The sequence below is a fragment of the Salmo trutta genome, chromosome 28 (genome assembly GCF_901001165.1).
Source record: "Salmo trutta chromosome 28, fSalTru1.1, whole genome shotgun sequence".
NCBI classification, from domain to species: domain Eukaryota; kingdom Metazoa; phylum Chordata; class Actinopteri; order Salmoniformes; family Salmonidae; genus Salmo; species Salmo trutta.
The window spans coordinates 28,840,100-28,901,047 of record NC_042984.1 but is presented as its reverse complement, the minus strand read 5'-3'; the positions used below and the strand labels follow the sequence as shown (position 1 = coordinate 28,901,047).

Sequence of the window (60,948 nt, the reverse complement as noted above, 5' to 3'; positions counted from 1 at the left end):
ATAGTTTGTTAACCAGACATTTGTGGAGTGGTTGAAAAACGAGTTTTAATGTCTCCAACCTAAGAGTATGTAAACTTCCCACTTCAATTGTATAAGCTTAATTTACTCCAATGTTTGTAAATCTAAACTAACACTAGATCTTCAAAACATGGTTAAAACTATAATGCTGATATCATGGATGGTCAGTCCTTATATCTATAGCTCTGAATTTGAGTGGTTCCATTGTTCCAGGCCATCCCTCAGCTTTTTTTTTTTTTTTTACCAAAACAGGCAGGTGCCTGCTTTGTTATTGTTTCAATTAAGGACTCCAGCTTTAAAGAGAGCCTACATTTTTGATTCTATAGCAGTCATCACTATGGCAATTAACATGGCTACACCAGTTGTGAATATTATGAAGAGAAAACGGATTGCTCAGCTCTTCGAACCACCCAACACCCTTTACCTGAATGACGAAGAATATGAAGCTCAAAAATTGCTGTGACGTCACTTCACGCGTCTGTGTTTTATACCACGGCTCATGTAGATGCTTCTGCAAAACAGTACATTTGCACAGACCAGATGAATCTCATCACAATTGCTGATGACTCACTGATGTAAAATGTCTCAGAATCTGTGTTGATTACTACTGCCACACGTACAGCTCACTGCTTTACAAATTAACTTGACTAACCTGTACTCCCGCATATTGATTCGGTACCAGTACCCCCTGTATATAGCCTTGTTATTATGTATATTTTTTTGTTACTTTTTGATTTGTTTTTTTTACTTTATTTAGTAAATATTTTCTTAACCTACAGTGCAGTTCAAGAAATAGAGTTAAGGGCTTGTAAGTAAGCAGTTCACGGTAAGGTCTATACCTTTTGTATTCAGCGCATGTGACAATTTGATTTGATTTATTGTTGAATACAATCTTTCTTCCTTTCTCTTTGTGCCTCACATTTTCTTTGTCTTCATCTCCCTCTCTTCGCTCTGTCTTTGAAAGTTCAGGTCTTGCTGAAACAGGAAACTGAGTGTCTGAGTAAGAGGTGAATATAAACCCCCCTCCTCTCACATCTCTCCACTCAGATGTACTACAGAGCACTCTGCTACACCTACAGAGCCTCCATCTACCACCACTGGCTCCTTTCCCCATTGGAACATCACAGAGGAGGAGAACACTCATTCTCCATTGGTGTCTAAAGAACTCTCACGCAGATTCGCATACACACGCACACGTCATACTCACTTTACACATGTGAATGTTACCAGCAGTGTGAAACGCCCAGACCCACTGGACTCGACCTCTGGGCCTCACTGGGTTATACCTCTATCCCTGTGGTGCTCTACAGCTCTGACATCAACTCATTCCACAGCATCAGAGTGCTGCTGATCGTCACCAGAGCCACAACAGGGCAATGCTGTGAGTATTAACTCATTTTAAAGCTGTCAAGTCTAATTGATCACACTGTATTTAATGTACATGTAAAAGGTTGTAGTTTTATTTTTAATTGTCCAGACAGATCTATACCCCTGCTGTGTTTCCTGACTCCTGGTTGGCAGACTGCTGTGGTTCATAATGGTTATCTGTTCTGTATGTTATAATGGAACATGAGACGATTCCTTGTAGCTCAGTTGGTAGAGCATGGTGCTTGCAACACAAGGATAGTGGGTTTGATTCCCGGACCACCCATACGTAAAGTGTATGCACTCAGTGATTGTACTACATGAAATGTTCAACTTGGGCAATAATGCACTGGTACTGAGTACCGGCACCTCACGTTTTCTAATGCTTGAGTACTGACACTTCTTATAGAATATTGGCTTAGAAATATGGCAGATTTCCTGCACCTAAATATAGACAATACCGGCACCCAAAATGAGTACTGTTACCTTTTTCAGTCTACTTCAAGCACTGGTTAGGTTCCATATTACAGAGCATTGGGGGAAACTATTCATCTAGAGATATTTAATGGCAATATATTTCCTATTACTATTTCTGATATTACCATCTATTTTAAATGTTTTTGAATTTGTCAATATTAGACAAAACCCCCCGGGATAGAAATGTGTTCACAAAAAGAGAGCATTTATTTTCTACTCGAGGATAACACTTTAATATTACACTCCAGTGTTTAGACACACCCACTGGAAGTCTGTTAGGATGCTTGAGTGCCCATGCAGCACTGGTTACAGTAATATGTAAGACAACAACACAAAACTGTTTCTTTGAAAATGTACATGGTTCCTGTGGAGAATAAGGCTGCCATAATTTGCCATATTTGTCACACGTGTTTTTGCATATCACCAATGCATAACACTTGAACATAGTTTGCACGCTAGTGCATTCGCGTTTACATCAGTTAGAGAGTGACACACAAAAGACTGCATGTTCTATTATTATGTATTCAGATGAAAGCCCCTTATTTTCCTTGCCAACCAGCACTCTCGACACTGCAGCAGCCCATGTGTAAAAACAAGAATTTGGTTAGAAACTAAAGGGTGTTCAGAAGAAGAGTGGTTTTCAACTTCCTCCCTCCCTTTGTTCAAGTTGTCGCTGATCCAGCTTTCTGACAATAAATGGAGAAAGAAATGACAGACAGGGCTATTTGAAATGCCCTTAATAGTGTTTGTTTTGAGATATGTTATCTGACATATGTTACAATGAATTGTGATTGATGCAACAGTACATCAAGAAGACATGACGCCCACCCAGATGTACCTCAGTAACCAAACGGGCTACTAATCCATACCTGTGATTCCCTCCAGCCCACAGAGTTCTCTGGTATTCCTTCCATAAGAGCTCCACATCGCCATGGGCAGTGGGCCCAGTAAAAAGCATCAGGGATCCAGCACTCATGCAGCCTTGCTGGGCCAGGAAGAGCCCGCTGAGCCGGTCATACTGGGTAAGGCCTGGGCTCTATGTGAGATTGAGCACAGGAAAGGATAAGGCTCTGGGCAACAAGCCAGTACTAGCATATCTCAGATGGGCAGTGTCCCCAGGGGTCAATGGCTCTGGGTTAGTCTGGACTGAAACCTATAGGCCAGGGAATTGAAAATGTGCACGACAGCTAGGTCCATTTTAAAGGACAATCACCGGATGGCCTGCATCTGATGTAAATCTATAGATCAAAACAATGTGACCAATATAATGATGAAAACACGTAGTTAGTGTTTCTGTACATACATGGTGTGGTGATTAGCCGCTACATTAAATGTCACCGTAGTTGGTGTGCAGAAAAGAGAGAAAAAAACAAGCCTACTGGCCTGGTCTTCTGTTAAACCACAAGAGGTGTGAAAAGAAAAAAAGCAAGAAGCGAAAGACCTATATTTAGAAGTAGTGTGACCAGGGACCAGGTGATACACCCTGGACTCTGGGGTAGACGTAACATAGTACATGTAAATCTATGACACTCCAAATTAGTATGATATGTTACGTTTCGTATGGTATGTATTCATTTGTGGATGTCCATCATCCATTTCATATGACATGTTACGAATTACAATTCATATAATATGTTACGTATCGCAATTCTTACAATATGTTATGAATTGTCTATGAGACCAGGCTGGGTGACAAAGAAGTTCTACTTTTTGAGCTGTCACTCAAGATGTTAGTTTATGAAGATCACAGTAATAATTTGTAATCATTTATTTTTTTGTAACTTGGAAAGGTCTAACCGTGAATACTCAAGTGTGAATTGAAAGCATAAATGTACATGGTTTGAGGTTGTAATAGTAGAGTCAGAGTGACAGTCATTTTTCGTGTCTCTGTATTGTCCATAGAGAGCAGCAGGTATGTGGTAGTGGCCCTGTACAACTATCCCACTGGACATCGAGCAAACAGCAGTATCCGCGCGGGAGAGAGAATCAATGTGCTTTCAGAGTAAGAAACCATACCCTCTACCTACAACTACCACAATTACTACTACTACAACAGTTATTACGACTGTACTGTGCTCTTTCTATATAACCTATGTATCTTTTTATGTGTTTCTGTGAATGTGCATGTCTATGTAGCGAGGGGGAATGGTGGAAAGTGAGATCCTCTGCCACAGGCAATGAGAGCTACATCCCTAGCAGCTACACAGCCAAGGTGTACCACAGGTGAGTCTGCGGATCCATCTGACTATTCTCCTTTGGAGCTCTATTTACACAGATCTGTCTTTCTATTTCTAACTCTTTCTCTATTCTCTTTCCCTAGGTGTCAGTATGAGGGTCTCAGCAGAAAGAAGGCTGAAGAGCTCCTGTTGCTGCCCAACAACCAGACTGGCTCTTTTCTGGTCCGGGAAAGTCAGACCCGCCCTGGTGAGTTTAGCTCAACAATCAAATGCTAACAAGAACAGGGAAACCAGCTTAAAATGGTAATTGATAAACCCGAAGGGATACAACTTTGTGACTGAAGTATGGTGTACACGATCCACTCTAGGTGCCCACTCCCTGTCAGTGCGTAAGACCAGTGACCAGGACCGTTCCTCAGTCAAACACTACCGGATCCAACAACTGGAGAACGGCTGGCACTACATCTCCCCCTGCCTCACCTTCCCCACCCTCACAGCCCTAGTGGACCACTACTCAGGTCAGTAGAGATGGTTCAAGCGTATACAGCAGTTTAGAACGTGTTGAAAGCTGTAGATACAACTTTTCAAACCCTTTTGTGTCCAACCCACGCATTTGAACCTCTGTACAAGGAGTGGTGGAAAAGGCATCCAATTTGTCATACTTGAGTAAAACATAACATAGATAGCTTAATAGAAAATGACTCAAGTAAAAGTCACCCAGTAAAATACTATTTGAGTAAAAGTCTGAAAGTATTTGGTTTTAAATAAGTACTTAAGTATCAAAAGTAAATGGGCTCCCAAGTGGCGCAGCGGTCTAAGGCACTGCATCTCAGTGCAAGAGGTGTCACTACAGTCCCTGGTTTGAATCCAGGCTGTAACACATCTGGCCATGATTGGGAGTCCCATAGGGTGGCTCACAATTGGCCCAGCGTCGTCCAGGTTTGGCCATCATTGTAAATAATTTGTTCTTAACTGACTTGCCTAGTTAAATAAAGGTTAAACAAAATGCAATTGATAAAATATACTTAAGCATTAAAAGTAAAATTATAAATCATTTCAAATTCCTTATATTAAACAAACCAATATTTTATTTACAGATAGCCACACTTCCCCACTCAGACATAATTTATAAACGAAGCATGTGTGTTTAGTGAGTCCGCCAAATCAGAGGCAGTAGGGATGTTCTCTTGATAAGTGTGTGAATTGGACCATTTTCCTGTCCTGCTAAGCATTCAAAATGTAACAAATACTTTTGGGTGTCAGGGAAAATGTATAGGGTAAAAAGTACATTATTTTCTTTGGGAATGTAGTGAAGTAAAAGTAGTCAGAAATGTAAAGTACAGATACCCAAAAAATGACTTAAGTATTTATTTTCTCCCCAATTTCGTGGTATCCAATTGGTAGTTAGTCTTGTCTCATCGCAGAAACTCCCATACGGAGTCGGGAGAGGCGAAGGTCGAGAGCCGTGTGTCCACTGAAACACAACCCAACCTAACATAATGCCCACACAATGCCCAACCCGGAAGCCAGCCACACCAACGTTTCGGCGGAAACACCGTGCACCATGCACTGCGCCCAGCCCGCCACAGGAGTCGCTAGTGCGCAATGGGACTAGCGTCCTAACCTGGACAACACTGGGTCAATTGTGCGCCACCCCATGGGTCTCCCGGTCGCGGCCGACTGCGACAGAGCCTGGACTCGAACCCAGAATCTCTAGTGGCACAGCTAGCACTGCGATGCAGTGCCTTAGACCACTGCGCCACTCGGGAGGCCCGACTTAAGTATTTTGACTTAAGTACTTCCCACCACTGTGCACAGGTAGCGGTGGGTTGAAAGCTGGGGGCATCTTCAGTCATTGTATTGTAGTATTCATGTGAAACCTGAGTTGCAACAGACTGATTTATGTTTCCTTCCAGAGGTCACTGATGGGCTGTGCTGTCTGTTGGGGGAGCCCTGCTTCATCCAGGGGTCCAACAGCATTCCTGTGGCTACTGGCCCAATACCCATGGCCGTCAGGAAGCCCACCCTCAACTGGAAAGATGCGGACAGGTGAGGTCATGTACTGTTGTCGTAATAAGATGCCTGTCTCTGTGTATGCATGTCTGCCAATAAATCTATTATTTGTCAGCATTTCCTCACTAATGTGTTTTCTCTCTATCTGTCTGCAGCTCCATGATTTTTGGCAAGGTCAATGAGGATTCCCTGGTGAGCGAGGGCCTGAGAGAGGCCATCAGTTCCTACCTCTTCATGACAGGGGACTGCAAAGACTGCAGCCAGAAATGGGACAGCTGAGACTGGAGCTGTCCTCAGAGAGACAAATAGTGAGATTCACAGACTAAAACGGAGCAATGAGCTTACCTATTGGGGCAGAGGGTACCCGAGGACCATATTACGTGGCCATGAACCTAATGGATCTCAAACATTGTTGAGGGAACTGGGATTCACAACTCAACCACTGCAGAGAACCATTGTTCTCAAAGCTATGGTTGTCAAGTGCTCACATTGCCAAGCAGACGAGGCCCATATTTGCTTGGATTCATGATCAGAAGACATTTTTATATCCTGGAGGCAGACTAAAAAATACTTTACAGAAATAAGAGAGTATCTGTGCCCATAGGAACACAAAGTGTTCTAAAGAGATCATGCATTCAAACTGATTACAGATTGCAACATGCGAAGTGTCCGGAATTAGATGATGATCCTCACTGTGTCAAATTGTGTGCATGATCTTTAATGTTAAACTAGAACAGTAGGTCTAAAGAGAGTGGCACGATATGTTGCAATTTATTCAGATTTTCGAAAAGCTGCTAACTTCATAATGAAATGTTCCATTCAGCCTTACTCGTGATTATAAGTAACTACAGCTGATTGCAATGTTCCTTACAGAAAGGAGTTTGATGGTGAGGTGTACAGCCATATGAAAGTCATAACCACCTGCACGTTTCAAATAGATCCCGTATCATCAGTAAACAAACTATTTGGTTGGTTTTGTTGAACTACCTTGGAAAAAAAGGAAATGTTTGTATGGGTTTCCTGTCCTGAACAGAAACACCTTTTAGCTGTTGCTTGTTCTCCACCGCACCGCAGTATAACTTTGACACAGGATATGGTCAAGGTGCAGTGGAAAATAATATAGTGCGGCAGATACAGCAGAAAGTTATGAGTTGTGCTAAAGAGCATGTCAACGTTGTGTGAAATATTTAAGCAATAAGGCAAGAGGGGTTGTGGTATATGGCCAATATGCCACGGCTAAGGACTGTTATTATGCAAGACGCAAAGCGTAAACGTATTTAGAAAAGTACAAATAAATGTTTCATTCCCATGGTGTACGGTCTCATACACCACAGCTTTCAACCAATCAGCAATCAGGGCTCGAACCACCCAGTTTATAATATGGTATAAAAGTACTTAAATGTTCTTATGGGGTTTCATCAACTGAAACAATACACTGTATACATTATGTGCTCAATATTGAGCCTCGTGATCAATAAAAATGGTGGAAATGTTTTCTTTACTATCCTACATTAAAAAAAAAAATGCTGAAAATGTTTTCTATATATTTTTTTTCTTCTTCAAATCAGAGAAGTTTAAACACAAATAACCAAATGCAATATAAAGAAGATTGAGTGGAAATGGCAGTATCATAGCTTGTGTAACATCGCTACCTGCTGGAGGACATGTGTAGGTCGTCAGGTTGCGGAAGACTTCAGCACCCACGACGCACGCGTCATGTCTATTCAATTTACTTCCTGTTAGCGGTCCCTAGTGTGTGGTGCTGTTGCATTTGATCAGTGTTTTTAGCTGTTATCCTAGCTATACCTCGTTTATTCATGCTTAGGTTGCTGTGCACTACTATTTTGTGCGTAATTCACGTCTTTACATTGATCAGCAATGCGAAAGGACAAGAGTTTACAGAGCTGGAGATGGCACACTACAGGTACAGTAATGACAATCTAGTGACGTTAGGCTTTTAATCACACGTCTGTAGTTAGCTATGTTGTAACTCTCAAACTCTAGGCGATATTCTTCCTTCTCCCTACAGTTTTCAGCCATTAGCTAAGCACAAGACTAGCTCAGGTGAACTACAATCTCGATGCTGTGTTTTAAGGTTTCGTCGGATTTCGAAACATCCTTCAAATAAAACATTCGAGCGCTTCCAATCCGACGAAACTACACTTCCCCAGTTACGTTTACACACAGATGTTCGGAGCACTCGATATAGCTACTCAGCACAGGCGGTCGCTTCTTGTTTTACGTCTGTTTTCATAAACAAGTGCTGTAACGTCGAGATATGGCCGTGTGATAACACAAACCATATCAAGGGTGTGTATCAATGTCACTTTTTTTAAAAGGATTTCTCGCGTGTTCATGTTCAGATTGAGTATCTGGTCTCTTAACAAACCCCCTGTACAGAAGATGCCTTTTAAAACACAAATCAAACGAAGTGTTTTTTATGCACATGCTGAAATTAGAATGCAAGGCAGTGAAGGAGAGAAAACAGCGTCAATGGCATCATGGCTTGAATTTAAACTGAACAAAAATATAAAAGCAACATGCAACAATTAAAAAATATTTTACCGAGTTAAAGTTCATATCATGAAATCGTTCACAGTGAAATAAATGCATCATGCCCTAATCTATGGATTTCACATGACTGGGAATACAGATATTCATCGGTTGATTGCAGATAACTTAAAGAAAGGGCAGGGGCTTGGATCAGAACCATTCACTATCTGCCTCAGCGCAACACATCTCCTTTGCATAGAGTTGATCAGGCTGTAGATTGTGGCCTGTGGTATGTTGTCCCACCATTCCTCTTCAATTGCTGTGTGAAGTTGCTGAAAAATGACTGGAACTGGAACACACTGTTGTACACTTTGTCCAGAGCATCCCAAACGTGCTCAATGGGTGACATGTCTGGTGAGTATGCAGGCCTTGGAAGAACTGGGACATTTTCAGTTATCAGGAATTGTGTACAGATCCTTGCGACATGGAGCAATGCATTATCATGCTGAAACATGTGTTGAAGGTGGCGGATGAATGGCACGACAATGGGCCTCAGGATCTCGTCACGGTATCTCTGTGCATTCAAATTGCCATCGATAAAACGTTATTATGTTCGTTGTCTGTAGCTTATGCCTGGTTTTCTGATCCACGCTCCTAACCTTTTTTTAAGGTAGTCTATGACCTGTATTCCCAGTCATGTCAAATCTATAGATTAGGGCCTAATTAATTCATTTCAATTGACTGAGTTCCTTATGAACTGTAAGTAAAATCTTTTAAATTGTTGCATGTTGAATTTCTATTTTTTGTTCAGTGTAATTCCAGTGTGTACACGCTCGTTCACTCATGTAAAAAAAAATCTGCTTTTCATATGATTTGGGCTTTAGTCCAATAAATTGTGTAATGGAACCGAATCGTGATCAAGGGCTAGGATTAGCCGTGGGGTTCCGCTTGATCTGCTCTTTTAACACACCTTACCTACTCTTGTTTGTTCCTTCCTGACAGAGAGAAAATCAAGTCCATGTTTTACCATGCATACAACAGCTACTTGGATCATGCTTATCCATATGACGAATTGCGGCCCCTGACCTGTGATGGCCAGGATACATGGGGCAGGTATGACTATTGCCTCTGCAGTTGTTAGACAATAAACCAATGTTGTAATTTCCTGTGAATGACACAGCCAAGACTAATACCTGGACAATCAATAGCCCAAACCACCTGAAACCTCAGTGTTTTCCACTAGCTGTCCTATACAGCCGGTTACACACTCATTTCCAGCGGGTACTTTTTCCACTTAAATTAACTAGGCTACTTTTCAATTCGCAAGTCCGGAAAAAAAGTCGGCCGAGCCCACAGCTGCTAGAATGAACGATATAAAGTATTATGGATATACTGACATGATGCATCTCTCTGCCCTACCAATGGGAGTTGTCCACAAAGCGGCACAGCAAGCTCCCTCCTATCCTTTCTTTGGATTGTTGGATACATCTCATTATTGAAATCCTTTTTTGAATATTCTTTGAGGGTTGTTGATGTCAACCGCCTGTATTCAATGGATAGAGATGCTGTGCTACTAGCCTCAAACCATGAATATGCATAGCCATCTCGAGACAACTACGATATAGTGTTTTTTTCTCAAAGTTGCCCGGGATGTCACGTGTCCTACTTATATCAGTACACTCGTAACAACTTAAGCATTATGAAACTTCTATTTGATCAAATAAACCTCAAGTAGCAAATAAGCCATACGTTTTTTGGTTGACCAAATTCAACACTCTCGTTGACCTCCATACAAAAACTCCTGGCTTTGTGTGCGACGCAACTAGGAAACGCCACCTGATGGAGTGAGACAGATTTTCCGGCGAGTTGGGCCTGTCTTCCTTGTCCTCGCTAACGATATGCATCGCCTAGTGATCTATTGATAGGACAGGCACCTGTCTGCCCAAAGTGAGCGATGACAGGGAAACTGCTGTCTGTCCTGCCTCCTGGTATCTGGGTGTGTGTGTGCCGTGTACGCTGTGGTTGCAGTCACATTTCTTTACCCGGCGGGAGAGGGAATGATGCTCTTTCATTGTCTATGTGAGTCAATTTGCACGTCCCATATAACGTGGCAATGATTAGTTGAAATCCACTTAGCCTGTTTTCTAGCACATTCATTTATTTTATTTTGTGTGTTTCATATGCAGCTACGAAGTGCTGGAGCATAGGCTTACTGTGATTTCATTGACTAACAACAAGCTTGACTAGGTTATAAATGCTGTCGATCAATCAATCTCATATATCCTTGCCATTCATAAATCATACAACTACGTAGTATGTCCATGGCATCGCATTGGGACATATAAAAAATAAAGATCACGTTTGTATTTTCGATATGAAGTCCATCAGGCCTTGCCAGACAGTGACATTAAAGTGACTCGTCAGTAGCTGTTGATTTGGCTCCCTAGTTTGCATACGGTACTTGTAGGTTTTTTTTGGGCTACTATCTGCAGATACAGTATATTCACACCCCTTGACTTTTTCCAAAATGTGTTACATCCTTAATTTAAAAAGGATTAAATGTAGATGTTTTGTCACTGCCTACACACAGTACCCCATAATGTCAACGTGGAATTATGTTTTTAGAAATGTTTACAAATGAATTAAAAATGAAAAGCTGAAATGTCTTGAGTCAATAAGTATTCAACCCCTTTGTTATGGCAAGTCTAAATAAGTTTAGTAGTAGAAAGTGCTTAAGTCCCATAAGTTGCATGGACTCACTCTGTGTGCAATACTAGTGTTTAACATGATTATTGAATGACTGCATCATCTCTGTACCCCACACATACAATTATCTGTAAGGTCCCTCAGTCGAGCAGTAAATTTCAAACACTGTTTCAACCACAAAGACCAGGGAGGTTTTCCAATGTCTTGCAAAGAAGTGCACCTAAAAGAAAAACTGACTTTCAATGATGGTTTTAAAACAATTAGAGTTTAATGGCTGTGATAGGCTAAAACTGAGGATGCATCAACATTGTAGTTAGTCCACAATACTAACCTAGTTGACATGGTGAAAAGGAAGCCTGTACAGAATAAAACTATTCCAACACATGCATCCTGTTTGCAACAAGGCACTAAAGTAATACTGCAAAAAATGTGGCAAAGCAATTCACTTTTTGTCCTGAATACAAAGTGTTATGTTTGGTTCAATACAACACATTACTGAGTACCACTCTCCATATTTTCAAGCATAGTGGTGGCTGCATCATGTTGTGGGTATGCTTGTAATCGTTAAGGACGGGGGAGTTTTTCAGGAGAACATAAACGTAATGGAGCTAAATAGAGGCAAAATCCTAGAGGAAAACCTGGTTCAGTCTGATTTCCAACAGACACTGGGAGATTAATTCACCTTTCAGCAGGACAATAACCTAAAACACAAGGCCAAATATACACTGGAGTTGTTTACCAAGAGGACAACTTACCTAAAGTGTCCGAGTTAGAGCTTTGACTTAAATCTACTTGAAAATCTATGGCAAGACCTGAAAATAGTTGTCTAGCAATGATCAACAACCAATCTGACAGAGATTGAAGAATTTTGAAAAGAATAATGGGAAAATGTTGTACAATCCAGATGTGGAAAGCTGTTAGACTTACCCACAATGACTCACAGCTGTAATCATGCCAAAGGAGCTTGCTTCTACAAAGTATTGACTCAGATATGATACTTTAAATATTTCTGTATTTCATTTAATGCATTTGCAAAAAAAGTCAATGTTTTCACTGTCATTATGGGGTATTATGTGTAGATGGGAGAGAGAATCATCAATTGAATTCAGGCTGTAACACAACAAAATGTGGAATAAGTCAAGGGGCATGAATACTTTCTGAAGGCACTGTAAATTAAGAAAACATTTGAAGATGGTGAATCCTCCTCACTGCAGGAACAATAGATGGGCTAGAGCGGTCGCCTCACTCTGGTCAAAAATCTGATCAATGAAATTAATTGTTTTAAAAGCTAATAAGTATTCAGACCCCTTGACTTTATCCACATTTTGTTGCGTTACAGCCTTATTCTAAAATTGAATAAATTGTTTTTTCCACTCAGTCTACACACAATACCCCATAATGACAAAGCAAAAACAGTTTTTTTTAATGTTTGAAAATGAATAAAAGGAAATATCACATTTACATAAAGTAAGTATTCAGACCCTTTACTCAGTACTTTGTTGAAGCACCTTGGGCAGCGATTACAGCCTCGAGTCTTCTTGGGTATGACGCTACAAGCTTGGCACACCTGTATTTGGGGAGTTTCTCCCATTTTTCTCTGCAGACCCTCTCAAGCTCTGTCAGGTTGGACGGGGAGCGTTGCTGCACAGCTATTTTCACGTCTCTCCAGAGATGTTCGATAGGGTTCAAGTCTGGGCTCTGGCTGGGTCACTCAAGGACATTCAGAGACTTGTCCCAAAGCCACTCCTGCATTATCTTAGCTGTGTGCTTAGGGTTGTTGTCCTGTTGGAAGGTGAACCTTCGCCCCTGAGGTCTTGAGCGCACTCTGGAGCAGGTTTTCATGAAGGATCTCTCTGTACTTTTGCTCCATTCATTTTTCCCTCGATCCTAACTAGTCTCCCAGTCCCTGCCACTGAAAAACATCCCCACAGCATGATGCTGCCACTACCATGCTTCACCGTAGGGATGGTGCCAGGTTTCCTCCAGATGTGACGCTTGCCATTTAGGCTAAAGAGTTCAATCTTGGTTTCATCAGACCCAGAGAATCTTGTTTCTCAATGGTCTGAGAGTCCTTTAGGTGCCGTTTGAGGGAACTCCACAGGTCTTGATCACCTCCATGGCCAAAGCCCTACTCCCCCGATTGCTCAGTTTGACCGGGCGGCCAGCTATAGGTAGAGTCTTGGTGGTTCCAAGCTTCTTCCATTTAAGGATGGAGTCCACTGTATTCTTGGGGACCTTCAATGCCGCAGAAACGTTTTTGGTACCCTTCCAAAGATCTGTGGCTCGACACAATCCTGTCTCGGAGCTCAATGAACAATTCCTTCAACCTCATGGCTTGGTTTTTGCTCTGACATGCACTGTAAACTGTAGGACCTTATATAGACAGGTGTGTGCCTTTCCAAATCTTGTCCAATCAACTAAATACACCACAGATGGACTCCTATGCAGTTGTAGAAACATCAAGGATGATCAATGGAAACAGGATGCACCTGAGCTCAAGTTCGAGTCTCATAGCAAAGTGTCTGAGTACTTGTGTAAATAATTGGCAAACATTTCTAAACATGTTTTGGCTTTGTCATTTTGGGGCATTATGTGTAGATTGAGGGATATTTTATTTAATCAGTTTTAGAAATAAGGCTAACGTAACAATGTGGAAAAAGGGAAGGGGGCTGAATACTTTCTGAATGCACTGTATATGGTATTTTAAAAGATATGGATATAGGTCTACTGATTGAATTAGTGTTGACAATAGTAAACTGCTGCTTATGTGCAGCAAAGCCCATGGTTAACACCTGCTTCATTCTTCAATCATACCTGTATTGCAAATAGCTGAGAAAATGCCTTTTAAAAAAGAAGCTTGAAGCCTGTGGAGTCAGCAGAAATCTGTGGGTCAGTTGTTAAACAAGTAATGACATACTGCAATTCACAAACAATTGCAAACACTTGTTGAAATTCTTTAACTAATTAAACTGTCATTCTATCTCTTCTATTTAACATGTATGGACCCAGAACTGTTCTGTTTATTTTAGACCTTTTTTTTCCCCATTTGGAAAAGTGCCCATCACACAATTTGGCAGATTTCTTTAAAAGAACTTTACATTTTTTCAAGCTCCTTTGGGCTATTTACGTCATTTTTCTGTTTTAATACATCATTTGAATAACAAACAATTGTGGCAATTCATATCTTGCAGTGAAACACTTCAGTCTTGATAAGACAGGTTAAAGGTTTCATGTTGTCTTACTTGGAAAATAGTCTTGATCATATCGTCCTAGGCGATATTCCCAAAAAACAAACAATACACTAAATTCATACATTCAATGATTTAAATTGTGAACGCTATACCACGGCACACTTTTCCAATCTGAGAGGTACATTCAATAGTTCCGCAGTGTATTTCGGATGGACTCTAGGCATTCAAATGTACCAAAGGCCACAAATATAGCTTGTTTGGCTATATTTAGGAAGTACTACCTGCTGTATTGGATGTGATGGCTTGACTATGACGTTGCATCTCTCCTTTCTTTTCAGTGTTTCACTGACTTTGATAGATGCCCTGGATACGTTGCTGGTATGCACCTTCTCGTCATCATTATCTAATAAGTTTGTCATTCAACACCTGCGACAATGAGTTACTAAATGGGCTTCCAATCTTGTTGCCTCAATTTGCTTTTTTCAGATTCTGGGAAACCACACTGAGTTTCAGCGTGTGGCAACTCTGCTTCAGGACACTGTGGACTTTGACATCGACGTCAATGCATCCGTTTTTGAGACTAACATTCGAGGTGAGATCACAGGGAATAGGTTCAAATTTAAGCTATGAAAGTGTCAAACAATGCTCTTGTCTAGGAGATGTATGTAGGTTTTTAGCTGTGTTTTGGTTGGTTGTAACTGAGCTGGGTTTCTGTCTGCAGTGGTGGGTGGTCTTCTCTCGGCCCACCTGCTGTCTAAGCGTGCTGGGATGGAGGTGGAGCCTGGCTGGCCTTGTTCTGGACCCCTCCTCAGGATGGCTGAGGACGCAGCACGAAAACTCCTCCCTGGTGAGCTGTCCACATGATTTATTTTATTATTGCATCTTCCAGATGCCCAGGACACACACATGCACACTAACATATGGCTCTGACATTGTATTTGCCTGGCTCTGTATATGACCAGACTTAGGCTCACCTTTTCCCCTTATCATTTTCTTTTCGTCTGCAGCGTTCCAGACGCCCACTGGGATGCCCTATGGCACGGTGAACCTGCTTAGAGGGGTGAACCCCACAGAGACCCCTGTCACCTGTACTGCTGGGGTGGGCACCTTCATCCTGGAGTTCTCAGCCCTTAGCCGGCTCACTGGGGACCCCGTATTTGAGGACGTGGCGCGCAAGGCCCTCCGGTCACTGTGGAAGACTCGCTCTGAGATAGGACTGGTGAGTCGGCAAAAAGAGCTGCCGATTTTAGTCCTGTGACAATCTGTTTTATGCTGTCCTCTTGTGATTTGTGTAATATTCATACAGTAGATTTATTGAAACCTTTAGATTGCTTGGTACACTTTGTCAGACCCAGTGACCTAGGAGCTGTATCTTTTTTCCAGGTGGGAAACCACATTGATGTCCTCTCCAAGAAATGGGTGGCCCAGGACGCAGGTATAGGGGCCGGTGTGGACTCGTACTTTGAGTACCTGGTGAAGGGCTCTATCATGCTACAAGATGAGGAACTGCTATCAATGTTCTTAGGTATTATTACTAGTTTATCATCAGACCACTTGATCATGTGGTAGATGGATACACATTTTACATTGTAAGCACATTAGTAATAGATGTTTATATTTTTGGGCATCCACAGAGTATGACAAGGCAATTAAAAACTACACCAAGTTTGATGACTGGTACCTGTGGGTCCAGATGCACAAGGGAACGGTCTCTATGCCTGTTTTCCAATCACTGGAGGCCTTCTGGCCAGGGCTACAGGTAAACTACATTTCTCATTTTGCTAATCTACTGTATTCCCTCGTAACTAAGAAAATCTCGTTTGTTTGTGTGAATGTTTCAGAGTTTGATCGGTGAGCTGGACAGTGCATTGAGGACTTTCCATAACTACTACACAGTGTGGAGGCAATTTGGAGGACTGCCGGAATTCTACAGTATTCCACAGGGATACACTGTAGACAAGAGAGAAGGATACCCTTTACGGCCAGGTACCAGACAAAACCTGCTCACTTACAATAGTGCATAAGGGTCATACTGAAGATTTCTTGGTATTTATATTTTGCTCCTTGTCTTGTTTCAGAGCTGATAGAGAGTGCCATGTACCTGTACAAAGCCACTGGTGACCACACCTTTCTGCAGCTCGGTCGAGATGCTGTGGAGTCCATTGAGAAGATTACACGGGTCCCCTGTGGCTATGCCAGTGTGAGTGGTTTACGCTCCTCAAGACTCCGCTGGATAGAAAATACTTACTTAAGACTAATCACAATGTTCCGTACAGAAGTTGTTTGTGATTGAGAATTGTTTTGTTGTTTTACAACCTCCTCCCTCAGGTGAAAGACATCAGAGATCACAAGCTGGACAACCGCATGGAGTCCTTCTTCCTGGCAGAAACCATCAAGTACCTCTACCTCCTGTTTGATCCAGATAACTTCCTTCACAACAGTGGCCTGGACTTTGAGCTGGGCACTGGCCCCAGTGAGGACTGTGTTTTGGGGGCAGGGGGTTACATCTTTAACACAGAGGCCCACCCCCTGGACCCTGCTGCCCTTCACTGCTGCAGCCGCAAGCAGGAGGAACGCAGAGAGCTGCAGGACATCCTTCTTAACCTATCAGAGCCTCTCGCCAGTCCACAGGATGCCCAATCACAGGAGACAGACAGCGAGACCGAGCCACCTGTCATGGATCCTTCAGAAAGTATAGCACTGAAGCCTGGGAGCAGGAGGAAAGCCCCTCTCCTCTCCTGCCCTATGCAGCCCTTCAGCGCACGGCTAGCTGTCATGGGTCAAGTCTTCACAGACGGCACATGACATGGATTTACAAATGTTTTCACTTTTTGAAGATTAAACTTAAAGATGGAATCCATCTCGCCTCTGTCTGCCCCACGGCCGTTTTTGTTTTGTCAACGAAGCAGAGATGGGGAGCAGATATTCTACGTATGATAGTAACAGGATATACAGAAAGTTTGAGCTACTATTTTCATTTTACCCATAGACCAGTCATTACACTAATGCTACTTAGCAAGGGCTCGTGAAACTACCTCTAACTTCCTTCATACTGGACACAGAAACATAAAAATGGTATCGACGAGTTCATCGAAATCTGGGGAAGTAGATAAAGGGCATCATTGCCAAAATCCTGAAGTATCCAGGTTTTAACTGAACACTGAAAATTAAAGATTATTTACTGTGGTTTTCATTATACAAAATGCTTTGATTCATGGTATTGCCCTTGGTTTCTGAAATACATTGTAATATAGGCATGTGGTTAGGAAAGGTATGAATAAATAATAGTTTGCATTAAACATTTTCATACTCAAGTGATGGAACCAAGGATGTATATAACACTTGATTACTGAGTGCATTCGGAAAGTACTTTTTCCACATTTTGGTACAGTACAGCCTTATTCTAAAATGGATTAAATAATCCACACACACTACCCCATAATGACAAAGCAAAAACAGGTTTTTAGACATTTTTGAAAATGTATAAAATAAATAAACAAACCTTATTTATATAAATCAAATCAAACTTTATTTGGCATGTGCCGAATACAACAAGTGTAGACTTTACTGTGAAATGCTTACTTACAAGCCCTTAACTCTCCTTGAACTGCACTGTAGGTTAAGAAAATATTTACCAAGTAGACTAAAATAAAAAGTAACACAATAACGAGGCTATATACAGGGGGCACCGGTACTGAGTCAGTGTGCGGGGGTACAGGTTAGTTGAGGTAATTTGTACATGTAGCTGGGGGTGAAGTGACTATGCATAGATAATAAACAGCGAGTAGCAGCAGCGTACAAAAAGGGGGGGGTCCATGTAAATTGTCCGGTGGCAATTTTATTAATTGTTCAGCAGTCTAATGGCTTGGGGGTAGAAGCTGTTGAGAAGCCTTTTGGTCCTAGACTTGGCGCTCCGTTACCGCTTGCCATGCGGTAGCAGAGAAAACAGTCTATAACTTGAGTGACTGAAGTCTGACAATTTTATGGGCTTTCCTCTGACACCACCTATTGTATAGGTCCTGGATGGCAGGAAGCTTGGCCCCAGTGATGCCGAGCAGTTGCCTTACCAGGAAGGGATGCAACCGATCAGGATGCTCTCGATGGTGCAGCTGTAGAACCTTTTGAGGATCTGAGGACCCATGCGAAATCTTTTCAGTATCCTGAGGGGAAATAGGTTTTGTCGTGCCCTCTTCACGACTGTCTTGGTATGTTTGGACCATGATAGTTGGTGATGTGGACACCAAGGAACTTGAAACTCTCGACCCGCTCCACTACAGCCCCGTCGATGTTAATGGGGGCCTGTTCGGCCTGCCTTTTCCTGTAGTCCACGATCAGCTCCTTTGTCTTGCTCACATTGAGGGAGAGATTGTTGTCCTGGCACCACACTGCCAGTTCTCTGACCTCCCTATAGGCCGTCCCATCGTTGTCGGTGATCAGGCCTACCACTGTTGTGTCGTCAGCTAACTTAATGATGGTGTTGGTCGTGCTTGGCCACACAGTCATGGGTGAACAGGGAATACAGGAGGGGACACACCCCTGAGGGGCCCCAGTGTTAAGGATGTGTGGCAGACGTGTTTTTGCCTACCCGTCTTGAAGTTCAGGATCCAGTTGCAGAGGGAGGTGTTTAGTCCCAGAGTCCTTATCTTAGTGATGAGCTTCGTGGGCACTATGGTGTTGAACACTGAGCTGTAGTCAATAAACAGCATTCTCACATAGGTGTTCCTTTTGTCCAGGTGAGAAAGGGCAGTGTGGAGTGCGATTTGAGTATTCATAAGTATTCAGACTCGAAATTGAGCTCAGGTGCATCCTGTTTCCATTGATCATCCTTGAGATGTTTCAACAACTTGATTGGAGTCCACCTGTGGTAAATTCAATTGATTGGACATGATTTGGAAAGGCACACACCTGTCTATGTAAGGTCCCACAGTTGACAGTGCATGTCAGAGCAAAAACCAAGCCATGGGGTCGAAGGAATTGTCCTTAGAGCTTCGAGACAGGATTGTGTCATGGCACAGATCTGGGGAAGGGTACCAAAATATTTCTGCAGCATTGAAGGTCCCAAAGAACACAGTGGCCTCCATAGTTCTTAAATGGAAGAAGTTTGGAACCACCAATACTCTTCCTAGTGCTGGCCGCTCATCCAAACTGAGCAATCGGTGGAGAAGGGCCTTGGTCAGAGAGGTGACCAAGAATACGATGGTCACTCTGACAGAGCTCCAGAGTTCCTCTGTGGAGATAGGAGAACCTTCCAGAAGGACAACCATCTAAGCAGCACCACCAATCAGGACTTTATGGTAGAATGGCCAGACAGAAGATACTCCTCAGTAAAAGGCACATGACAGCCCTCTTGGAGTTTGCCAAAAGGCACCTAAAGACTCTCAGACCATGAGAAATAAGATTCTCTGGTCTGATGAAACCCAGGTTGAAGTCTTCAGCCTGAATGCCAAGCATCACATCACGTCTGGAGGAAACCTGGTACCATCCCTAAGGTGAAGCGTGGTGGCACCATCATCCTGTGAGGATGTTTTTCAGCGGCAGGGACTGGGAGACTAGTCAGGATCGAGGGAAAGATGAACGGAGCAAAGTACAGAGAGATCCTTGATGAAAACCTGCTCCAGAGCGCTCAGGACCTCAGACTGGGGCGGAGGTTAACCTTCCAACAGGACAACGACCCTACGCACACAGTCAAGACAATACAGGAGTGGCTTTGGGACAAGTCTCTGAATGTCCTTGAGTGGCCCAGCCAGAGCCTGGACTTGAACCTGATCGAACATCTCTGGAGAGACCTGAAAATAGCTGTGCAGCGACACTCCCCATCTAACCTGACAGAGCTTGAGAGGATCTGCAAAGAAAAATGGGAGAAACTCCCCAAATACAGGTGTGCCAACCTTGTAGCATCATACCCAAGAAGACTTGAGGCTGTAATCGCTGCCAAAGGTGCTTCAACATCGTACTGAGTAAAGGGTCTGGATACTTATGTAAATGTGATATTTCAGTTTTTAAACCTGTTTTTGCTTTGTCATTATGGGGTATTGTGTGTAAATGTAATACATTTTAGAATAAGGCTGTAACGTAACAATGTGGAAAAAGTCAAGGGATCTGAATCCTTAATGAATGCACTGTATGTTTTAATTGAAATGTACGGCTTGCATCTTATCCGCTCATTGTTCCCTCATGTCATAGTTTGTACATCTCAATTGTTATATTGCTTATATAGGTCTCTTATTAATCATTTTAGGCAGTGTTGGAATTAGTTCATTGTTTTGCATACTTTAGCTAATTATAATACACAATGTGCTTTTCTCCTCGAGGAGCGGATACAAAATGTTGTTGGGTCTGTAACCATGTTTCCCAGTGACAGTCTCTTCCCATTCAAATATTTTTTTTCAACAAAAAGTTCAGTAATGACCCATGTAGACATTGCGAGGGATGGTTTTATTTGCGCAGTGCGTTGGTATGTTGTCTATAAAAGTGGGTCAACGTGATTGTATTTTCCTTCCTTTTTTAGGCCTAATAAAATACTTAATGGTAGGCTTTAATGTTTTTGTATGGTTCAGAAGTCCAAACTCATGGTGGCGTTCGCTATTGAAGGAGAATTGCGGTTCTTATCAACTTGCACAAATTCACAAGGTGTCAGTAGAAACCATATTTGTTTAAACAAGTCAGCCATATCAGCTATGGTTTTTAAAATGCAGTAAATGAGGCTGAATGAACTGTTTTGCAGCCAGATGAGGCTCCACTGATAGCAGGTGTACAGGTGGTAAGGATTCACTCCATGGTTGGTGCTGAAAGGAAGGCTCTGCGTCGGGACAGCTTTATGTAGGCCCTAACAGTTTATGGGCACCATTTGTCTCCGTTAAAGAGCAATTCATGTGTTGTGTAGTGGCTTCACTGGCATTGATATAAAAAAAAAATTTGCGTTTGCCCCACAAAGATTGACATGCTAAAATCGCCACTGGTCATACCGAACTGCCCCAGTGGCTTTCCATAGAGCTCCACATTGGTGGCTTAATACCCATAAAACCTAGCTGTCATACAGGGAAAAGGTTCCAATCGTTTTTCCACCGTTCATTTTTCCCATAGGGAATTTTAGAAACACTTCAAATAAGGGCTGTGTTTTGTGTCGGCTTACCCTGGCGTGATGTTTTGATAACCATGTAAATCTCTCGGACATATATTCGGCTCTATTTACTCTCAGATTTGAACATGCTAATTAGCGTCAAAGTAGACATGCAAGCAAGACTATAAATCCCTGCAGGCTCATTTTTGTGAGAACCATAAATAGGGTTGAAAATGCGATGGAAACCAATTTAACTTGTATTTTTTAATTGGTATGTGGGAGTTTTTATGTGCACTACATCATTGCCTACAGCCTTTTATCTGCAACAAGTCAATTTGATTGAAACATCGCTGGTGGGAAAATGCGCATATTGTTTTTATGCAGATTTGTTTTTGTATTCGCATGAAAATCTGTTGCCAATTGGAAGGAAACCGAGCTAATCGTTTGAACTTTAAAACAATATATTTATACATAGGGACATAGAACTTAAATTGAAGGAGCACAAGTTTGAACTGAGGGGACTTAGCCCACTTGTAGAACCGAGTAGGCCTATAGGTCAAAAGTAGATTTTTTTTGTGTGAATTTTAGTTGACCCTTTTCCTAACCTTAACCTAATTATCCTAAGCTGCTAGGTTAATTATCCTTACCTGTTGCGTAAGGTCTCCTAACCTGCTACGAAAAGTACATTCTGACAAGCTCCATCCTTTCTTGCCAAGATGGTGCGAACTATTCTGTCGACAGTCCATATAACTTCCTGTTAAGAGAAGCAAAAGAGGAGGAAGTCATGGCGACAACAGAAGGACCCGAGCCCCCTCGGACTCGAAGAAATAGTAATAAAAACATCCTTAAAAGGATCATACATGGACAAAGCTCTGGCCGGGCAATTAGTCGAGCGACAGAGGTAAAATAACGTTACACATTTAGAAATCCTTGCTAAAAGACGACATTACAAGGGTTTGGGACGAAGAAAGCCAGTTAGCTTGCTTGCTAACTTTCGCTAACGTAACTGTTATTTAGCTACGTCTACTCCAACGAAGCGCTGAGACCGCTAACTAGATAGCTAGCTAAAATAGTAGAAGTCGGAAGTGTATGTAGTCATTACATTAGATAACTAACGTTAGCTAGTCAGTATGGTAGTCACGGCAACCCAAAGGAAAGTTGTTATCTAGCTAACAGTTAGCAGGCTAACGTTACAGCCGTTCGAGTTTACATAAACTGGTGTAACTGTTAGCTAGCCCAGTCACTGATTTGTGTATTTCATTTTCCCAATCCGTGACATGTTTTTGCTCCTATGGTGTTCCTTCTTTGTCCTTAGATATCTGAGGCCCTACTCCAGGAAAGAGACCAACAGGGCCAGTGGCATGGGATTCCAGTGCTGCTGCAGAGACTGTATGACAGCAGTCACCTCAACAGTGACCTCTCCCAGATCCACTCCATCATCAAGGTGCAAATAATACTCTTCCCAGACCTCGGTCAGAGCTGTAATACCACACGTAGAGGCAAACGTTTCATGCTTGTTTTTCCCATGTGAGCTGTGATGGTATTTGCTGTTGAGTTGACAGGTGTGTTGTTCACAACATGTTTGTGTTGTCTTTGTGGTGTGGTAGGAAGTGTCACCTTTTCTCTCCATGGAGGCTATGTCGTTTGTGACAGAGGACAGGAGAGCAGTGCAGAAGTCCAACTGTCCCAACACATACACCTTTGACCTCTTTGGAGGCATTGATGTGAGTCTCCAACATGTTGACACAGAGGCAAATATAACTGTCTTGTCAGTGGTCATATATGCTGTGTCAGGGTATAATTCCTGCTTTGTCCTTAGTTACTAGTGGAGATTCTGATGAGACCCACCCTTACCACGCAGACCAATGTCCCTAAAAGTAAGCCACATTAAAACATTCCTTGGTCATAGTTTTGCAAATGTGAGGAACCAATTTAAGATGCCCTGAATACAATCTAACATGTGTTCTCTTTGCAGTGAGTGATGACCTTGTCAAGGATTGTTTAAGTGTTCTGTACAATTGTTGTATATGTGTAAGTATCAATGCCATTGATACATAGGGTTTGAATGCATGTAAGATATTATCTGGCAACTTAACACTGTCTGACAGAGGGTGATGTCCACCTTATCTTTATTTTAGTCAGAAAAGGCCAATCATTAGCTTTCCCTCATTTTCAGATGGAAGGAGTCACGAAAAGTCTGGCATCACGAGATGACTTTGTCATGTTTTTGTTTACACTGATGTCAAACAAGAAAACGTTTTTGCAAACAGCCACATTGATTGAGGACATTCTAGGGGTCAGGAAGGTAAGGATAGCCTAAAAACCCTTAAGATCACTGTCAATCCTTACAAATTATTCATTAACATTGGCTGAATCCCACTGAACCTAAATGCCTAAAAGATGCACCAAAATGTCAATAACCTGTACCTTCTACCTTCCTCTCTGTGCTCCAGGAGATGATCCAGCTGGAGGACATCCCCAACCTGCCAAGTCTGGTCCAGAGCTTCAATCAGCAGCAGCTAGCCAACTTCTGCCGCATCCTGTCAGTCACCATCTCTGAGCCAGACATGGGCAACGATGACAAGCACACGCTGCTGGCCAAGAACGCCCAGCAGAGGGCCAACCCCTGCCCGTCCCACTCTGAAGTCAACCAGGGTAAGACTGCTCTCACCATCAAACCTGAGAGAGACTGGAGATGGAGTTCTCACATTCAATAATTGAATGAAGAAAATGCTTGTTAATGACTTTTCCCTCTATTGCTCAGTGACGCGTAAAATTAGAAGTTTATGGATTTGCACTCCTCAATGCCTCTGTTTCCTTATCACTCTGTTGACGGGAACGAGTAAATTGATAATCAAATAATCTGTTCTCCCCCGTGTGTATCAGTGGCCCTGCTGAACATCCCGGGCTTCATTGAGCGGCTATGTAAGCTGGCCACCAGGAAGGTGTCGGAGGCCTCGGGGCCATCCAGCCTGCTGCTGGAGCTTCAGGACTGGTACACCTGGCTGGACAACGCCCTGGTGCTGGACGCACTCATGCAGATGGCCACAGAGGACGCCGAGCAGAGCAGCACAGGTCAGAACAATAGATAGACGTGCACTCTCCCTCACACATATGCACGCACTGTAGGGGTGAATATTTTACAAATGTTCCATCCCGAGAACAAATCACTTTTCTCCTGGGTAACCCAGTGTTTCCTGCCAAAACTGGAACTGTCATTCAAAAGCCTATAAATAGACTGTCTGGATGTGACTAGAGCTTTAAGTGAAAATTCAGGCCTGATGCTACCTGAGCCTGATGAGCCCTGCATTAAATACATTTTATGAGCTCAAGCCCAAATGATTGTGCCTTTATCCAATATATATATATATAAGGCTACTCCACATTACGCACGACAGAAAAACATAAAAGCCCATAGATGTAGCTAGCTATATGCTCTCTTGGGTAAATAAATGAAACAAGCTTCAGTAGTCTAATCTTTACGATTGTGAACTGTATTACTGTACTGTGTTGTATGATATGGACTGGAATTACGCACCTCGTTCAAACTTGAGATAATGTGGTTCTGGTGCGGCACATGCGGCTACAAAGTTACAAGTATAGGCTAGCGAATTTACATTTTACATTTTAGTCATTTAGCAGACGCTCTTATCCAGAGCGACTTACATACATTTCAATTAATTTCATACATATATATTTTTTCCCCCCGTACTGGCCCCCCGTGGGAATCGAACCCACAACCCTGGCGTTGCAAACACCATTGCAAACGCCATGCTCTTCCAACTGAGCCACAGGGAGGCTATCCAATTTGATTTAAATTTTGAAATATAATGGAGCCTATTTGTATAATTAGTAGGCTGACGCATATATATATATATATATTTATTTATTTATTACCAGTCAAAAGTTTGGACACCTAGGGGCCTCCCGAGAGGTACAGTGATCTAAGGCACTGCATCGCAGTGCTAGCTGTGCCACTAGAGATCCTGGTTTGAGTCCAGGCTCTGTCGCAGCCGGCCGCGACCAGGAGACCCATGGGGCGGTGCACAATTGGCCCAGCGTCATCCGGGTTAGGGTTTGGCTGGCAAAGAACAAATTCTTATTTTCAATGACGGCCTAGGAACAGTGGATTAACTGCCTTGTTCAGGGGCAGAACGACAGATTTTTAACTTGTCAGCTCGGGGATTTGATCCAGCAACCTTTCGATTACTAGTCCAACGCTCTAACCACAAGGCTCCCTGCCGCCCCTATAATTAAGTCTATGATTTGATAGAGCAGTCTGACTGAGCGGCGGTAGGCAGCAGCAGGCTCATAAGCATTCATTCAAACAGAACTTTACTGCGTTTGCCAGCAGCTCTTAGCAATGCTTAAAGCACAGCGCTGTTTATGACTTCAAGCCTATCAACTCCCGAGATTAGGCTGGCAATACTAAAGTGCCTATAAGAACATCCAATAGTCAAAGGTATATGAAATACAAATGGTATAGAGAGAAATAGTCGACGCGTCATAATTCCTATAATGACTACAACCTAAAACTTCTTAACTGGGAATATTGAAGAACTGGGAATATTGAACCACCAGCTTTCATATGTTCTGAGCAAGGAACTTAAACGTGAGCTTTTTTACATGGCACATATTGCACTTCTACTTTCTTCTCGAACACTTTTTTTGCACTATTTCAACCAAATTGAACGTGTTTCATTATTTATTTCAGACTAAATAGATTTTATTAATGTATTAAGTTAAAATAACTGTTCATTGTTCATTCAGTATTGTTTTAATTGTCATGATTACATATGTATGTATAAATAAATCGGCCGATTTTAATAGGTATCGGCTTTTTTGGTCCTCCAATAATCAGTATCGGCGTTGAAAAATCATAATCGGTCGACTTCTAGTTTTGGCCAGTAAATCTCCATAACCGGGTTCCCGCCATTCAATCCTAATGCACGTCATGCTCCAGTCATCTTAGGCATGGAAATGTATTGCTTACACAGGCTGAGTGTCTGCGGATTTTCGCTCCTCCCTTGTAGTTGGTTGATGAATTAACGTCACTAATTAGTAAGGAACTCGCCTCACCTCGTTGTCTAGGTCTTATTTGAAAGGAAAAACCCGCAGACGCTAAGCCCTCTATGGATTACAGTATAAAAGACTGTTCATCGTTTTAGTAATAAGGTTCAGTGTGACAGACTATAGATAGGGCCCTATATAATCTGCAGAGTCACGGAATCCAGACATAATCCAAATGTAATTCAATAATATTCTAAAATGGATTTAAGTCAACTAAATGTATTGAACTTAGTTAATCATAAGACGCAAACTAAATGCAATAGTTATTTGTGTTTTCCTGCAACTTTCTGAAACGGCGAAGGAATCCCCCTGTGTGGTGTGCGTGTATGTCTACGCTATGTGTAGCTGTTAGCGATGATGCTAATGATAACCTTCTTCTGGTAGAGATGGAAAGGCTTTCCCAAAAAACATTTAATGGAGAAGGTAACTACAAAGTAACCTTTGCCTACCTGGTATATCATAATTATTTGCATCAATCCAGTGGCCAATTGTTTTCCAAACTCTGCAATCACATGAGTACTACAGAAACATTTCTAACCAAACAGTCTCTTGCTGGTGGCACTTACAATTATATTTTTGGAAGTAGTTACCCTTTAATGTATTATATTTTTCCCAGACCTTTCAGTGGTCTCCGGAATTGTTGTTGACTTAGAATATCCTTTTTTTATTTATTTTATTAAAAAGGTGTGATTTTGAAACCAACAACCTGAAAAGGAAAAATTGACACCTGGAAAAACAAAAGACAATGGAATTTGGGAAAAAACGGAATCAGGCAAAAAATAGAACTGATGGCCTCGGGCCCTATGGGTACAGTACCATATGTTGTCATAATCTCCGTTTGTTATGTACACTGTGCTTTTTCTCAGATTCCTCAGACGAGAGTTCTCTGGCCACCAGCCCTCTCAGACACCGTCTGCCCCAGTCCATGAAGATTGTTCATGAGATCATGTACAAGGTGGAGGTGCTCTATGTGCTCTGTGTGCTACTCATAGGCCGCCAGAGGAACCAGGTGAGAGCCAGGTATCTGGAGTTTACAACAGCTGGTTTGGAAAAATGGGTTCAATTAGTGACTGAGATTGTAAAGTTTTTCTTAGCCACTGTGCTTCTGCAGTACTTGCTCTTTGGGGGTTTAGCCTGGGTATCTGCAATGCACAATGCACTTTGCAACTGCTGATGTAAAAAGGGCTTTATCAAATAAATGTGATTGATTTGTAAACGTATCGTGCCTGGTAAACAGGTTCACAAAATGCTGGCAGAGTTCAAACTGATTCCAGGACTTAATAACCTGTTTGACAAGCTGATCTGGAGAAAGCAAACGTCTTCCCATGTCCTCCATGGCCAGAACCAAAACTGTGACTGCAGCCCGGTAAGAACACCCCTCCACTCTGGGACTGGGTCAATGGGCACATTCACACTGCACCTTAGGCCAGGGGTAAGAGCAGGGTTAGTGCCAACTTTTCGGGGTTAGCCCCAGAAACTCGGTACCAAAATAGCCAATGTGAAAAGTGTCACTTTCACTTAGTTTACATATGCTTGTGATGCCTGTAATGTGTTCTGCACGTTATTGTGACAATTCATAATATTGAATCCTTCCATCTGAGGATAAAAAAAGAAAATACTTTCCTCCATGCAATAACATTGGTTGCTATGCCTAACAAAAATGGTTGCTATGCAGGCTGGCTAATGTTTTTTTCACTTGGCCAACTAAAGCTACAAACTCTACAGCTGGAAGGGCAGCAAATGCTAAATTTTCCTCGTTTTCATAGCTTTTCTATTGACATTTAATGATGATAATATTGTTGCATGATTTCACCTGGATCAGCATTCTCTGCACAGCGATGATATTGAATTTTAAAAGTGAACATTTTTTCCCGATGTCGGACAGGCAGACAAGCAAGGTTTATACAAACCATCACTGTTTTGGAATTCAAATGCCAGGCCAGAATTGAGAGGAAATTAATGTTACTAAATGTCTTATTGCTTATAACATTTGGTTGTTTGTCCGTTAGCCCAGGGCTTTGGAATACAAGTGTGAATCCTTAGCCCAGTGTTAACAAATGCTTGTGTGAACACAGGATAAGCTAGCCCAGGGCCAGTCTAGCCTGGGGCTAAGATGCAGTGTGAAAGGGCCTAATGTGTCAATGGCACTGTAGCACTAATCACTGCTATTGATCATCCTCTCATCACACACAGGAGATCTCCTTTAAAATCCAGTTTCTACGATTACTCCAGAGCTTCAGCGACCATCATGAGTGAGTACATTAGACGAGAGCTGTGTTCGAATACCCATACTAACATACTGTATACTACATAATATTAGTTCAAGTACAAGAGCTTCGCCTGTCTACCGGAAGTTGATGCTGTTGCTATGCAACCTCTTGCTAGCTTGTTAGCATAACAAATGACTAGCTAAACATTTTACGGTTCCGGGTGTGTTTGTAAATTCAAACAGGAGTTCCTGAGTGCGCTCTGAGCTTTCGAGAGCAAAACGCTCTGAATTTTCGGAGTGTTTAGAGTGCACACTGGACGCTCTGGCCGACGAGTAGGGTTGATCCGAGCGTTCTGGCCTCACAACGGCAGTCAAGCACCCAAGCTAACGTTGGTTAGCTTGCTAACTACTTCCAGACACAAATGAGAGAACACCTCACTCTGACCATTTTACTTGCCCTAGTAGAGCTGGTTAGGCAATTATGTCATCCAGAACATTGGTGACTTTAACTGCTGCTGACAACAATTGCGCTTTTTTGCCGACTTACTGACACCGGCCATATTAAACGGCTGTTGAGCGTTCGGAAATTCATCAGTTATTCTGCGCGAGAGTGCTCTGAAATAGGAGTAGATGCTCTGAAATAGGAGTAGATGCTCTGAAATAGGAGCCAGAATTAACGTCCATTGAATCGCACAACAACTATACCACTTAGCTAAGAATTGTGAATAATCAAGTCAATAAACGTTGAGTAGTGAATATACTTCCTGGCAAGTTCGATGTATTAGTATCCAACTAACGTTAGGTAACTAGCTAACATACCGGTACATACTGCTGTAATGCTATGCGGCTCGTAAGGATAGCGTAGCCAACATAACATGTAACGTAACTTATTTGAAAAGTCATTACTTTATTACATTGCTCAACATTTTCTTAACATTTGTCATTAGTTAAAGCAATTAATTTATATCCGCTATCTAGTTGCACTTCGGCACCATATTTTCGGCCATTTTCTTCAAATCTGAAAAAATAGGAAGCCACACCCATTTTCTGAATTGCATTATGGGCCCTAAATGCCTGTATACTTCGTATTTTGTTGCATTTAGTACGCCACCAGGTAACTTTTGGCATACTAACTATATCCATATTATGACCAGTAAGCATACTATTTACTCTATTCACCTCCCAAATAGTAGTTAGTATGAGTATTCAAACACAACTTAGGTGTATGAAAGAAAATATATTGCTGGGGAAGTAAACACATCGCCTGATATACACTATGAAAGTCCAGCCTCCTTCCTGAATCATATCGCATACTGTTTTTGAAAGGGCTTCAAGATTCTCTTCAAATTCATGAAAACGCTGTCAAATAAGATATTCACGGAGTATACATAACATTAGGGACACCTGCTCGTTCCGTGACTGACTGACCAGGTGAAAGCTATGATCCCTTATTGATGTCACCTTTTTAAATCAATTTCAAACAGTGTAGCTGAAGGGGAGGAGACAGGTTAAAGAATGATTTTTAAGCCTTGAGACATGGATTGTGTATGTGTGCCATTCAAAGGGTGAATGGGCAAGACAAAATATTTAAGCGTCATTGAACAGAGTATGGTAGTTGGTGAAAGGCACATTGGTTTGAGTGTGTCAAGAACTGCAACGCTGCTGGATTTTTCACGCACAACAGTTTCCCCGTGTCTATTAAGAATGGTCCACCACCCAAAGGACATCTAGCCAACTTGACACAACTGTGGGAAGCATTGAAGTCAACATGGGCCAGCCTCCCTGTGGAAATCTTTTGACACCTTGTAGATCATGCACCAATGAATTGAAGCTGTTAGGAACAACTTGGAAGGTGTTTTAGAATCTTTTGTACATTCAGTGTATGTAAAACAGTGAAGGGTAACTCCAGTCCTCGGGGGGCCAGAGTGGTGTCAAGCTTTTTCCCTATCCCTAGCATACACAACTGATTAAACTAATTGCATTCTAAAAAAGGTCATGATTAGTTGATTATTGGAGTCGGGTGTGTTAGCTGGGGCTTGGGCAAAAGTGTGACACCAATCAGGCCCCCGAGGACTGAAGTTGCCTATCCCTGATAAAATTATATTCGTATTCATGGATTCATTTACTTTTTCGATTTTCTTTTTTAGTAAGACATTGGGCAGGGAGTTTGGTACCATCTCAGTGAGTCTGCCATTTGGGTCATGTCTGATCTTTCCTCCTCCCTCTCAGGAACAAGTATCTCCTCCTGAATGCTCAGGAGCTGAATGAACTCAGTGCCATCTCTCTGAAAGCCAGCATCCCTGAGGTGGAGGCTTTTGTCAACACGGACAGGTAGGGCGCATAGTTAGGCTGACGCACAGGGACGGAGGACATTTTTGTTGTTCAGAATTTTCACAAAATCCCCCATTTTTGCATTCTCTTTTCGCTCTACTATATAGAAAGCTAATCTGTGATGGTAAAAAGGGCCTCCTGACACGGCTACTTTCAGTCATGAAGAAAGAACCGGCTGAATCCTCATTTAGGTGAGTGCGTGTGTTTACTCCAGGAGTTAATGAGTGAAACTTCATGCCACAGGAATAGAAGAGGAAAAAACCTCAGTCTCTGTCTGTAGGTTCTGGCAGGCAAGGGCGGTGGAGAGCTTCCTGAGAGGGGCCACCTCCTACGCTGACCAGGTGTTCCTGCTCAAGAGAGGCCTGCTGGAGGTACAGAAGCTGTTGCCAAGCCAGTGAGGGGACATGCCTATGATATAACAGCTTTCTAGTATTCATTTAAAACCTCCCAATAATCCCTCTACTCTGTCCCTCCAGCACATTCTGTTCAGCATCATAGACAGTGGCTGTAAGTCCAGGGACGTGCTGCAGAGCTACTTTGACCTGCTGGGGGAACTCATGAAGTTCAACATCGACGCCTTCAAGAGGTTCAACAAATACGTCAACACCGAGGAGAAGGTAGGTCAGTGGACAGGGCAGAGGGGTTAGGGTCAAGACTTCAAACCACTGAGAAGCAAGGAGAGTATATGTAAATAGATGGTCAGTCCGGGGTAATTCCATGGTAAGAGTCATGCTGCGACACAGATTTTTCTATTTAAAATGTACACTGCCGTTTAAAAGTTTGGGGTCACTTGGAAATGTCCTTAAAATAACATCAAATTGATCAGTAATACAGTGTAGACATTGTAAATGACTATTGTAGCTGGAAACATACCATTTAAAAAAAGAAATCAGCTATCTACATAGGCATACAGAGGCCCATTATCAGCAACCATCACTCCTGTGTTCCGATGGCACATTGTGTTAGCTAATCCAAGTTTATCCTTTTAAAAGGCTAATTGATCATTAGAAAACCCTTTTGCAATTATGTTAGCACAGCTGAAAACTGTTGTGCTGATAAAGAAGCAATAAAACTGTCCTTTAGACTAGTTGAGTATCTGGAACATCAGCATTTGAGGGTTCCATTACAGGCTCAAAATGGCCAGAAACAAAACCCTTTCTTCTGAAACTTAGTCTATTCTAGTTCTGAAAAATGAAGGCTATTCCATGTGAAAAATTGCCAAGAAACTGAAGATCTCGTACAACGGTGTGTTCTACTCCTACTCCTTCACAGAACAGCGCAAAATGGCTCTAACCAGAATAGAAAGAGTGGGAGGCCCCGGTGCACAACTGAGCGAGAGGACAAGTACATTAGTGTAGTTTGAGAAACAGACGCCTCACAAGTCCTCAACTGGCAGCTTCATTAAATAGTACCCGCAAAACACCAGTGAAGAGGCGACTCCGGGATGCTGGCCTGTTCTTTCAAAAACAAGGACAGTTCTAAGTGACCCCAAACTTTTGAACGGTAGTGTATATCAAACAAAAAACAATGATTGCAAAGTTAAACAGACCATACAACTCGATGCACAATGACTACTTTTTAACAATTTCCACAGAAAATGTTAAAACACTTGAACAGTGCAGATGCAAATGACCCATCTGCACTGGAACTGCCCTCAGTTAAAACCTTATCCCTACCAATGGACAACCTTCAAGTCCTGTTACATGTTTGGTTTAATTTCTGCTTCCTGTGTTAGTTCCAGATGTTTATGACCCAGATCAACAGCTCTCTGGTGGACTCCAACATGCTGGTGCGCTGCATCATCCTGTCCCTGGATCGCTTTGAGAGCCAGATTGAGGATGTGAGCGGTAGGTCCATAGAGATAGGCAGAGGCCATCTGGTTAACGCACGTTTGTGGCTGCTTTGTTGGTGGCTTTATGGTAGTGAAATATGGCTGCTCTTGGTCATTTCTACTCTTGGTAGTCTTAGTTACCCTCCTCTGACTCCGTTTCTCTCCCATCCCTCTCTGTCCTGTAGTTGTGGAGGTGCTGTCAGAGTGCAGTCTGCTGTCCTACATGGCCCGCGTGGAGAACAGACAGGCCTTCCTCTTCAGGCTCGTCAACATCATCAATGTGCAGATACTCACCCAGGCAAGGAAATCCTCTGCTCTGTTGGCCGTTTCACTGTAATACTGATGGCTCACGTGCTATTGCATCCTGCTAGCTAATATAGACTTTACATTCCTCTACTTCTTGTTTCTCATATTCAGACATGTACACTTGTGTTCATGTGCATAATCAGCTAACTGTGATCCTGCCTGTTTGATGGTGGCTGAACCTAATGTTAGGAGAATGTGAGCTGTCTGAACACCAGCCTGGTGGTGTTGATGCTGGCCAGGAGGCGGGACAAACTGGCCTTCTGTCTCAACGCCCTGAGAGAGAAGGAGTACGCTGAGAAATACCCTGGCTGCCTGCTCAACAACTTCCACAACCTGCTGCGCTTCTGGCAGCGCCACTACCTCAACAAGGACAAGGACAGCACCTGTCTGGAGAACGTGAGTGTCCTCGTCAATGCACACACCCCCCATTGTTACTTTTAATGCTGCCTACTCTGTATTGCTTGCTATGGTGGTAATTCTGTATTGGGTCACCTGTACATTGGACCATTCTCCATCCTATTGTGGTTTTCAGCGGAACTTATGTCACTGTGTCTCCTATTCTCTATCAGAGTTCCTGTATATCCTTTACCTACTGGAAGGAGACTGTGTCGGTTCTGTTGGACTCAGACCCGACTTCACTATGTGCCATAGCCAGCTACATCGACGAGGCCTACATGGATCTGGGCAGAGACTTTCTGGAAGTTTAATACCTTGGATGCTGCCTCTGGATGGATGGATAGATAAGAGAGGAGAGTCAATGTCTCCACTCACCTACAAACTGAACAGATCTGAGCTCTCACTCCTCCACATAGCTGTTATTCAGGGATCCTTAGGTCTACAGAATGACTGTGTGCATAGTTTTGGGTGTGTGTGTGTGTGTGTGTGTGTGTGTGTGTGTGTTAGGTGTAGGAGTGGATACTTGTGTTGTGTGTGTGTGTGTGTGTGTGTGGAGCTGTGTTGGGGTGTATAACATGCCGGACTTGGCGTTTCCATTCTATTGTAGCTGTGGAGGAGAAACAGTCAGCCAATCAGCAGCCCCAGAGGACTGAGGTTCCTTCAGCCTTTCACTAATAGTATGGATAGGATCTCTCCTACCCTCTGGTTAAAAAAACAAACCCCACACCCACTTCATAGTGTCGCCAAAATGTACATGGTGATTACATTGGCAGATGGTACATATTGTACAGAGTACCTACAACTGGTATACCTTTTTGTGGCACAATTTCAGAGATTCGCAAATAAGTGTCTAGTGTAATAGTTCTACAGTAAGGAAAGGTTATACGTTTGTTTGCTGATGTAATGCATGCAAATACATTTTGATGTGCAGTCACATGAACACGATGTGTAAGTACACTGACTGGAAGAAATGCATTACTCTACCAGTATGTTAATGTTTTAGGGACATTGAGGCCTAGATTCAATCAGATCAAGTGTTAACCGGTGATGGCCGACACCAGCGTAGCTGATGTTTCTTTGGGAGGTGTAACTGTGTTGAAGCTGTCAAATTGGCGCTCTTGTGATCCTTGCCACAGCGTCCCACTCGCTTTAATGTTCAGAACAAGAACGTGTAGGCTATATAGAAATAATGATGCTCACATTGAAAATCAGGATTTCTATCAGCTTAATGGAGGTGTAGATTACATCTCACATTCCAGTGCTCAAACTTGTAAACAAGGCTGTATGGGATTTATCTTAATGCGACTCCGTGCAGCCAATGGCATTGTCCACTTTAGGTATGTCTGGAGCCGCTTGTGGATTTGACAGCTCTTAACGCAGTTCCACTGACCAGAAAACAACCACTATGTGGATCTAATTGAATAGAGCCCTTAATAGAAGACCAAAATATCAATATTTCAGGGACAAGCAATAGTTTTATTTTGTTCTAAAAAGAGGCTATTTAAAGAAATGCATCATAACATGATCCCTGTAAATGACAAAGGATTTAGGACGAGGTGGACACAAGGCTCAGGACTCACCAGATGAATGAATTAGTTATGTCCAACACACACAGGAGTCCTGACTGGCATCCTTAATGTTAGAAAAGGTGCTTCACTTACAGCATGAGGCTCCTAAAAGTTGTGTCCATTCTCAGGATGTGTGGGTCTGTATGTGACACTGGGCCCACCGGGTTTTGTTCTGCATAGAAAAGTCTTGGGCTGACCAAACAGTATAAATATTTTTATATTCAGGATGGCGAAACGTTTTCAGTGTAAACCTAAAACAATTAAAAAGCAGATAGTATGTAGAAAAGATAATGGACCTATATATTTTTTTAAATAGATCTTTGAGAACTAACAAATCACCAAAATATAAATTAATTAAATCTAATATTTAAAAAAATATGACACTTTCATGAGTATTTTATTATGACATGGGACCACCACTAGCTATAAAAACTGCAACATTGCGGGCAAGAGGGCCTCAGAGATTTCCGGTCAGCGACTGTGCCATTGACCATGCCCACCACCTAAGCCCCAATTTGATGCAGAAAAAACCCTGGTCTGTCTGAGCCCATCTCAGAGAGGGTGTTTGTGTTTATCTAATACACAGGTATCACCGCCACCCTCTAACTTCACCTTGTTAAGCGAATGAGGAAATAAAACAAAACAACTTTGAATCTGTCTTGTCTCTTTATTTAAGTGCTTTTACTCACTACATTACATGGATGGTTATACAATGTATTATTGTTGACAGTGAACAGTCATGTTAAAGGACATTTTAGTATTTCAGCTTTTAACACGGCATTGGCTTGTTTGTCTATCACTAATTATTGCTATTTGAACACACTAGTCAAAACACACTTAAAGGCCCAGTGCAGTCAAATTTAGATTGTCCTGTGTTTTTAAATATATTTCCACACTGAGATTGGAATAATATTGTGAAAATTATGATAATGTCCCTTTTAGTGTAGGAGCTGTTTGAAAAGGCCACCTGAAATTACAGCCTGTTTTGGTCAGATGAGGTTTTGGCCTGCCTGGTGACAGCACCAGGCGGTAAAATAGTTAATAGACCAATAAGGAGTTCCAAACTTTTCTGTTTTGTTTTCCCCTCCCCACTCAGACCAGTCCTAGAAAAATGATTGCTTGAGAAATTCTTTGCTAAAAAGCTGTGTGTCTTTCTGACCATTTGAATTGAAAACAATCACAGTAAGGATTTGATAGAGAACGGCTGCATTGGACCTTTAACACACATTGCAGTCATCTGAAAGAGTTTCGTACAGGAACACTACCAGGCTTCCATTTCATTCTGCAATCTGGAAAGACAAGCAAGGTTGAAAGGAAAGGAGATACCAGGTCAGTTGTACAATTGAATGCATTCAACTGAAATGTGTCTTCCGCATTTAACCCAACCCCTCTGAAGCGCTAGCCATGGACATAAACACATTATAGAGTGAGTCTAACTAAACTGAAATCGGGCTCACCTTGGCTGGCCCTGGGTCCCGGGTGCGCACGGTCACACGCAGTTTGTTGACCTGAGTCTCCGCCATGTCTGCCCTCTCCTCTGCATTGTCCAGCTCATGAACCATCTTCCTGTACTTAGTGACATTACAGTTCACCTGCTCCTCCTAGTGGGGCGAGAGGGAAATGACTTAATATTACAAAATGTCAATTTACTGTTCAGTAATGGTAAGAGATTGTTGGTTCAGATGGGCTGTTGTGTGTGACTGAAGAGAACCTATAATACTCACCGCCTCCACAGCCAGCCTCTTGTAGCTCTTGACTTTAGCCTGCAGCTTGTCAATGAGCTCCTGCATCCTCAGCAGGTTCTTCCTGTCCTCCTCAGCCTGAACAAACAGCAACAAACACTCAATAATGGACTGTCAAGGCATCTACTACCTTAATTGTCCTCAATCATCTGTTGATGCAGTGAAAGTGGTCCATAACTGCTTTTAGTCTTCTGGTTCAACTACAACTTGATGCTATGAAATGGGGGTACTGTGTAGGTGGGCACCAGTGGAGGCTGCTGAGGGAAGGACGGCTCATAGTAATGGCCGTAATGGAGTGAATGGAATGGTATCCAGCACGTGTTTGGTACTATTCGCTCCGTTCCAGCCATTATTATGAGCTGTCCTCCCCTCAGCAGCCTCCACAGGTGGGCACTGACTGCTGTGGTTGTTAACCTGGTAGGAGAGCTCCTTGACCCTCCTCTCATATTTGCGTACTCCCTTCTGAAACTCTTCGCTCGTCTTCTGCTCACACAACAGCTCATTCTCCAGATCCCTCACCTGTGGGTCACAGAGGTCGGTTAGTTAGCCATTCATTGATGTTGTGCTGTGTGAATTCCATTACTCCAATATACATTTATGAAATGTTTAAGGGATTCACTTTTTTGAAAAGTGAGGCAAGCGAACCCCCCCAAAAAGTAGACCTTGTTAAAATACTATAGAAACCTTGCAGCCTAATCATGAGATTTTAGCCTCTTGGGAAGGCTAAAAGATGCATAGTTCAGCCATAATCAAAGATTCAGTTGTGCATCTTTTTCCTGGAAGCATGAGGCCATTATCTTTGCTCTAATTGTGCAATTTTTCAGTAAAACGTTTGCAATTTCAGAAGTGGAGACATTTAATTGAATTTGCATGGCCTTATTCACTTGAACGTGAACCTCACCCTGATCTCCAGCTTCTGGATCTGTTTCTTCCCTCCTTTGAGGGCGATCTGCTCTGCCTCATCCAGCCGGAGCTGCAGGTCCTTGATGGTCTGCTCCATGTTCTTCTTCATCCTCTCCAGATGAGAGCTGGTGTCCTGCTCCTTCTTCAGCTCCTCTGCCATCATGGCCGCCTGGACAGGAGATGAGAGGGAATATCACAACCATAGTTTCAAAATGGACTGGATTGGTTGCCCCATCACACAATTAAAGCATTGAATATTGTGAGATCAGGGGGTCACTGTCTAGGTAACTCACATCTGTGATGGCCTTCTTGGCTTTTTCCTCTGCGTTACGGCACTCCTGTCCTGCCTCATCCACCTCCCCAGCCAGCATGGACAGGTCACTCTCCAGCTTTTTCTTATGGTTGATCAGGCTTGTGTTCTGTTCAAGCAGAATAAAATAGTAGGGTTTCTGTGTGGCTAAGATGTATCCAACAATCCTGTAACAATGTACATCCTTCGAACCTTTCATCCATCCCATGTCAGGCCCTAACCAGCCAGTCCCCTGAGGCGTCTCCTACCTGGGCATGCAGCAGGTTGACTCTCTCAGTGGCCTCCAGCAGTTCATGTTCGGCCATCTTGCGTCCGCGGTCAGTCTGCTCCACCACGGTGCATAGCTCCTGCACCTCGGCCACCAGCAGGTTGTTCCTGCGCTCCGTCAAGCCCCACTGCTCCTTCAGCTCCTCATTCTGGTGGATGCGGTCGTCCAGCTCCAACTGCAGGTCCTGTAGACCCCATCAGACAACAGTGGTTAATGGTCACTGAACAAATGGTTTATTAATAATGATTCATATCATTTTTGCCTACTTCACACATTTCTTTCTTTTCGTTTTTTGCAAAAAAAGTTGTGTAGTTCCAGTAGTTAGCTACACAGCTACATGGCAAGAAACAAACTACTGAAAACACTACCTAGATTTGATTTGAGTTCAACTACCAGTGGTGTAAAGTACTTGATTGAAAATACTTTAAAGTATTAAGTAGTTGTTTGGGGGTCTGTACTAATTTATATATTTTTTCAACTTTTACTCCCATACAGTTAACAGTTTTCCCTGACACCCAAAAGTACTTGTTAAATTTCAAATGCTCAGGCAGGATCGCCATATTGTTCAATTCAAGCACCTATCGATATAATGTTTCGTCATCCCTACTGCCTCTGATCTGGTGGCGGGGGGGGCGTCATAGATGGTCATACCATGGATCATTTAATTATTTGATTTTGAATTTTAAGAACCCTTTGGGTATAAAAAAAGAAAACTTTTTTTTACAAAATATTGCATTTGGCCTTAGCCCATAGAGTCGCATTGAATAACACATTCATAATTGGCAAAAAAGACAGTCAAAAATAAATCCTAAGGAATAAGGTTTTGAAGTGTCTGTCTTATATCTAAGAGATATAGAAAAGTTCAGGAAATATATATTTTTTTACACATATTTAACCCCTTATTTTTGTTGGCACAAAAGATATTTGTTCCGTACTTCGATTTGTTTGTATGGGTTACATTCAGACGAGTCCCGTGACATTTGTGGAGGTCGTAGAGCAAAATGGAGAACACCATCATGTTTGTGAGAGTCTCCCCTGTCCATAGAGTTCGGACACTACAGACGTTTTCGTGAGAAGACCGTTTTTTTGGGATGTCTCATGGTCTGACAAACACCGGCTGTAGCTCGGCCACCTTGCACCGCAGATGTGGAAGGCTGACATAGGAGGATGTGGTGGATTGAGACGCGGCCCATACAAAAAAAAACAGATATCTCCCGTTTAAACTGATAGATATTGACGGGGACTTCTTTATTATGTTACTTAGATTGAGACATGGGTGCATCAATAGACTTAAGGATTAAAAGAAGATACTTTTACTCAAGTCATATTTTACTGGGTGACTTTCACTTTTACTTGAGTCCATTTCTATTAGGGTATCTTTACTGTTCCTCAAGTATGACAATTGAGTCCTTTTCCACCACTGTCATCTTCCACCAAGCTACTGCAGAATGTAGTTAAATTACTAGCTGAACTACATGTAGTTCACTACCCCAACACTTGTCTCACCTATCTTAAGATGAATGCACTAATTGTAAGTTGCTCTGGATAAGAGCATTTGCTAAATGTCAAATATCTGCCCTAAGTATGAATTGTGTTTCCTTACACGTGTTGTTTGTGTGAAAAATCTATGACAATGTTGATCATTTAAAAGCATGAATTGTGTTAGTGCTCCACTGGCCTTAATCTGGCCCTGCAGGTGGTGCAGTAGTCTCTGGGACTCTGCAGCATGGCGGTTGGCATGGTTCAGCTGGACCTCCATCTCGTTCATGTCTCCCTCCATCTTCTTCTTCAGCCGTACCGCCTCGTTCCTGGACCTTGCCTCGGTCTCCAGGGTTGTCTGCAGGGACTCCAGGGAGCGCTGGTGGTTCCGGCTGCAGGGAAAGTGACAAATAGGCTGCTTAGAGAGAGGAGCCTAAAACACCATCGTGAATAATGACTAATCTGTGCTGCATACTGGAAAACTATCATGGATCATGAGTCCTTACCGGAGGCTGTCAATTTCCTCGTCCTTTTCGGCTATCTTCCTGTCGACCTCAGTCTTGAACTGGTTCAGCTCCAGTTGGACACGTAGGGTCTTGCTCTCCTCATGCTCAAGGGTGCCCTGACTCGGAGCAGTAGAACAGTGTCACATTTAGCGGAGTTACAGGGTCACGCCAACCTAACACCCCTGTCAGATCACTCCTCTCAGGTTTCCACTGGTCTCTCTGTACCCTTGTGGTAAGAATAGACACATTCCAACCACAGTCAGTTCTGGGTGCTCACCTCAGCTTCCTCCAGAGCAGCCTTGATGTCACTCTTCTCGACATCCAGAACCTTCTTCATCCTCTCCAGCTCGTGGATGGTCTTCCCACCCTGGCTGATCTGGTCAGCTAGGTCAGCTATCTCCTCTGGGGAAACAAATAACACTATGGGTTAGATAGAAAGGCCTTTGTGTTCACTCTTGTGACGTTTATTAGCATTGTCTTAAGACAGGTGGCGTCACTCCCACAACCACGCTCGTCCCTCAAACGACAATGGTTTATTGGTATTATTTAGAGCAGTGTTTACCTTGCAGGTTTATTGGTATTATTTAGAGCAGTGTTTACCTTGCAGGTTCTTGTTTTCCCGTTTGAGCGTCTCCAGGTGGTCTATGGCCTCCTCGTAGGAGTTCTTCAATTTGAAGAGTTCAGTGCTCAGGCTGCGAGACTCCTTCTGAGAGCTCTCCAGCTCCGACTGGCAATCCTCATACTTCTGCCTCCACTCTGACAGCACCTGCAGCATTTTACATTGTCAGTACTCATGTTTATGACTTATTGTGCACTTGGGTTGTCATGCAAATTTGAAAATCCTTCTTTTGACGACTTACTAACTACTAACGCTTATGGGCTCACTGCTTACCTTGTCAAAGTTGCGTTGTCTCTTGTCCAGGGCAAGTGCAGCAGCATTGGAGCGCTCCAGGTCCACCATCAGGTCTTCGATCTCGGTCTGCAGACGGTGCTTGGTTTTCTCCAGAGAGGAGCATTTAGCATGAGATGTCTCCACTGCCTCTTCAGTGTTCTGCAGACGCACAGCCAGCTTCTTCCTTTTAAGGTCACAGTCAGGGGTTAACATGACAGTTTATCAGAAAGAAGAGCAATACGCCTGACAAACAGATCATTTGAGAGCATCAGACTTACTTTGCTTCCTCCAGCTCCTCAGTCCTCTGGATGGCATCGATCTCATACTTGGTTCTCCACTGAGCCACCTCAGCGTTGGCCTTGACTAGGGCCTGCTGCAGCTCAGACTTGGCCTCCTGCTCCTCATCATACTGCTCCCTAAGCAGGTCACAGTCATGTCTGGAGGACTGGAGGGCATGGGCCAGGGCATTCTTAGCCTGGGACAGACAAGGAAGAAATCACATCATTCATATTGTTGTTATGGGGTCTGACAGGAAAAGGCCTTTCATCTTTTACATTTTTACATATCAAGTTGATCACTTAATGTTTGACTTAAGTGTGACCTCTGACCTTGTTCTCCTCCTCCAGCTGTTTTTTCAGTTCCTCAGTGTTCTGGCTGAAGGAGATCTTGGTGCGCTGCAGCTGACTGACCATAGCCTCCCGCTCCTCCAGCCTACGGCTGTACTCAGCTACACACAGAGAGAAAGACAGAGAGAGACAGAAAGAGATGCATTAGGTGAGTTTCCCAAGGTCGGTTGACCTTCTATCATGCCATGCCGTGCCGTGGCCCGTGTGACCCTTACAGCTCTCAGTGACAGCGCAGGCTCTCTGGTTGCTGATGTCAGTCAGCTGTCTCTGGAGCTCCTCTACTTTGGCCCGGGCCTCGTTCATCTGATCCTCATACAGATGACACATCTTCTCTGTGGTAGCCTGTTATCAAGCAAAACTCTGCCTTAGCATACATGACATAACACTCAGTATTTTCTAATTTCTCCTACTGTTGCAATTCAGGCCATTCCAACTAGCCTTGTGTCGGGGACACCGAGGAGACCGCCACATCTCAGCGAACCCTCTCTCCCCCTCACCTTGGCCTTGGAGAGACGCTCCAGGTTAGAAGCCAGGTCCTCTGCTTCTATCCTGTACTCTGCCTTCTCCTTCTCCAGCTTCTGTTTGACGCGCTGTAGCATATCAATCTGCCCACCCAGCTCTGCCACGCTGTCAGCGTGCTTCCTCCTCAGGGCGGCCGCTATGGCCTCGTGGTGAAGCCCCGCCTCCTCCAAGTCTCTCCGCATCTTCAGGAAGTCCTGCTCGCGCTTCTTGTTCATGGCAATCTGGGCGGCCGAGGCCCCGCCTGCCTCCTCCAGCCTCTCGCTCAGTTCCTCCAGCTCCCGGGACACGTCGCCACGCTGCTTTTCTGCCTTGGTCCTCCACAGCCTCTCCGCCTCCAACTCCTCCTCCACCTTCTCAATACGAGTCTGAGGGAGAGGCAGGGGAACATTTACATGAGCAATTAGTAACATACCTTATCCTCCAATAGAGATGTCTTTAGAAGTGCTAAATGTCCTTTTATCTTCTGTACTTTGCTGTTTTTGATTACACATACATGTACACAGATGATGTGATGCATTACAGACGACTCCAAAGGAAATGCTCTACCACGTTTAACTATGACCGCATTTAGTGTTTTAAAACTGGTGGTCCACAATGTGTCTTTTAAAATCTTCTTCTTTTTTGTATTGTCAACTATTGTATCATTGTGGAGTGACGCTTTAATACATTTTTCTAACTAACTTTACAAAGGAAGAGAATATAGAGGCATATAAATAGACATACTTGCAATTCCTTTATTTTCTTTTGGAGTTGAATGACTAGGGCTTGCTCATCTTCCACCTTCGAACTGAACTGACTCAATTCAAAGTCTTTTCTGTACAGGGGGAGATAGTGAGGAGTCAGAGGAATAGACAGTACAAAAAATATTGAACATAGATAAACATTTCACTGTAAAATGCTGAAAGTGATTCATTTGCAGACTAATTGACAGTCAGTAAGTAGTTTATTTATACTTGGTCAGTTAACAAGGATTTCACCGACCACTTATAAAAGCCTTATTAACTAACAGATTGAAGAGATGATTCTCACTTCTTGAGTTTCTCCTCCAGCTGCTGGTTGTCATTCTCCAGGTCCATGACAGACTCCATGGACAGCTTCAGATCCCCCTCCAGCTTACGCTTGATCCGCTCCAGATCCATACGCACCTTCTTCTCCTGCTCCAAGGAACCTTCCAACTTGGAGGAGGGGGGGTGGTTTACATCAGTATAAGATATCTCATATCGCTATGTGCTAAACTAAGGAGATAGTTAGGTTACTGTATGAGGTGAAGTGTGTATTTTTCATGCCCCTTTACTCACATCGTCCACTTGCTGCTCCAGCTTGACCTTGGCCTTGCTCAGCACGTTGACCTTGTCCTCCTCGACCTGCAGGTCAGTCAGGGCCTGCTGGTGGGCCTCCTGCAGAGCCTTCTTCTCCTTGGTCAGGCTCAGGATGGACTCGTCCAGAACACCAGTTTCCTCCATCAGGTTCTTCACCTGAGGAAAGACGGGGAACAAACAATGTGGTACACATATAACATATCACAAGAAAAGGAAGGAAATATACCAGCAATGTGAGAAATAATCTATGAAATATAATATTATATATATATATATATATATATATATATATACACACAGTACAGTAAATTGACTGCCCAGGTAAAACCAAGAGGTTTACAGGAATGCTGAATAATGTCTCTGCAAGCAGTGAGCCACCATTCCCCTGCTCACCTTGTTCTCCGTGCCATGTCTCTCCTTCTCCACCTTGGCCAGGGTGATCTCCAGGTCATCGATATCCTTCTTCAGCTCTGCACACTCGTCCTCCAGCTTGCGTTTCTTGGCAGTCAGGCTGGCGTTCATCTCCTCCTCATCCTCCAGTCTCTCCATAAGCTCTTTGATCTTGGCCTCCAGCTGCAGCTTGGCCTTGATCAGCAGGTCACAGCGGTCTTCTGCATCCGCCAGGTTGTCCTGCTCCTGAGGTCAGGGGTCACACAGAGACTTCCTGTTAAGTACTTCCCCTTAGCATCTCTTATCTTGATTTATTGCCTAATCGTCTCTGGTTGAATCTGATTAAGCCTACATTAATCTTGTCTCATCATATTGTCTTCATCTTTACTAATCCTGTCTCATTAATCCTCATCGTAATGTTATTCCGTTGTACAGTGTGTTCTCTGATCTCATCTGTAAACACTCACTGCCTGCAGCTGCAGGGCCAGGTCGTTCTTCTCCTGGACCAGGGCCACCTGTCTCTCCTCCACCTCCTTGCGCTTGGTCTCTGACTTGTCAAACGCCTCCTTTAGCTTGGCAAACTCCTCCTTGAGGGCGGCCAGCTCTTTCTCGGCCGTGGCACTCCTCAGGAGAGGCCGGAGCTTGAAGAACAGCATCATCCATGGCCAGTTCCTCACCGCTGCAAATGCACGGATGTTCCACTGGATCACCTCTATAGCCTCTCTGTGGAGGTAGAGGGGGAAGGCATTCAGGGTTACACAGAGGTGAATGATTTGTGTGCACTAATGTGATGAAGGAAGTTGTGTTTTCCGTATGCCCTTTGACACTGAACTAAGGAAAGGGAAAATACTTCAACATATGCCTGATTTGATTAGGGATAGAGAAGTGAGAGGATAACACATTTAAAAGTGTGTATTAGTAGAGCTTTTTGGAAATGGGCTGTGAAGCAGTAGACCATAAAGGTAGCTAGAATTCTTTGTCCTATGGCTTTCCACCCTTACACTTGTGTCCAATGAACTGGTCATGTTGGTGGGCTGGTGGCGTGGTCCAGAATCCTCCCTTCCTCCTGTTCTAAATTAGATCTGTGTGTGCCCTGCTTACCAAATATGGCCCAGCGAGCGCCGGTCATTGGAACATTTGCTTTACAATAGCGGGTGCTGTGACACAGCGAGCATTCCAGCCAGGGAAATAAATCAATAGTGAATCCCAGGAAAAGCAAGGCAGAGACTCACTGTGGGCCAGACAAAGGTCAGGTAGAGGTCCTTTATTATCTGAAACTCCAGCCCTCTGTGAAACCGAAGACTTAATCCCTTATCACCTGACCAGTTATTCCAGCTATGTGGGGGCTCTGAACTCCAGGCTCCATGGACAAAAGGGGGCCGGGGGAGAATGCGTTATTATTAATACGAGGCTGGGCTGGAGGACATGACAGCTGCTGTTACTGATCTTTAAGGGCCATGTGTCAACCCCTCCTGTTTTTGTAAGCACCATTTGCACCCGGAGGTTATAACGGGCTATTTCCACCAGGACCACACACACACACACACACACACACACACACACACACAATGTAAAGCAAGCAAGTGCTGACACACGCTCGCCACACTCCACGCATGCCAGGTACATACCGACAAACCTGAGGGCAAATACACACACTAACCCACAGTCCCCATACAAAACACTACTAAATAAACTTGTCAATAAAAATGTTTTGGGTTGGGCCTGAAAACTCAAGACACAGCAGTCCCAGTGGAGCCGCCTGACCTGTGTTCCCTACCTCTTGTCCATCATATCGCGTCTCTCCATCCTCATGAGTTTGCCCCGCAGCATAGCCTGCAGCATGGTAAGGATCTCCGATAGCCTTTCATCCCTCATGTCCTCCAGCAGGCCCAGCAGCCCTGCCTTGAAAAACACCTGAGGAGACCCAGACCATACTGTCAGTTATAGTGGATCTCTCTAAGTCTGCTCCAATACACGTGAACATACTGTCTGTATCTGTCAACAACCAATGAGGAGTGGCCATACTATAAGCTTCAGCCCCAACACAAGGGACACCTGGAGATGAAATCTCAAAACACAAGGGTATCTCTCAGCTGCAAACTCATCCAGGTGCACTACTGCCAGTCATACAGTATCCACCTTGGTGATTCCAAACTTGTACTGGGTGTGGTCTATGTCCAGGGAGCCCAGTAGCTTCTCCACAGCCTTCCTGCTGTCCACAAAGGAGTCCTCTGGGATCGCCATGGGGTTCAGGATACGATAGCTGCACAGGACAGAACACACAGCAGGGAAGACAAAGAAAGTCATTTATTCTGCACATTATTGCCATTTTGACAACGAGACGGCCCACACGTGTTTCATTTCTGATTTTTTCTTTTTTTTCACAAATTGGTCTTTTGACCAATCACATCAGATCTTTTCACATCAGATCTTTTTCAGAGCTGATCTGATTGGTCCAAAAAACAATTAGTTACAAAAATATCAGAATTAGGCTGCATGTCTAAATACAGCCTTTGTGTCTCTGTATGTTAAAGTTCAACATTGTCCAGAGAGGTGCTGTGCCCACCGTTGTTTGAACTCTGCATATAGGATCCGGTTAGGGAAGCCCTTCCTGCAGATACGGATTCCCTCCAGTACTCCGTTACACCGTAACTGGTGGAGGACCTGGAATGGGTCCAAGCCCCCTGGCATAAAGAGGACAGAAAGAATCAATCTTACAGCACTGAGACACCTAGCAGCAGAGATGGAGCCAACGGTGAAGTCAGGTGTATTAAAGCTTTAGATATGTTATAAACCATTACCTGGAGTCTTTGACTCATTGGGAATAATGCATCGCACAAAGTGAGGCTGGGTGCTGCGTAGGTTGGCCATCAGTTTGTTCAGATTTTCCTGCAAATGGGCAGATTAGCAGAAAGTGGATATGATTTAGAATTCAATCAGCAAGTAAAAGTGTCTTAGTTGATAAATCCCACAAATCCTTTTGATCCAATCCTGTACCTCACCTAAAACAACAATGTGTTGAGGGAACACCACATTAAGGAAGTGAAGGTGCTCTTCTCCAAGGTGTGTCTTACCTCATCCTCGTTCTCAGTCAGAGGCATGAAAGAGTGGAGGTAGCACAGACTTAAAGTGATGTTCATGAGTTGAGTTACCTAAACATCACTGCAAGTCTTAACTACTTCCCTCTTAACTCAGGCACGTCACCGTGACTTCAGGAAACACATTTAAATACTTCCCTTCTTCTGATCTTGACTGAACAATACGACACTTAGACACACTCTCTTGTAATGCCCGTCTGTCTCTACCTCACTCTTACACACCTTGTGAAGCTGTGACACGGTCTGGAAGGAGCCCCCTTTCTTCCTCTTTGCTTTGGCCTCGGTCTTTGGATCAGCAGCTGGAAGATCAAACCGTGGATCATGAGGACTTCATTTCCCCATTTACTGTAGTTTCACGTTCAAATATGTGAAGATATAAAGTTGAAAGAATACCTGCATCACTACTGATGAAGTTCTCAAAGAGGCTTGCCAACAGTTTATTAGATGACTTCTGGAAGCAGCTGACTATTGTCTCATTTAAGGGGTCTTTGTTTTTGTCCAGCCATCCACTGATGTTGTATGGTACCTGGAGAGGGGTGGAGAGAGAGGGAGGGTCAATGATGACATCCAATAGATTCGTTTGAAATGTAAATGTTTCAAATGAACCGTGTGTAGAAACACCCATTCCACACACAACAGCACAGACTGGAACACGCACCACTCCAGCATAGTGCACCAGCTCAAAGTGGGTCTCATATTTGCGTTTCTTGTCAAGCCGTGGCTTGAGGAAGTTGGGAGACTTGCCCACGTGGTTGTCATACAGCTTGGTCTTAAAGCTGACATCAGTGGCCTTTGGAAACATGCATTCTTCCTCCAGGATGGACAGTATGCCCATGGACTGCAGGAAACACACAAACAGTATAATATCACACACATATACAACCCCCCCAACATCGGAAGATCCTTCAGCTCTAGCCCCTTATTTGAATGGCTGAGACAACAGACACATACCTTCTCTATGAGGTTGATACAGGCTTGTAGATCCAGGCCGAAGTCTATAAAGGTCCAGACAATACCCTCCCTCTTATACTCCTCCTGCTCCAGGATGAACATGTGGTGGTTGAAATACTGTTGCAGTTTCTCATTGGTAAAGTTGATACACAGCTGCTCAAAGCTGTTGAACTTGAACGGAGAGATGGGGAGGGGGGGTAGAAAAGAAGGATAGGTTTATGAGCTGAAACAGTCTGGAGAAAGACCATATCAGACCATATCAAATCATGCAGAGTTTGGTCAGAAGCAGGCTTTATAATGTGTAGGCCTACCGCGAAGATCTCAAACCCTGCAATGTCCAGCACACCGATGAAGAACTGGCGAGGCAGTGCCGTGTAGAGGCTCTTGTTAATCCGGCCCACCATCCACTTGAACATGCGGTCATAGGTGGATTTGGCTAGAGCTCCAACTGAATAGTTCACCTACACAAAGGAAACAGATAGCTGTTACAGTATATCACAGACTCAGAAAACAATATTGGCAACGTGAATAATATTTGCTTTAAGTCCATAATACCTTCTGGTTCTACAGAGAAAGAGAGCTCACCTGCTCAACAGTCTGGCCCTTGATGATGTACTCGTTCCCCACTTTGACCCGAGGGTGCAGCAGTCCTTTGACGAGGTCAGCTGAACTGATCCCCATCAGGTAGGAGGCTTTGTCAGCACCTGAAGAGCAAAACACATACATACACACTGTATGTATTGGGTGGTGTTTTATATTGACACTTAAGAGTAAATATATTCTATTCATTTTTCATTAAGTTAATGGAATTGGGGACTCACTTTCAGTGCCGTCAGCCTCTGCTTGCTCCTCTCTCTGAACCGTCTTGAACTTCATGTTGCCAAAGTGCATGATGGCCCCCACTATTTTATAGCAGCCATACTTCTCCTCAGGAGTGAAGCCCAGACTGTCCATAGCGTGCTGAGGGAGGGGTCAGGGAGGGAGAGGGAGAGACAGAGGTTAGGAGAAAACAGACAGGATAGAGAGACACAATAGAGATAGAACTCAACATACAGAGGGAAGGAAAGAGCAGACGGAAGGAAAGAGCATTCGTAGAAAGAGGCAGAGCTTACATCTGTGGCCAACAGTTCCTCTTCATCATTCATGTTCTCAACTTTTGTCACACCCTGGGAGCAAAAGTGGTAGTCGAAGGGATTGGTGGAAATCAACAAAATGTCTGGAAGATCAAGGAGAAGACATTGTGTTAAAGACATGGGACACTTGGAGAACTCTGAACTGATAAAACTATTGGGATAGATATTTTCTCATTTAATGTATCCATTGCTAAATATGCCCTTGGCTGTGATCTTTGGTTGTAGCCTTCCAATACCTTGAAGCTCTGGTTTCTTGTGAGATAAAATCTGGTAGTAGATATGGTAGCTCCTCTCTTCAGGCTGCTGAAAGACTACTCTGGACTTCTCCAGAAGATCTACAAACGGTGACAGTGCAGAGGAGGTTTGCATTGGCCAGGAGGAAAACTGTTGGATGTGACAATTGTTGGATGTGAAAAACTAAATTCTACATGGTGTGATGTCAGACAGCTTACATATCTCAATATCAGCAGAGGCCAGTTTCCCTGTAGGACCGAAGTGGATCCTGATGAACTTGCCCTAAGTCGAGAGAGATGAGAGAGATTCATAACACAAACACACATTCTTATCCATTCCACTCTGACGTTGAGTCAATCTGTGTAGTGATAAATGATATGACACTCACAAATCGGGAGGAGTTGTCGTTCCTCAGTGTTTTGGCATTACCAAAAGCCTCCATGGCTGGGTTAGCCGCAATGATCTGGTCCTCTAAGGTACCCTGGGGAAGTAAAAGATGTGTGACTTGATGCCAATTGCTGTAAGGATGGCAACATGATTTTAAGGAAAGCACAAGGTGATTTTTCTCACTGATTGTCATGTGAAGAGATAATGTATTAGAGGGGGAGAAATGGACTTCCAAATAGGAATAATGTGTAACACGATGATGGAAGGAGGATAAAAACACATCTGGGTAAAAGTCATAAAACAAAATGGGGTATCAACTTAGATGGTCAAATAAAAAGACAGTTGCAAAAAGTAACTGGATAAAGTAGGGCGAAAAGGATGGAATAAAAAGGGATTACATAAAACAGGCATGTTTTGGGACAAGGAAGTCTGCAGGATCAGGGAGACATACGACAAAGGTAACTCTGGTTTGCAAACCAGGGAAAGCCAGGGGGGGAACTTTAGGCTACATACAGGTAAAATACACACAACCAGTAGTTATCAAATAGTCAAAATATAACAAGCCTGTCCAAAAAAAAAGAATGCAAAAATGAATGAAAGATGAAAAAGAGTGGGAATGTTCAAATCTGGGAAGCTCTCTGCCTTACTCCTTTCTTGGCTGCATCACCCAGGGCTGCTACAATGGCAAAATACTGAATTACACGTTTCGTGTTGACTGTTTTTCCAGCACCGGATTCTCCGCTGGGAGTGGTAGACAAAAATGTATTTGAAAAAAAAATCAGCATAATTATAATGAAAAATGTATGTACCTCACTCTGACAAGAGTGACAAAAATGAACTGTTTCCATCAGCACAGTAAATACTGTAATGCAAGAGGTCCTTGGAAGGGAAGTCGAAACCTAAATAATAAGCACCAACTAAATGCTTTGGAGTATGAATTGGATGCTTTTTGTGTGAATTGTAACAATTGATTAGAATTAATACACATTTCTAGAAAACACATTTTTCAGTTATTTGAAAACAAATACAATCTAGTGGCTGCGTTAGAATAGAGCAGGGCTTTGACTTACGTGATGAGCATGGATTGATTCTCACAATCTATTAAGAGAACATATTGCCCAGAGTTAGCAGAAAAATAAGTATTTTTAGCCATTGTGTAAGCACTGAACATATTTGATCTAAATGTAGAACATGGATTCTTAATTCCAACATGACACAGCTTCTATGTTTAGAGTGTGTATTGAGACCAAAGACTGTATTGGTTGAGACTTACTGCGCAACATATCATTGTAGGCGTTGTCAGCGATGGCGTAGATATGGGGCGGGGTCTCATTGCGCCTCTTGCCTTTGTAGGCAGCGATCACATCAGACGAATAGACAGGAAGATACTTATATGGGTTGATTGTCACACAGAACAACCCAGAGTAGGTCTGATGAGAGAGAAAGAAAGATGACAGACAAATTGGTTGTGTGAGAGAGATATAGACAAGGAGAGAGAGTTAAAAACAGAAAGGAAATGAAATAAATAAAGGGTAAAAGTATCGTGAAACTCCAAAATAAATAGGCCACATACAGAGTGTGAGACACAGGGAGAGTCTCACTGGTTCAGAATAGCCTCAGTTTATCCTCCCCTCTATGGCGTGATGTACAGAACCGCCACTCACATAGATCATCCACATACTGTAGCGCCTGGTGAGGTTGAAAAGCACAGAGGCTTCATTGAGGTTGGTCAGCATGGCCATGTCCTCAATCATGTCAAATTTCGGAGGGTTTGTCTGCTGAATGTCATCCTCTTTCACAACCAAAGTCTTTGACAGAGAGGGGGGGAAAACAAGTGTAAGTCTATAGTCAATTCATACAGTAGGTAGGTGATGATATATCACTTAATTCAAGGGACTTAAAGCACTACTGTACCACATCATATTCTACTTTTGGTACTAACATTTCATATACATTCTATTAGGTCTGCAAATCTATTAAATGAACAAATATATAACAGTCTGTGCACTTCAGAACAAAGAGAAGTATATTTGGATTTAGCTACTGTATATCATGGACTTAATGAGGTCAGTTTCAACAAGTGTTGAAGAGAAGAGTCAGTATTATGATATCCCTTGCTGCCATATTAACTACAAGACAAGTGCTCAAATTATCCTTGTATTATTATGTTGTATTCAACCGCAACAACTAGCCTACCAACCCTTCCATCTTTGGTCTCCACAGTGGCTTTGTCACCATCCAGTTGTTTGACTTCCACCTCGATGTAAGCCTCCTTCTCATCCGGGATCCAGACTCGTTTTGTACCTGAGCAAAATAATAGAAAGTTTATGGGCATTTAGAGGGGCAGAAAATGTACAAAAAATGTGTACCACCAAAACTTGCAAAACTGTAGAAAATCTCATGGTCGGCTTCCATATGTTTTTTTGGTCCATAGATAGTAGTGTATGGCATGACAAATACAATTGTTGAACTGATGTGCATTTCTGACAGTTATCCTACCATCAAAAGCCAGGGTCCTGGCGGCCAAAGCCTCCAAATTGGTGAGACGTAGGAACGAGGATGCATCCCCGAAATCTTTAGTTTCATTAAAGCGAGACATGGTGACAACTCCGCAGGAAGAAAAAACAGCACCAACGCACCTACAATGAATAAGAGCAACAACTTAAACACATTGAAGACATGCTCAAAACTGCCGGAGCCGATTTGAATTGGAAAATGTGATTATCAATAGGCCTATTATTATACAATGATGGTTAGCTGGTGCATCTGGTATACTAACCGTTGAACGCACTGTTAACGTTGAGCTAGTGAGCTAAAGTCTCTTTTATTGTCCTCCTCAAGGTCAGGGTTAGCGGAGCTATGTCAGACATCCCCATGTGTTCCCTTCCTCAGCAGCCTATTGGCCCGGACCGTGTGCACGGACGGTCACGAATAGCAATCTGCATTTTTATCTCTTCTCAAACCTACAGTAGGCCAGTTATTTTTAAAACGGCATTGTTTTACAGAGGATTACGTCAATGTTTGACTTCATTCTGTCAATCATAAACTGTACATAGTCATCTCAATGTGCAGAAGATGTGCACGTTTACGCTGTAAAATCAATTGGAACAGCGGTGTTCTTTTCCGTCCATGCCATGAAACATAATGTTTTCATTCTATTTTTTTTTGTTTTTATCACAAACATAATACGATCTGACTATGGAACAAACTTGAATCTGAATGTGCAGAAGGCCCCATCTGTGCAAAAAGTGGTTGAATCAAAGTTGTTTCCACGTCATTTCAACACCCCAAAAATTAATGTGATGACATTGAATCAACGTGGAAAAATATTAGAAAAAAGTGATCAAAGTAAGGGAATTGTCGTTTTTTGTAACACCCAACCTTTCGCTAAATCCAATGACGCGCTGAAATGTGTCCGGTGGGTCAGGGAGTTCAGTGTTCCTGCCTGGTGCACAATGTAATTGGCATGAGCTTCAGAAGTTGACTGTGACTGTTGTAGCAATTGGAAAATATAGCTTGTCAAGATGTTCCATGTTACAGATGAAAGTTTACCACTAACTCATATAGTGATTGACCTGGACTACAAGTGGCATACATATTTTTTTAATCAAATATGTACAATAAAGACAATTTATAATGATACCATTTTGTTTTCAAATAGGAATGGACAAGGTTATATGTCAATGAAAGGGATGATGACTGGAATGTTGGACATAGGCGTGTGAAAATAGATGGGGAAAAACTGAGCCAGTGGGAGTTTGCAGGGTGGGGATATGGTGGGTTGGAGTCAGTGGGGTAAAGTAAAATTACTTTAAAGTACTACGTAAGTAGTTTTTTGGGGTATCTGTATCTTGACTATTTATATTTCACAACTTTTACTTTTACTTCACTACCTTCCTAAAGAAAATAATGTACTTTTTTCTCCATACATTTTACCTGACAACCAAAAGTACTCGTTACATTTTGACAGGAAAATTGACAAATTCACGCACTTATCAAGACAACACATGGTCGTCCCTTCTACCTCTAATCTGGCGGACTCAATAAACACAAACGCATCTTTTGTAAATTATGTCTGAGTGTTGGAGTGTGCCACTGGCCATCCATGCATTTTAAAAACAAGAAAATGGTGCTGTCTGCTTTGTTTAAAAGAAGAAAATTCGAAATTATTTATACTTTATACTACTTTTACTTTTGATACTTAAGTATATTTAGAACCAAATACTTTTAGAATTTTACTCAAGTAGAATTTTACTGGGTGACTTTCACTTTTACTTCAAGTAACTTTCTATTAAGGTATCTAATACTTTTACTCAAGTATGACAATTAGGCACTTTGTCACCACTGGTTGGAGTGCTTCCAAACATATCTGCCTATCAGCACTTAAGGAGCTTGTTAATTACTGTAAACTCAACTAACAGATTCCAGGTGAACCGTTCTTTCCTAGACGTTTGATCTCAGTGTGCCTACCATCCCCAAAAGAGAAAATATGTTTATCTTTAATCAACAGCAGGTGGGTAAAATGGTGTGACAGGATGCCAACTCTTTGAAGTGACTGTTTCTTTATGGTCCTATTGGTCTGGATATGGTTAACAAAGCCCCATATACTACCCACCACTGCGACCTGTACGCTCTCGTTGGCTGGCCCTTGCTTCATACTCGTCGCCAAACCCACTGGCTCCAGGTCATCTACAAGTCTCTGCTAGGTAAAGCCCCGCCTTATCTCAGCTCACTGGTCACCATAGGAGCACCCACCCGTAGCACGCGCTCCAGCAGGTATATCTCACTAGTCACCCCCAAGGCCAATTCCTCTTTGGCCGCCTTTCCTTCCAGTTCTCTGCTGCAAATGACTGGAACGAACTGCAAAAATCACTGAAGCTGGAGACTCATATCTCCCTCACTAGCTTTAAGCACCAGCTGTCAGAGCAGCTCACAGATCACTGCACCTGTACATAGCTCATCTGCAAATAGCCCATCCAACTACCTCATCCCCATACTGTATTTATTTATTTTGCTCCTTTGCACCCCAGTATATCTACTTGCACATTCATCTTCTGCACATCAATCACTCCAGTGTCTAATTGGTATATTGTAATTAATTCTCCACCATGGCTTATTTATTGCCTTACCTCCCTTATCTTACCTCATTTGCACACACGGTATATAGATTTTCTTCAACTGTATTATTGACTGTATGTTGTATATGTCGAACTGCTTTGCTTTATTCTTGGCCAGGTCGCAGTTGTAAATGAGAACAGTACACCTATGTACACTTTATACAATGTCAACAAGTCACGCACCAGACAGAAAGGAACCTATAGAAATATCTAGGATACCTGTTCCACCTGTTCCACAACTAAGCCATAGCTACAAAATGAGTGCAAAAGTCTCAGAGGTAGTATTACTTACTTTATATCGTATTTCCTTCCATATAAGGGTAGTAGGGTTTGATTGTGTTTGCGTTATTTAGGTCAGAGGCTGATTGTCAGGGTTGTGGATAAGCCCTTTCACGACCTTGAGAACAAAAGAGGAGATAAGTGACCTTGTGTTCACAGGCCAGAGCACAGCATCCAGAAATAGACCGGAATACAACTCCTGTTCTCAATAGCCCACATTCCGCAGTCTGACATAGGGCTCACAGTTAAAGAGGTAGGATGCTGCCGTGAAGGGCACTAGAACCCTCTGCCGGGCCGACACACAACTACGTCAACCTCTAAATACACATTGATTGATTATTCCATCATAATAGACGATAAAGTCAATTGAACCCTCAGTTCCCACCAACACAGAGAAATTACCATCTTATTTGAATGTACAATTCGAAAGTACATTGATTAGATACAGGCCACTTCTATCAGCTCTATTCTACAAGAGTTGAGTGCTTCAGATGAGGGGACTGTCTTATGTTCTGTGTCACTAGCAAAGCAGACTGGGAGATTTTCAAGTATGGACTTTTTTGTGTGTGTCAGTTTGGACTTTTACTTTGTCTATTACAGTGAGGGGGGAAAGTATTTGATCCCCTGCTGATTTTGTACGTTTGCCCACTGACAAAGAAATGATCAGTCTATAATTTTAATGGTAGGTTAATTTGAACAGTGAGAGACAGAATAACAACAAAAAAATCCAGAAAAACGCATGTCAAAAATGTTAGAAATTGATTTGCATTTTAATGAGGGAAATAAGTATTTGACCCCTCTGCAAAACATGACTTAGTAATTGGTGGCAAAACCCTTGTTGGCAATCAGAGGTCAGACGTTTCTTGTAGTTGGCCACCAGGTTTGCACACATCTCAGGAGGGATTTTGTCCCACTCCTCTTTGCAGATCTTCCCCAAGTTATTAAGGTTTCGAGGCTGACATTTGGAAACTCGAACCTTCAGCTCCCTCCACAGATTTTCTATGGGATTAAGGTCTGGAGACTGGCTAGGCCACTCCTTGACCTTAATGTGCTTCTTCTTGAGCCACTCCTTTGTTGCCTTGGCCGTGTGTTTTGGGTCATTGTCATGCTGGAATACCCATCCACGACCCATTTTCAATGCCCTGGCTGAGGGAAGGAGGTTCTCACCCAAGATTTGACGGTACATGGCCCCGTCCATCGTCCCTTTGATGCGGTGAAGTTGTCCTGTCCCCTTAGCAGAAAAACACCCCCAAAGCATAATGTTTCCACCTCCATGTTTGACGGTGGGGATGGTGTTCTTGGGGTCATAGGCAGCATTCCTCCTCCTCAAAACACGGCGAGTTGAGTTGATGCCGAAGAGCTCCATTTTGGTCTCATCTGACCACAACACTTTCACCCAGTTGTCCTCTGAATCATTCAGATGTTCATTGGCAAACTTCAGACGGGCATGTATATGTGCTTTCTTGAGCAGGGGGACCTTGCGGGCGCTGTAGGATTTCAGTCCTTCACGGCGTAGTGTGTTACCAATTGTTTTCTTGGTGACTATGGTCCCAGCTGCCTTGAGATCATTGACAAGATCCTCCCGTGTAGTTCTGGGCTGATTCCTCACCGTTCTCATGATCATTGCAACTCCACGAGGTGAGATCTTTCATGGAGCCCCAGGCCGACGGAGATTGACAGTTCTTTTGTGTTTCTTCCATTTGCGAATAATCGCACCAACTGTTGTCACCTTCTCACCAAGCTGCTTGGCGATGGTCTTGTAGCCCATTCCAGCCTTGTGTAGGTCTACAATCTTGTCCCTGACATCCTTGGAGAGCTCTTTGGTCTTGGCCATGGTGGAGAGTTTGGAATCTGATTGATTGCTTCTGTGGACAGGTGTCTTTTATACAGGTAACAAACTGAGATTAGGAGCACTCCCTTTAACAGTGTGCTCCTAATCTCAGCTCGTTACCTGTATAAAAGACACCTGGGAGCCAGAAACCTTTCCGATTGAGATGGGGTCAAATACTTATTTCCCTCATTAAAGTGCAAATCAATTTCTAACATTTTTGACATGCATTTTTCTGGATTTTTTGTTGTTGTTATTCTGTCTCTCACTGTTCAAATAAACCTACCATTAAAATTATTGTCACGTCCTGACCAGTATAGGGGTTATTTGTGATTGTAGTTTGGTCAGGACGTGGCAGAGGGTATTTGTCTTATGTGGTTTGGGGTGGTGGTTTGTTTAGAAGGGTGTTTGATTTATTATTTTTCGGGTTTTGGGTTATGTTCTATGTTTTTGTATTTCTGTGTTCTTTCTAGTTTAGTATTTTCTATGTTAGGTAATTGGGTGTTGGACTCTCAATTGAAGGCAGGTGTTTGTAGTTGCCTTTGATTGAGAGTCCTATATATAGGGATGTGTTTTGTTTGTTAATTGTGGGTAGTTGTTTTTGCATTGCGTTGGTGTAGCCTGCAAAACTGTTTCCTGGCGTTGTTTCTTTGTTTATTGTTTTTTGGTGTTCACATTGAATAAATTATAATGTTGAGCACGCAACCCGCTGCACCTTGGTCCTCTCTTCACGAAGACAGCCGTTACAGAACTACCCACCAAAAATGGACCAAGCAGCGGAGAAAGGAGCAAAGGGAATTTCGGGTGGACTATAGGGAGCAGCACCTGGAGTGGAGGAAGCAACGCGTGTTCACATTTAATAAATTATAATGTTGAGCACGCAACCCGCTGCGCCTTGGTCCTCTCTTCACGAAGACAGCCGTTACAATTATAGACTGATCATTTCTTTGTCAGTGGGCAAACGTACAAAATCAGCAGGGGATCAAATACTTTTTTCCCTCACTGTAAGTAATTTTTAGCTACAGATACAATGGTCTCCTTTTAGGTAGACAGGGTGAACATCTGGGAATACTACTGGTCAAGAATTCCAGGAATGGATTTTGTATTTCTGCTCATAGATTACAGTTGCTCTAGTTGGCCATACGCAGCACATACCTCTTTGCTAAGCTAAAGTGCTGATCCAGGAAACAGGCCATGGTGGGGCCTAGTACATCCACTTTCACACAGCAGCAACATGAACAATCACCAATACTAATACCTGTTAATGAATCCTTTCCTTGTGCCAATGGAAACACAACCTACAGTTAATCTAGTCTGTTTTTGATTGATGAGCCAAGCAGGAGCTTGAGGCCAGAGGACCCCTATGTGCTAGCATCCCCTGGCTTTGCCCTGATGTTGATGCAATTTATAAGTTTTAGTTTGAAATGTTTCCTGATCTTTAATTGACAGCAAGTAAGACCCTTCCAGCCTCAAAAGACTCCCATCAGTCATCAGCTACAGAGATAGAGACCCATATATGCAGAGAGGGCAGACTCTGGCTAATGCCACCTTCCATTCCTGGTTTTAATCTCCCACTGTCACTACCCCCACAACATCCCCAACTCTCTCAGAGGCAGCAATAACATGAGCTAATCAGTCTTTTCATGACTCGGCTGGTGGAGATACAGTACCATTCCAATGGCATTATTCCTAAAGCTCCAGCCAAGGGCCGGCCTATCTAAGATTAGGGTGTGCTGAGTCCTGGCCTCAGATCCCCACTGCCTGCCTCCCATGACTGCTCCTCCCAGCCAGTCAGCCAGCCAGCCAGCCAGCCAGCCAGCCACTCTCCCTCTCTAATATGGGCACCCACAGCTGTCCTTCTATTTTGGAGCATGCTGTGACAGCGGCATGCCTCAACCCCCCCCGCCCCCCCACAGTCCAGAACAATAGACACGCTCACATAAACATTACATACTTAAAAAAGAAAAAATCTGACTACAGAATACCAGAGCTATTCCAGATTCAATCCTTCTGCTGCCACACGGTAAGCCCAGGCAGGACAGACAGGGTTAACAAGGCCTTGGGTCAACAGCGGCTAAAACAAACAGATGGAAATGTACCTATTAATACAAGGACAAAACAATGATACCATTTCATTAGTTTGTATTTCTCTAACCTAGCCACTGGGTCCTTGCTTCATATAAAATATAAATGGAAAGCAAGCTGTAGCAAGTGTCTGAGTGAGTTGTTTTATCCCAGGTTAGTTGTTTGGTGCGGAGACAGGTGAGTGGTTTGTTTGGCATAGACTTCTCTTGCACAAGTCATTGAACATTTTTGAGGATTTCGGATAGTATAAATTGTAAATTATCCCAAAACTGGCAGGAAAAAGTTTGTGGGTGACTGTGAAGACCTTCGTAGTATGTGTACAAAAGCACTGTGATGATGTGCATGATATGTGTTAACCTGTGAATTTCTTTCAATACAGAGTCCCATAATAAACTGAAAATGTGTCATCTTATCTAAATTCTTCCAATGGCCTCAGGGAGCGTGCCTATAGAATAAGAGACATGGAACACAGTGGCTCTGTGTGGCTAGCCATGGCAGTGCGCCTCCCTGCAATCTTTACATTTGAAATCTCTGTTAACAATGAACAGCATTCCAGTGAGGCTCCACATTAAAGCACCAGGGAATGCTGGGAGTATGTGATAGCCTTTCTGCGGCTCAAGACCCCATGAGACAGACTAGCACCTGTCTATCACGGCAGTTGTCACATGTGCACACACATACACACTCATACAAATGCAGATGGACGCACACACCCTGACGCACACATGCGTGTATGTATGCACACATACATTCAACACTAACATTTCAAACGGTGAAATGCCCACTAAACCCAAAAAACATTTGTCATTTTGTCATGTTTTGGGCATCAAGCCTAGGATGGGGTCACCAAGGACATTGGAAACATGATGCAGAAACTTTTAAAGCCAAATGTCAATTATAATTTAGCATCATGATGGTGTGGTAGACATGTAGAATATGTGCACGTGGCAGTGGTGGCACAAAACCAGACTGTCTGAGAGGATCATGTTTTTGAAATGGAAACATAGCATCATTAGGTTTCCTTTCTACCTTTCCTTTGCTCTCACGGATGTAGAAAGGCCATATAAGAGCTTGCGTGTGTTGGGCCTGGGCGGTTCGGTTGTTGTGATGGGCATGACACATTGCGAGGAGACATAAGAATATCTGGTGTTGGGCAAGACACTTGAGCTGCCATTTGCTACAGCAGTCCTCTGTCACTGCACAGATTGCAGCGCTACATACCTCTTAACAGGACACAGGGTGGTCAGACGCTAAGCAGCTTGTCGGGGAAAAGCTCATTCGTCAGCTACAAAACTGTGTATTCATTTCCCCCAAAATGTCCCTCTATTTCCCATGATAAATTGTTAGGAATCATGTAATTATCCAGAGATTTCCATATAATTGTGATGCAATAAAATTCCATTATCTCTGAGATTACTTAACCTTGTCTCGACATTTAAAAAACTCTCAAACGGGGAAAGAGAAAGTAATATTCTGTAGCCTAAAGTTGTGCTCAAGTGTCACCAAAACTAAAGTGAGAAACAGTAGTAAGCAAGGTTGCAATCTTTTTGTTTATTAAGCCCTCCAGCATAAACTTCTGCTGTACCTTATATCTGTAATGGAGATGCTGGGCATTAGGAAGCAGGTGCAGTTGGAGAGTTTAATATAAATGAACACGTAATAATAGAA

General features: G+C 43.0%; 4 protein-coding genes across 7 annotated transcripts; 3 read left to right on the top strand and 1 right to left on the bottom strand.

The window, feature by feature from the left end:
* Nucleotides 1-985: 985 nt before the first annotated feature.
* LOC115165954 (src-like-adapter 2) lies at nucleotides 986-7,574 on the top strand. The gene is made up of 8 exons (XM_029719493.1): nucleotides 986-1,399; nucleotides 2,746-2,882; nucleotides 3,763-3,862; nucleotides 3,997-4,083; nucleotides 4,181-4,284; nucleotides 4,406-4,555; nucleotides 5,954-6,086; nucleotides 6,206-7,574. Exons 2-8 carry the CDS (start codon nucleotides 2,792-2,794, stop codon nucleotides 6,327-6,329), a joined length of 789 nt encoding a protein of 262 aa, XP_029575353.1. The 5' UTR covers nucleotides 986-1,399; nucleotides 2,746-2,791; the 3' UTR covers nucleotides 6,330-7,574.
* A 192-nt stretch (nucleotides 7,575-7,766) lies between these two features.
* Nucleotides 7,767-17,754, top strand: edem2 (ER degradation enhancer, mannosidase alpha-like 2). Its single transcript, XM_029719492.1, has 11 exons — nucleotides 7,767-7,974; nucleotides 9,546-9,656; nucleotides 14,779-14,818; nucleotides 14,927-15,032; nucleotides 15,162-15,287; nucleotides 15,448-15,659; nucleotides 15,824-15,965; nucleotides 16,075-16,199; nucleotides 16,282-16,426; nucleotides 16,519-16,640; nucleotides 16,769-17,754. Exons 1-11 carry the CDS (start codon nucleotides 7,868-7,870, stop codon nucleotides 17,243-17,245), a joined length of 1,713 nt encoding a protein of 570 aa, XP_029575352.1. The 5' UTR covers nucleotides 7,767-7,867; the 3' UTR covers nucleotides 17,246-17,754.
* A 4,306-nt stretch (nucleotides 17,755-22,060) lies between these two features.
* Nucleotides 22,061-35,864, top strand: LOC115165952 (short transient receptor potential channel 4-associated protein-like). The gene is made up of 19 exons (XM_029719491.1): nucleotides 22,061-22,401; nucleotides 22,816-22,944; nucleotides 23,108-23,224; nucleotides 23,320-23,377; nucleotides 23,476-23,531; nucleotides 23,677-23,805; nucleotides 23,954-24,155; nucleotides 24,387-24,575; nucleotides 27,437-27,579; nucleotides 27,808-27,936; nucleotides 28,764-28,822; nucleotides 31,009-31,110; nucleotides 31,218-31,301; nucleotides 31,391-31,481; nucleotides 31,587-31,727; nucleotides 32,846-32,957; nucleotides 33,127-33,239; nucleotides 33,437-33,643; nucleotides 33,817-35,864. The coding sequence occupies exons 1-19, from the start codon at nucleotides 22,285-22,287 to the stop codon at nucleotides 33,952-33,954; spliced, it is 2,316 nt and encodes a 771-aa protein (XP_029575351.1). The 5' UTR covers nucleotides 22,061-22,284; the 3' UTR covers nucleotides 33,955-35,864.
* LOC115165950 (myosin-7) lies at nucleotides 35,865-52,810 on the bottom strand. Of its 4 annotated transcripts, XM_029719487.1 has the most exons (43): nucleotides 52,751-52,769; nucleotides 52,471-52,610; nucleotides 52,172-52,275; nucleotides 51,636-51,779; nucleotides 51,245-51,401; nucleotides 51,042-51,069; nucleotides 50,619-50,712; nucleotides 49,973-50,065; nucleotides 49,803-49,866; nucleotides 49,587-49,685; nucleotides 49,330-49,433; nucleotides 49,039-49,177; nucleotides 48,803-48,921; nucleotides 48,529-48,678; nucleotides 48,218-48,388; nucleotides 47,925-48,104; nucleotides 47,660-47,792; nucleotides 47,489-47,565; nucleotides 46,970-47,057; nucleotides 46,735-46,852; nucleotides 46,308-46,431; nucleotides 45,946-46,082; nucleotides 44,636-44,891; nucleotides 44,172-44,414; nucleotides 43,758-43,934; nucleotides 43,489-43,634; nucleotides 43,183-43,273; nucleotides 42,435-42,824; nucleotides 42,153-42,279; nucleotides 41,920-42,038; nucleotides 41,590-41,786; nucleotides 41,312-41,495; nucleotides 41,020-41,185; nucleotides 40,697-40,821; nucleotides 40,420-40,535; nucleotides 40,113-40,305; nucleotides 38,415-38,618; nucleotides 38,150-38,275; nucleotides 37,855-38,025; nucleotides 37,368-37,472; nucleotides 36,936-37,031; nucleotides 36,669-36,812; nucleotides 35,865-36,500 (listed from the first exon to the last, which is right to left on the bottom strand). In XM_029719487.1, exons 2-43 carry the CDS (start codon nucleotides 52,568-52,570, stop codon nucleotides 36,489-36,491), a joined length of 5,811 nt encoding a protein of 1,936 aa, XP_029575347.1. In that variant the 5' UTR covers nucleotides 52,571-52,610; nucleotides 52,751-52,769; the 3' UTR covers nucleotides 35,865-36,488. The 4 variants fall into 4 exon arrangements, with proteins under 4 accessions (XP_029575347.1, XP_029575349.1, XP_029575348.1 ...); XM_029719489.1 differs by lacking the exons at nucleotides 52,471-52,610; nucleotides 52,751-52,769 and having other exon boundaries at nucleotides 52,168-52,270; XM_029719488.1 differs by lacking the exons at nucleotides 50,619-50,712; nucleotides 51,636-51,779; nucleotides 52,172-52,275; nucleotides 52,471-52,610; nucleotides 52,751-52,769 and having other exon boundaries at nucleotides 51,245-51,304.
* Nucleotides 52,811-60,948: the final 8,138 nt, after the last annotated feature.

What these genes read in the sequence shown, in the direction of transcription:
- LOC115165954 (XM_029719493.1), top strand. Translation starts at nt 2,792, where the DNA reads ATGGGCAGTGGGCCCAGTAAAAAGCATCAGGGATCCAGCACTCATGCA. An exon ending in AGAATCAATGTGCTTTCAGA is followed by an intron (nt 3,863 to 3,996) that starts GTAAGAAACCAT and finishes ATGTCTATGTAG; the next exon opens with CGAGGGGGAATGGTGGAAAG. An exon ending in GGAAAGTCAGACCCGCCCTG is followed by an intron (nt 4,285 to 4,405) that starts GTGAGTTTAGCT and finishes GATCCACTCTAG; the next exon opens with GTGCCCACTCCCTGTCAGTG.
- edem2 (XM_029719492.1), top strand. Translation starts at nt 7,868, where the DNA reads ATGCTTAGGTTGCTGTGCACTACTATTTTGTGCGTAATTCACGTCTTT. An exon ending in GGCCAGGATACATGGGGCAG is followed by an intron (nt 9,657 to 14,778) that starts GTATGACTATTG and finishes CTTTCTTTTCAG; the next exon opens with TGTTTCACTGACTTTGATAG. An exon ending in TCCCCTGTGGCTATGCCAGT is followed by an intron (nt 16,641 to 16,768) that starts GTGAGTGGTTTA and finishes CTCCTCCCTCAG; the next exon opens with GTGAAAGACATCAGAGATCA.
- LOC115165952 (XM_029719491.1), top strand. Translation starts at nt 22,285, where the DNA reads ATGGCGACAACAGAAGGACCCGAGCCCCCTCGGACTCGAAGAAATAGT. An exon ending in CGCCGAGCAGAGCAGCACAG is followed by an intron (nt 24,576 to 27,436) that starts GTCAGAACAATA and finishes GCTTTTTCTCAG; the next exon opens with ATTCCTCAGACGAGAGTTCT. An exon ending in ACAGCACCTGTCTGGAGAAC is followed by an intron (nt 33,644 to 33,816) that starts GTGAGTGTCCTC and finishes ATTCTCTATCAG; the next exon opens with AGTTCCTGTATATCCTTTAC.
- LOC115165950 (XM_029719487.1), bottom strand. Translation starts at nt 52,570, where the DNA reads ATGTCTCGCTTTAATGAAACTAAAGATTTCGGGGATGCATCCTCGTTC. An exon ending in CTACAATGATATGTTGCGCA is followed by an intron (nt 51,070 to 51,244) that starts GTAAGTCTCAAC and finishes TTCTCTTAATAG; the next exon opens with ATTGTGAGAATCAATCCATG. An exon ending in GGAAAACAAGAACCTGCAAG is followed by an intron (nt 40,822 to 41,019) that starts GTAAACACTGCT and finishes TTGTTTCCCCAG; the next exon opens with AGGAGATAGCTGACCTAGCT.